A 71,503-nucleotide genomic window follows, 5' to 3' on the forward strand; every position below is an offset into this window, starting at 1 on the left:
TAAGGGTCTCAGAGAGGTGAAGGCCTTGATGTGAAGGGAGATGCCTCAAGCAAGCAGAGTGAGTGTGTAAGGAGGTGCGAGGAGGCTTTCCCTGGGGCCCCTGGGTGGCTCAGTCCTTTAAGCTTAGGACTCTTGATTTCAGCTCCGGTCATGATCTCAGGGTAATGAGATCCAGCCCTGCATGGGGCTTTGCCCTGGGAACGGAGCCTGTTTAAGATGTTCTCTCTCCCTCTCCCCATTCCCACCCCGTCCCCTCCCTCTGAAAAAAACAAAACAAACAAACAAAGCCCCAAAACCAAAATGCCTCCCAGAACCCTGCTCCTGCTTTCAGGCTCATGCAGCCCAGGAAGGAGTAGCCCCGAGGGATCAGCAGGACCAGAAATTCCCCTCTAAGAACTCAGGAGGTCCTGGGGCCAGTGAGACTGGGCCAGTAGAGGGAGGAGCCACAAGCACTGGGGGTCCCACAGAGCCCCCCACTCACTCATAGCCCTGAGATCCCACCCCTCGTACCCCCCCCCGCCCCCGGATGCAGATCATCCGACTTCCGTTGTGGGCGGGACTTCGACCACTGGGCACGGCTTTCCTTTGTTCGTTGGCGTCTGGTTTCCCGGGACTGGTGTAAAGTTAAGGTGAGGACCCTGAGAGGGAACTGGACAGACTATTACCCCCACATAATGAAGTTGGCCCCCCAGTTGGTCCCGGCCGACTGGCAGGCCAAATTTGGCCTAGAAAGTCTCACGGAGAAGGCCTTGGTCTGTGGGAGTAGGCCCAATTTTCGGGGTGGAGAGCTAGATCCTAACTGGATTCATGATGAGGTCCCCGAGTGCTTTGAGCAGGCCTTTACCCAATAGAGGGGGCCACACTGGCAAGCCCCCCCTGTACTCTGCTCTAGGAGGCTCCAGGAAGGGTAGACACATGTTGAGAGAGCTGCTTTCCCCTCTAGCAACTAAGGGAATTGGGGGCTCAACCTGACAACTCCCAAACTCAGCAAAGGAGGCCCCAGGCAGAGCTGGCAGCCTGAGGTGCCCCCTCATTTTATCTGGAGGTGATCTTGAAGGGGAGGGCCTTGGTCTAATGGAGCAAGCTCCTTTCAGCAAAATAGACCCATTCCCGAACAGGAGTCAAGGTTCTGTTACCCAGGAAGGATGGAGGACTCCTCCAAGAAAGATGAGGGGGTACGTAAAGCCATGTTTTCACACCTGGGAAATTTGGGCATGGTGACATGATGCCTTATACCTACTTCTTCCCAGAACATCTCAGGGAGGTGAGGAACCAGGTCAAAGTGGCAGTCTCAGGCCAGCAGAGGGAGGATTTGAGATTATGCCACATGTCATAGTGAAAACCTTGAGAACTGTGGACATGTCCCATGCCCTATCAGTGGGGCCCCAAAGAATCCTGCCTGTTACCAGCCCTGGGAGACCTCAAGGATAGATGTCAGGCAGAAGTGTTAATCAGTTCTCACTCCACAATAGCAGGACAGTGAGGGTCTTTTGTCTGAGGGGAGCAGTTCTAGGTCAGCAGAGGAAGAAATCTGAGTCAGATTTAGAGCTTGAGTTGGGATCCTGTCAGGGGCCACCTACCATAGGACACAAACCTGCCTGCAGTAGCTTTTACTCTTGAGGGACCATGTTTGGTCAAATAAGGTTGTCTTCACTTTTTCCTCTTGGGACTCAAGGAGGTTCGCTCTTACCAGGACATAGGCATCCATTTGAGAAAAAGTGGAGCTTCTCTACTAGGAGCCAGATTGAGGAACCCGAGTGAGGAATCAAGGGGTCATCCAGTTCTGAATAAAGAGGACATCAAAACATCCATATTAACCCTTTGATTTCAGCCCAAGAAATCACAGGGAAGGGCTGTCAGGTTGAGCATGCCCTTCACTTCTTTATATCAGGTCTCAAGGCTGTGACAGTCTTAGTCTGAAGGTGCAGCCATCAGTCAGCAAAGCGAAGTGGTGCCAAGCCCTTCAAGTAGCCAAGACGAGGACCTTAAAGGAGGCTGAGGAGCCAAATGAACTTAGGACAGAGAGGACCTTACTGAGGTCCAGCACTGGGTATTCTCTAGCAGGGAGGTAGACTGAGGCACCCCTTCAGTTCCTTCTCCTGGGTCCCAGGGAGTTTGAGGTATCATCTTCAAAGTAGCAGAAGGGAGGGTTCCCCTAGCTTTGCCAAGAATTGACAGGATAAACTGAGAGGACCCAGAATGCCAGAACACAAGGGACCTTACTGCAAACACCTGCTCTCAGCTGAGTAAACCCAAGGCAGGGCTAGCAGGATGCCAATAAGACATACTCTAAGCGTTCCATGGCTCCTCTCTGGGATTCTTAGGGGACAGCTGACCAAAAGAACAGGAGCCTTTGTGGGGTCCTAGAGCAGTACTCTGAATGACCCTGCAGAGGTGGCCTTTGATAAAGCCAAAGTGAAATCTACCTGTCAAAGGTGATAAAACCATCTTACTCTCCCTCCTGCAGGGGCTCAAATCACCTGTTCACTGACTCACACCCTTACTTGCTATCTCTGATCACAGCCATTATGCCTCGTGGTCAGAAGAGTAAGCTCCGTGCTCGTGAGAAACGCCGCCGTAACAGAGGTGAGACCCAAGGTCTTATGAGTGCCCAGGCCACCACAGGAGAGGAGGAAAAGACCACTCCTCCTTCCTCTCCTGTTTCTGGGGATTCTCCTTCAGGCTCCCCTGTTCCTGGCACTTCCCAGGAGCCTCAGGAAGGCTTGGCCACCACCAGTGCTGCTGCACATGTTTCACGCCCAAGATCTAATGTAGGTGCCAAACGCCAGGTTAAGGAAAGGAAAAATTCCTTCCAGGCCTCAACTTCCATTGAGAGTGTTCGCAAAGATCCTCTAACCAAGAAGGTGGGGATGCTGGTGCAGTTCCTGCTGTATAAGTATAAATTGAAGGAGCCCATTAAAAAGTCAGACATGCTGAAGATCATCCACAAAAGGTACAGGGAGCACTTCCCTGAGATCCTCAGGAAAGCCTCTGAGCGCATTGAGCTGGTCTTTGGCCTGGAATTAAAGGAAGTCAAGGCTGGCGGTCACTCCTATATCCTGGTCAGCAGCCTAGACCTCACCACCGATGGCAGTGTGAGCAGTGCCTGGGGCTTTCCTAAGAATGGGCTTCTCATGCCTCTCCTGGGTGTGATCTTCTTGAATGGCAACCGCACCTCTGAGGAGGAAATCTGGGAATTCCTGAATATTTTGGGCATCCATGATGGAAGGAGGCACTTCATCTTCGGGGAGCCCAGGAAGCTCATCACCCAAGATCTGGTGCAGGAAAAGTACCTGGAGTACCGCCAGGTGGCCAACAGTGATCCTCCATGCTACGAGTTCCTGTGGGGCCCGAGAGCCCACGCGGAGACCAGCAAGATGAGAGTCCTGGAGTTTTTGGCGAAGATCCATGATACCGTCCCCAGCGCCTTCCCCCCGCATTACCAAGAGGCTCTGCGAGATGAGGAAGAGCGAGCCCGAGCCAGAGCCACAGCTGGGGCTGCCTCTACTACCCGGGCTGGTGCACGTTCCCAGACTAAGTCCGGCCTCTCCTCTCCTCCCTAGAGAGGGCTGAGGCAGATTCTTTGCTTTGTAATTGGAAAGGCCTGTTAACTAGTGTTCCTGATATGCAAAAATAACTATCATTTTTTTTTTACATTTTTCAAGCAGTGTTCCTTTCAACGGAAAGTTTACTTAGATTCAGAATATAAGTTTATGAATAACATGGATCACACATTTATTGCTGTTTATCAGGCTTAGGAGTAAGAGTTTTTGTTTTGTTTTGTTCCAATTTGAAATACAAATTGGAAATCCTTAAATCACTTTTGTGATCCAGAACAAGCTAATATAGCTTTAGGATAGGAATATCCTTGGAAATGTAAAAGAGTTCCACACTAAAACAGTTGCGACCAGAAGGTACATAGGTAGATAGATAGATAGATAGAGTGATTGAGTAAAAATTGGTTAATTCTTGGTTTGTCTTACTTTTTGCTAATTTAAAAGATGCATACCTCAATTTGTTTATGTTTGTTAAGAATGTTTGAGAATATAAGTCATAATGAATCAGACCTCTTTATTCGTGTCTCTTATTTTACACAGACATTGAGCATCTGTTCTTGGGAAGTCTTCGTGCTTGTACTGGGGATGTTTAGTCAAAGAAGACCCAGCCGCTGCCCATGCAATTATAGATTCTAGGAGCAGCTGTCCTTATGGAAGAGGGTGAGATAGTACTTCATAAAGAACAAGTGAAAAGCATGGTAAAGAGGGGGTGGAGAGAACATATTACTTAGTTTTCATTCCTAAGCAGAATTTTGGCTGATTGGGAGGTTTTTCTTGGCTAGAGCACTGCATATTCTCTGACATGTCTTAGTTGTAAAAAACAAAACAAAACTCAGCTGCATAGATGGTAATGTCTGAGGTCAAGATAATCATAGTAATAACTGCCATTCCCTAATGTCCCAGTAGAAGACAGGCCCAGCAACAGATGCTTTCTGTACATTACACACACTCCATCAGTCCTACAAGACAGAGCTTATCAAACTTACTTCATAGAGAACCAGAACTGATAGGGCAAGTAAATGACAGGGCTGGGACTGGACTCCTGGTCTAAATTATTTTTTTAAAGGTTTTATTTATTTATTTGAGTGAGCAAGCGAGAGAGAGACCGCGCATGAGAGGAGAAAGGTCAGCGGGAGAAGCAGACTCCCTGCTGAGCAGGGAGCCCAATGTGGGACTTGATCTTGGGAGTCCAGCATCATGACCTGAGCCGAAGGCAGTCACTTAACCAACTGAGCCACCCAGGCGCACCTCCTGGTCTAAATTATTATAGAGCCCACACTGTTTTACTCCTCCCACCCTGAGACACACCCTGTGTTTCTTATTTCAGTTTTCTCCTCAGTACTTCAAAATTTGTCTTAGGTGATAAAAAGAATGGCTTTGTGTCCAAACTGCTGGATTGGAATATATAGCCAGAGCAAAAAGAATACCAAAATAATTGAGAGGCATAAATAAATAGATGACAGGATTAGGTGACCATATGACCATATGACCATCTACATTTGTAATGTTAAAGAACCTCAAAAGATCAGGGGCTCTCAAATCAGCCTGGACAGTCTGTTACCTGTAGAAAGGAAATCTTGCAGAACAGACGTTACATGAGAATCCACCTGGCTGCTGAACGGAAAGAAGATATCAGTGTATTTTTTCCCCTGACGGCCCACCCCTGGGCCTGGGATTCCTGCCTTGGGCTACAGCTTCCCCGTTTCACATCCCTCCCAGGATAGAGGCGCATTCTCCGCAAGGTTCACAAGGCAGAAGCTGCTCCAGAGTTTGCAGAGCTTTGGAATTTCCTAGGAAGCCTTAAGTCCTAGAGACAGAAACCAAGGTGAGGGCCCCTTGTAGGAGGATTGGGGAGACCCACTCCACAGAATACAGGCAATGCCAGGAACTTCAGGCCCATCTGTTCTTCAGCACAGGTAGTCTCAGATGCAGTTGTCAGGCTGAACATACCCTCACTTAGTCTTAAGGCTTCTCACGGGCATAAAAGCCTTCATCTAAGGGCAGAAAGGAATATCAGTCTCAGAAATCATGGAGATCGACCTGAAAGAGGGCAATGAAAGGACCCAGCCAGCACAGTAGGATTCCATAAAAATCCTGTCCCAGTTGTCAGCTCTGTGAGTTCAGAATGGTCCTGGCTGCTTGTAGCTAACACTGACTTTAACTCAGGTCCCAGGAAGGTGTGACCTTTGTCCCAAGGCTTTATCTTCAGATAAGCAGAGAGAGTAGAGTCCCAGGGAGGGTGCAGGGGCCAAGTGAATACACTGTGTGTGGACACGGGGAATCACCCAACCCACAGCTGACTGGGCTACACCTAACACCTTCTCTACTGTTAGCCTGGGAGGCACAGGCAAGAGCTGGCAGTCTCAAGTGCCCCGGGACTTCTACCTGGAAGCTCTCATGGAAACGAAGTCTTTGGCTTACATGCTGGCTATTTAGAAGCGGAATCCCAGCCATGACAATGTCAAGGTAAGAGTCCTATATGAGGGGACACCTGGGTGACTCAATTGGTAAAGCATCCAACTCTTGGTTTTGGCTCAGGTCATGATCTCATGGGTGGTGGGACTGAGCCCTGTGTTGGGCTCCAACACTCAGTAGGGAGTCATCTTGAAGATTCTCTCCCTCTTCCCTCCCCGTACTCACAGGCTCACACTCTTTCTAAAATAAGTAAATAAATCTTAAAAAAGAAATGCTGTATGAGGAATGAGGCAAGCAGCTACTCTATAGCAGATGTATTAGGATATGCCAGAGCAGTAATAGTACTAAAATAAATGTGAGGTTTGAATAAAGGGGGAAAAAAGAGATAATACTTGCAGGCTAGAGGATCATCTACATATATGATTTCAGATAACCTTAAAAGATCAGGGGCTCAAAAAAGTTATCTGACTCAACCACTTCCTTATTAAAAAAACCAAACATATTAGAACCAAGTTTACATGAGACCTTAAAAGCCTGTCCAGGAAAGAGAAGGAATAGAACAACATTTTATTTTTCTTACAGCGTACTTACATGGGCCCCCTGATTTGTGCTGTTGTGGATTTTGCATCTCTTATCACTCCTAGGACAAGGACCATTCTCTGCAAGGTCTGGGTAGGGAAACTGCTCAAGAATTTTCAGGGATGTGGCATTTCCCAAGAAGCCTTTAACGGAAGTGACAAAAGCTTTTAGGAGGATACCCATTAACCAGAACTGGAAAAAGGAGAAAGCAACATCCCAGAATATTGGGTGTTACAGACAGTGCAGCCCCTGCCTTTCCTCAAAGCTAGAAGGCTCCAGGCAGAGCTGTTAGGCTGAGAATCTCCTCAGTTTTTCATAGCAGTTGTCAGGGTCTTGAGAGCTTTGGTCTAAGGAAGGCAATCTCAGGTCGGAAGAGGAAGTTGTCAGATGTAAATGTGAATTCCCTTAAAAAGAATGAAGGAAGCACCTACCCAGAACACTGGTGGCCTGTAGAGTCTAGTTCCTGCTGTCAGCCCTTGGCGGTCCTGAATTCCAACACATTATGAAGTGTAAAAAGACTGAGATGTGTGAGAGAACCCGAACCAGAGTTGCAGCCAGGCCTGGCACTGCTGCCATAGCCAGGGAGTGTGCTAGGGCCAAGACCAGTAGCAACTCCCACATCAAGTGAAGTCGGGGTGGGATTCATCTTATGGTAAAAAGAGGTCAACATCCTTTCATAAGTAGTTAAGCACCTAGGTAGAGCTGAAAGGAGCACATTGTCTTCTTTTTGTTCTTGCTTTACTTGAGTAAATGGGAGATTTATCTGTTTTTATTTTGTAATTTCTTTTTGGTATTTTTAAAGTACTGTTCCTTGAAATAGAAGGTTTATTTGACTTCAGTATCTGTGTTTATGAATAATATGTATCACATATATTGCTATTGATCAGTATAAGTATAAACGTTCTGGTATTTTGTACAACAAATAGAAAATCCTTGCATCTCTCTCTCTCTCTCTCCCTCTCGGAGAGAGAAAGACAGTGTGCACATGAGCTGGGGTTGAGGGGTAGGGGGAGAGCAATAGAGAATCTTTAAGCAGGCTCTGCACCCAGCACAGTGCCCAAGGCAGGGCTCGATCTCAGGACCCTGAGATCTGGACCTGAGCTGAAATAAAAAGTCAGATGCTTAACTGACTGAGCCACTGATGCTTAACTGAAAGAGCCCCACCTTGCATCTTTCTTTGTGATCTAGAGCAAAATAACATGTCATATGAATGGGGATTTTCCTGCAAATGTGAATGAACCTCGTGGTAGAATTGTTGGTATCAAGAAATTTAAAAAAAGGTTTTGGTATCTGCAAGATGGTAGAATAAGAATTTCCAGCACTTATTTGCCCACAGAAGTACAGTTAACTATGATATAAGTAACAAACTCCTTTATGAAAGGTACAGAATCTATTTAAGAAAATGTGATAGTACATGTGAGCATAAAACTGAGATGAGCCACACTAGAGATGGGTAGGAACGCAATTAGACCTCACTGGCATCAGCCCCTCCCTCAAGCTGGCACAGCTGAGCCCCAAGAGAGACTGTGACTTCTCTCCATGTGGGGGAAAAAGATTGAGGTAATGCCATGTACCCAAAATACTGTTAGAGCTAATAAATGTATTTGGTTGCAGGATGCAAAATCAAAACACAAAAATCAGTTGTGTTTCTATATACTAACAACAAACTATTTGAAAAAGAAATTAGGAAAACAATTCTATTTAAAATAGTGTCAAAAAATAAAATCGGAATCAATTTAACCAAGGGGGCAAAAGATCTATACACTGAAAACAATAAGACATTGATGGAAGAAATTGAAGAACTCACAAATAAAAGGAAAGCTATCCCATGTTCATTTATGGAAAAAATAAATATTTTTAAAAATCATACTACTCAAGGTGATCTACAGATTAAATGCAATAACTATCATAATTCCAATGGAATTTTTCATAGAAATAGAAAAAAAAACCTGAATTTCATATGAAATCATAAGAGGCCCTGAATACCAAAGTAATGTTGAGAAAAAGGAACAAAAGTGGAGGCATCATACCTCTTGAGTTCGAACTTTATTACAAAGCTATATTAATGAAGACAGTGTTGGGGTGCCTGGGTGGCTCAGTCAGTTAAGCAAGCAACTCTTGATTTTGGCTCAGGTCATGATCTCAGTATTGTGAGATCAAGCCCCACATCAGGCTCTGTCTTGGGCGTGGAAGCTGCTTAGGATGCTCTCTCTACCTCTCCCTCTATCCCTATCCCACCGCCTGCTGGTGGGCGTGCATGCGCGTGCACGCGCACACACACACACACTCAGTCTCTCTCTCTCTCAAAACAAAACAAAACAGTGTTTTACTAGTATAAAATCAGACACATAGACCAATAGAACAGAATATAGTCCAGAAATAAACCCATGCATAAATGGTCAAGTAATCAATGACAAGGCCACCAGGAATATGCAATGGTTGAAAGGATAGTCTCTTAAGTTAAATGCTATTGGGAAACTGAATGTCCACATGCAAGAGAATTAAATTGGAAGCTACTTATGTCATGCTCAAAGATTAATGAAAAATGGATTAAAGACTTAAAAATGACATTTAAAACCATAAAATTCCTAAGGAAAAAAAAACAGGGAAAAATCTCTTTGACATTGATCTTGGCAGAGATTTTTTTTAATATGACAACAGAAACACAGTCAAGAAAAGCAAAAACAAACAAGTGGGACTACATCAAACCAAGTCATCTGTACAGCAACGGAAACAATCAACAAAAGGGCAATCTGTGGAGTGGGAGGAAATATTAGCAAACCATATATCTAAGGGACTAATATCGAAATTATATAAGGAACTCATACAGCTCAGTAGCAAACAATTAAAAAAAACATAATCCCTCAAACAATATCACTTCAAACTTGTTAGGTAGGATGGCTATTACCAAAAAGACAAGAAATAACAAATGTTGGTAAGAATGTGGAGAAAGGGAACTGGTGTACCATTGGTGGGAATGTAAACTCTTTTTTTTTTTTAAAGATTTTATTTACTAATTTGACAAAGAGAGATCATAAGTAGGCAGAGAGGCAGGCTGAGAGAGAGAGAAGAGGAAGCAAGCTCCCCGCCGAGCAGAGAGCCTGATGTGGGGCTCGATCCCAGGACCCTGGGATCATGACCCAAGCCGAAGGCAGAGGCTTTAACCTACTGAGCCACCCAGGTGCCCCAGTGGGAATGTAAATTCTTACAGCCATTATGGAGAAACTGTTTGGAGGTTCCATAGCAAATTAAAATTAGAGCTACCACATGATTCAATGAACCCACTTCTGAGTGTATACCCGAAGGAAATGAAATCAGTATCTTAAAGAGTTACCTGCACTCCTGTGTTCATTACACCATTACTGAAAATAATTCTAAGGTATGGAAACAAGCCAAATCTCCATTGGTAGATAAATGGATAAAGAAAATGTGGTATATAGATACAGTGGCCTTAAAAATATTTGGCCTCAAAAATAAAGGAAATCCTCTTACACAGGACAACATGGATGACTCTGGGTGACATTATTCTAAATGAAATAAGCCAGTCACATAAGGATAAATTCTGCAGGATTCCACTTATATAAAGTATTCAAAATAACCAAACACATGGAAACACAGAGTAGAACAGTGGTGACCAGGGGCTGCGGGTCAGGGAGAAATGATACTTTGCTGAACTGGTATAGTTTCAGTTATGCAAGGTGACTAGGTTCTAGAGATCCGCTGTAAAACATTGTGCCTAAGTGATGAATCACTAAACTCTACCTCTGAAACTAACAATACACTGTGTTAATTAATTGATTTTAAATGAAATTAAAAAAATTTTTTAGAAAGAAAAAACAGTGCTTAGAAAAAAATGTGCATATATTTAACAATATTTTTTGTGCACTTAAAAATTTGTTAAGAGTGTAGTTCTCACATTTAAGTGTTCTTAGCACAACAACAATCAAAAAGTTTATTGTCTTGCTCTCTCCCCAAGTAGAGAGTAAGCTGAATAAGTGCAAGTATTAGTGCAAGACAACTCTTTTAAACTGTTGATGGGAGTGTAAATTGGCACAGCCACTATGGAGTAGTATAAGGGTTCCTCAAAAAACTAAAAGTAGAGCTATCATATGATCCAGCAATTCTCTTTCTGAGTCTATATCGAAAAGAATTGAAATTAGGATTTTGAAGAGATATCTGCACCCCATGTTCATTGCATCATTCTTCACAATAGCCAAGACATGGATGCGACCTAAATGTTCATTGTTGGATGAATGTATAAAGAAAATATGGCATATACATACAATGGAGTATTATCCAGCCTTAAGAAGAAGGAAACCTTGCCATTTGCAACAACAGAGATTAACCTGGAAACCATTATGCTAAGTGAAATAAGCCAAACACAAAAGGACAAATGCATGTTATATAAGGAATCTAAAATAGTCAAACTGACCGAATCAGAATCGTATGGTGGCTGCCAGGTGCTGAGAGGAGGGGTATTAGAGCGGTACTGGGTGAGGAATGCAGAGTTTCAGTTGTATAAGGTAAATAAGTCCTAGAAATGCACTGTGTAGCATCTATAGATAACAATGTCATACTGGCTATTTAAAAGTTTGCTGAGAGGGTAGATACTATGTTAATTGTTACCGTACTCCTGAAAAATAATAAAAAGGGCAGGAGAAAATTTTGGAAGTAACGGGTATGTTTATGGCATTGGTTATGGTGGTGGTTCACAAGAGTATACTTCCCTTCAAGCTCATCAAGTTGTAGACATTAGATGTGTACAGCTTTGGGTATGTCAGTCATACCTGAATAAAGTAGTTTTTAAAGAAGCAGATATTTTGTCCTATTTGGGGTTGTAGCCTCAGCACAGTGCCTAGTACACTGTAGGCACTTTATAAATATTTAAGCATTAAGAGGAAAAAAAAGTATAAATAAGGAAAAGATTGTCAATTCTTGGTTTGCCTAGTTCCTTCTAGTGTTTCTTCCATAAAAGTAGAAGTTACATATATAGACTTGCTTAGATTACTCAGGTGTATAAGAGAAATGAAATGTTGGTGAGTTAGGCCTCATGCTCACTCTCATTTATTTCCAATCCTTAAGTGAAAATGAGCTCTTTGGAAGGCTTCAGGCTAGTACTGGGGATGCTTAAAAACAAACAAACAAACAAACAAAAACAACTCAAAACAGCAACAAGTTCTAGCCCCTGCTCATTGAAGTGTAGCATCTGGATGCTGCTATCATATAGAGATGGTGATATACTCTCTGTGACCTAAAGAACAAGTAAAAGAGAGAGAGGGGTTTGAAGAGGGGAAGAGACTTGAATTGAAAGCAGTCAGGTACCAAAGTCCAGGGGCAAAGCCGTGTGCAGCTTTAGGAAACTGCATCCCTTCAGCGAGGGGCAATTTCAAGTAAGATTGCATGGTGGGCTAGATGAGGCTTATGGGACCGGTGAGCAGGGGCCAGACCCTCACATGGAGGGCCTCAGGGATGAAAAACTAAGCCTGCAAAGGAAGTTTTTCCTTAACATATTCTTTGGGACTGTGGCTAAACTGAGAAAATCTCCACGTGGTAGAGGAGTAGTAGGTGTCTGTGCTCTTGCCCAGGACACGGTGCATGGACTAGATGTTCTATGTACATCATCACCAGGGAGTTTCTGAGCAATAGGGATGATATTTCTTTGAGGTGGGGTTTCCAGAATCCACTGGACTGGTAGTCCTTACCCTGATGATTGAAAGAATGAAAATAATGGTGATTTAGATGGAAGGGCAGCTGGATGTTAGGGAAAATACAGGTCATTGACAAAAATTCCGAGAACTTTAAGTTATATCCAACTAGGAAAATCTCTCCCACAAACACACTGTATATTATATCCTCCAGTGAGGATATATTACATAACTGGCATTGCTAAACAGCATTGTGGTTGATTATGATTTCTTTGTCTTGGAGTTTGGTAATATGCTCGAGTTTACAGGGTCAGTAAGTGACAGGGCTGGGACTAGACTCCTGGTCTGAATATCTCTTGAACACACAATGATCATTCCACTCTTCTCTGCCTAAAGCCAACCTTGTGTTCCTTAATACTTCAAAATGTACCTCAGGGGAGGAAATAAGGATCCTATGTGCAGAGAACTGGATTGGAATGCATAGCCAAAGCAGTTAAGAATACCACAGTAAACCAAAGCCATGAACAAAGAGGAGAAACAGATCATACTCAGTGACAAGATGATGATCTACATATGCAGTATCAGATACCTTAAGGATTGGGGAATCACAAAACCATTCTGGACAGCTCCTTCCTGTTAGGAAGTAAAATCAATTGAACCAGAAATCACCTGGTAGGCTGACTACTGATAAAAAAGGATAAATCAGCATCATTTTCTTTGTCCACCTCTCTCTTGGGTCCGCTATCTTATGTTGCAGTTTTCCTATCTCACATCAATTCAGGGACAGGAACCTGCAAGGTTTGCATTAGGGACACTGCTCCAGTTTGCATGGATGTGGAGTTTCCCAAGAATTCTTTGATCTGAGAGAACCCCAATGAAAGAGACTGCAGAGACGACTACCCCACATTATAGGGGGTCATTCAGAGAACTGCCAAGCCTGGTCTCAGGCCTAGACAGCCCAGGCAGGGCAATCAGAGTGGGCATCCCCTCTTCTACTCCTCTGAGTTTTCAGCAAGGTCAGAGTCTTAGCCTAAGGAGAATGGTTACACTTCAGTAGAGGAAGGATCCTGGGTTGGATAGGTAACAAGTTGAGGTCCCTGGGTCATGAATGTGGGGACCACCAACTCCAGAACAGTGGTGTTCCAAAGAGACTTGACTCTGCCATCTGCCTCTCAGGACCCAAACATCCCTGGCCTAATGTGGCTCACTCTTCCACCTGGGAGGTCTCAGGAAGGAGCAGACCTTGATCTCAGTAGAGTAACTTCATGTCAGAGAGGATGGGGTCACACAACCCACCAGGAGCAAGGTCAGGTCCCTAAGTGAGTAAGGACATTGCTAGACCCACAAACGAGGGGGCTTTACAACTCCCCGCCCCCATTCCTAACCGTGGGAGGCTTCAGGCAGAGCTATAAGCCTGAGAATCCTTTTTGTTTCTGCCTGGTGAGTTTCAGGGAGGGAAGTGCCTTGTTTAACAAGATGGGCCCCATTTCTGCAGAGAGAGAAGTCTTGGCCATAACTGGAGTCAAGGTGAGAACCCACAGTGCTAATGAGATCATCTCTTCCCAAAAGAGGGAGGCTCACAGAGTCCTGTCCCTCTTTTCAAGTCTCGGGCCTGAGGCAAGGGTAGGCAGAAGCAGTGCATCCTGACTTCTCACCAGGGGCTCAGAAAGGTGAGGGCTGGCTTTGGGGGCTGGCTGACTTGGGTCAGTAGGGGGAGGAGTCACAAGTTCGTGGGATTGCAGTCTTCTGAAGTTGGTAGTCCCTAGGTCCTCACTCGGGATCCTCACCTTGGTATCTGGCACTGCGATCCCACAGAGCCTCGTCCTTGCTCTCAGTCCTCAGAACCCCAGGCAGCCATAGCCGGATATGATTCATCTGAACTTCCGCTTCAGAGATCGGTACATCGACCAGTGGGCGTAGTGTTTGTTCCGCCGAGGGTGGGTTCTCAGGACTTCTCTGAAGTCAAGGTGAGGACCTGAATGTGAAGTGAAGGGACCACTTCCCCTCCTATAACAAAGGTGGTCCCACAAAATACTGCCCCTGGGTTCGGCAATGGAAGCTCCTGACACGGCTGTTAGGCTGAGTTCTGCCTGGGAGGTCTTAGGGAAGAAGGCCTTGGTCTTAGAGAGTAGCCCTGATTCTCCAGAGGAAGGAAACGTAGGCCCTAATGAGAGCCAAGGGGAGGTTCCTGAGGGCTAATGAGGGGATCTCTTCCCTGTAGAGATGGCAACAGAAAACTCTACCCTTGCATATGGTTCTGGGGGGCTCCAGGCAGGCCCTGACAACCACTCGCTCCCCACTCCCCGAGAGCTCCCGGAAGTGAAGGCTTTGTTTGGAGCTTGGTGAACTCAATTTAGTGGAGGGAGGAGTTCCAGGCTCTGATAGATACCAAAATGAAGACCCTAAGCGAGGATATAGAAACCACCGGCTCCAGAACAGTAGTGTCTCAGAGAGCCCTGCCCCTGCTTTCAGCCCTTAGAGACCCTGGGCAGTTGTGGCCGGATATGACTCATCTTTACTTCCATTCAGTTTCCAGGAAGTGAGATCATTTGTCTGTGGGTGAGGCCTCTGGACCCCGAGGGTAAATTTTCAGGATTAGCCTGGAGTCAAGGTGAGGACCTTGTGTGGGGACTGGGGGAAGCATCCCGATCCATAACACGTGGGGCTCCACTAAGTCTCAGTACTGCTGTTGACTCTGGTAGGACCCAGCAGAGCTATCAGATTTTCTGCCTGGAAAGTCTCAGGTAGGGAGGGCCTTGGTTTAAAGGAGTAGCCTGGGTCCTGCAGATGGAGGAGACCTAGGACCTGTCTGCGGTGAAAGTGAGGTCCCTGAGTACTTATGAGGGCCTCTCCCCAGTTAAAGAAAGCAGCATCCCTGTACTTATTCCTGGAGGCTCTAGGTGGGAGTAGTCCTATGTGGAAGACCCTGACTTTCCCTTCTAGGGACTGGGAATTGAGGGATTTGCTCTGAGGCAGAAGGCCCAAGTCTTGCTAGTGTGTTGGAGGCAGGAGTCCTAAGTCCTACCTATAGTTAAGGTCAGAGACCTGAGTGAAGACTAAAGGGAGCACCAACTCTAAAAAGTGTATCTCATAAATTCTGACCCTTCTCTCAGCCCTGGGAAAACCACAAATATTTCTTAGACTGAGGCACCCCCCTCATTTCTGTCTGGAGAGTCCCAGAGAGGTAAGGCTGCTGGATTAATTGAGCAGCCTCAGTTCTGCAGAGAGAGACTGTGGGCTTCACAGGCATCAGAATGAGGACTCTGAATGAAGAGCGATGGTACTCACCCCCAAAAAGAGACAACAGAGAGCACCCCCCCTTGTCTACAGCACTAAGGAGCCCAGGCATGGAAGTCAGGGGTGTGTGAGCCCTACTTTATTTTTGATGGTATCAGGTTGGTGAGAGCTTTTGTCTGAGGGGAAAGACCAGACCAGCAGAGGAAGGTGTCCCAGGCTCTACCTAGAGCCAAGATGAGGACACTGAATGAGGACTGAGAACCCCAATGACTCTAGAATAGAGAGTCCCACAGAACTGTCAGCAGTTGGTGACAGTTGTGGGCAGAGGCAACAATAATGGGCCAAGGTGCCCCTTTCGTTCCTCCTGAGGGATCCCAAGAAGTTGAGGGCCTGGGTTTGAGATGTAAATTTAGAGCAGCACAGAGGAGAGGGCCTGAGCCTTGACAAAAGTTGATATGATGGTCCTGAATATGAACTGAAAGGATCCTCACACTCCAGAGTAGAGAGGATCTCACAAGGACTAGACCTGCCTCTGCTGCTTTCAGCCCCAGTAAGCACCAACCAGGGCTGGAAGGCTACATCCTGAGGCTCACTTTAATTATTTCCACAGGATTCTCAGAGTACAGGTTGATCATAACAGGAGCCCTGTGGTTTCCCAGAGCCGTGCCCTCACAGAAACCTGCAGAGGCAGCCTTGGTTATAGCCAAGGTGGTCTCTCCCTGTAGAAGGTGCTCCCTTTCATCTTTTCTTCTCTCATGCCCAGATCAACTCCTGTCCTGCCCACACTACTACCTGCTGTCCCTGACCACAGTCATCATGCCTCGGGGACAAACGAGTAAGCTCCACACCTGTGAGAAACGCCACCAAGCCCAAGGTGGGATCCAGCATCAGAGCAGTGTTCAGACCACTGTAGCCAAGGAGAAAACCTTCCCCTCCTTGGCCCCTCCGCCCTTTGGTGTTCTTACTCACAGAAAACCTGCAGCTAGGTCATGTAGCACTCTCAAGGGGTCTGAGAGAGCCCCATCCACTAAGCCTACAGGCGTTTCTCCCACAAGATCATATAAAGGAGCCAACCGCAAAACTGAGAAAAAGCCAAGTTCCTCCCAGGCCCCACTCACCATTGTGCAGTCTCAAGGAGACACTTTAACCAGAGCAACAGGTATTTTGGTGCAGTTCCTGATGTATATGTACAAAAGGAAAAAGCCCATCACGAAAGCCAATATGCTGAAGATTGTCAATAAAAAGTACAAAAATCGCTTCCTTGAGATCCTCAGAAGAGCCTCTTTCAACTTGGAAGTGGTTTTTGGTGTTGACTTAAAGGAAGTCGATTCTACCAAGCATTCCTATATCCTGGTCAGTAAAATGGACCTCCCTAACAATGGGACTATAAGCCGTGGCAGAGGATTTCCCAAGACCGGTCTTCTGATGAATCTCCTGGGTGTGATCTTCATGAAGGGCAACTGTGCCACCGAAGAGAACATCTGGGAGTTCCTGAATAAGATGAGAGTCTTCGCAGGGAAGCGGCATTTCATATTTGGGGAACCCAAGAAGCTCATCACCCAGGATTTGGTGAAGCTTAAGTACCTGGAGTACCGGCAGGTGCCCAACAGTGATCCTGCACGCTACGAGTTCCTATGGGGTCCCAGAGCCCACGCCGAGACCAGCAAGATGAAAGTGCTAGAGTTTTGGGCCAAGATTAATCATACCGTCCCCAGTGCCTTCCACTCCTGGTATGAAGAGGCTCTGCGAGATGAGGAAGAACGAGTCAAAGCCATGGTTACACGACAGGCCGAGACAGGTGCCACGGCCAGTGAATGTTCCAGGGAATGTCTAGCAGCACCTCCCACACCTAATGAAGTTGAGGCAGGTTCTTCATATTGTGGCTGAAGGGAGCAGTCAGTGTTCTAAGTAGTAGAAGGCAAGGTGTGACTGAGGGAGCACAGTGTATAATACCCCCGTGCTCCTATTCTGTATGGGTAATGGGAGACTCATCAGCATTTTTATTTTTTGCTCTTTTTCAAATGTTACTTCAAAATGCAGGCTTATCTAGCATTATAAACTAAATTCATGAGTTACATTGGTCTCACTTATTGTTGTTTACCAGGTTTAAGAGTCAAGAGTATTGCTGTTTTATAGAACAAATTGGGAAATTTTCCATCTTATTTAATAATCTGGTACAACGTAACATGGCATTGGTGCATGCGTTCCCTTGAAAACGTGAAAAAAAAAGTAGTAAAATATATGAAATTGATACAGAGAAAAGTCATAAGATGGTTGGTATTTGACTTCCTAATCCTCTTTACTCTGTGTTTTATAAAGTTCTAAATAACAGTATGTGCTTGACTAACTGAAGAGTGTAGAATTAAACCTTCACGAATTAGATGCCATGCTTCAGGCTCATTTATTCCCCAAACATTGCCTGAGCATCTGCTCTCAGAAGGCTTCATACTGGCACTGGGAGAGCTGAGAAAAAGACTGAGACACTGAGCATAAAGTTACAGAGTGGAGAAGCATCTATCGTATAAGGGAAAATGGTAATATATACTCTTAAGGCCGAAAGGATTCATGAAAAGATGAGATAAAACAGGAGAGAGGTGGTTCCAGGTTAGAGCAGTTAAGTGTCAGTGCCCTGAAGCAGGGCCCCTTTGGGCCTTTGGAGCCTGCAGTTCCCTCAGTGGGAGGCAATTCTAAGTTGGCTGCATGGAGCAGGGCCCAGAATGGCAAACTGCCCTTGCCAGTTACTTTGGGATGGTGCGAAAGCCAGAGAGAAAATCACCTGGGGAGGGGATGGAAGGTGTCCTGTGCTCTTGCCCCGGTGCAGGCAAAGGCAGTGTGCAAATTCGAGGTTGTATTTATATCATCTCTGGAGAGTTTCTGAGAAATAATGGAGTACTCCCTTAGTGGATGCCCAGAATCCACTGGACTGGCACCCTTGGCCCTGGGCTGGGGGAACCAGGACCCACTCCACTAACACATCATTCAAATTAGGTTATCTTGTCATTTGGCAAACTCCAGGCAAGGTCTAGTTTTCTACTGGTGGTTGAATGAATGAGAGTCAGAGGGGTTTGGAAAGAAGGGCAGCTGAGAGGAAGGTGCTTTTGGCGGCCTTGAAATGTGTTTTAGGAGCTTTGTGTTGCATCCACTAAGGAAGTCGACCTTATGTCAATCATTGGGTGAAGTAATTGAATGGGGAACTATTACTTAGCATTTCTTACTAAGCACTGTTTTGTCTGATAGAGTTTTCTTTGTTCTAGAGCACTGCATAGTTCCTGACATCCCCGGATTAAAAATTAAATCTATTCGTAGTGAGTTGAAACTCCAGGGCACAAATTAGAGTAAGAACTGGCATCCTTTAAAGTGCAATCCTGGCCAGGCAATGTGCCACGCACTTTTTTAAAAATAATTTTTAAATTTTTAATTTTTTTAAAAGATTTTATTTACTTATTTGACAGACAAGTAGGAACAGAGGCAGGCAGAGGCAGAGAGAGGAGGAAGCAGGCTCCCCACCAAGCAGAGAGCCTGATGCGGGGCTCGATCCAAGGACCCTGGGATCATGACCCGAGCTGAAGGCAGAGGCCCTAACCCACTGAGCCACACTGGCGCCCCTATTTTTTATTTTTTTATTAACATATAATTTATTATTAGCCCCAGGGGTACAGGCCTATGAATCACCAGGTTTACACACTTCACAGCACTCACCATAGCACTTACCTTCCCCAATGTCCATAACCCCACCACCCTCTCCCTTACCCCTCCCCCCAGCAACCCTTACTTTTATGTGCATTATGGACACTCTACCAGTCCCCAGGACAGAGTCCATCAAACCCACTTCACAGATGAAAAGACAGCCTCACAGAGTTTGGTGTTGTGCCCCATTTCTCATAGCTGCTAAGTGGAAGGTTTGGAACCAGACCCCTGGCCTGAATTAGTATGAAGTCCACACTTCTCTACTCCTCCCAGCCTGAGGCTGAATTCACGTTCCTTATTTCCCCTTTCTTCTCACTACTACAAAATTGTCTCAGGTACTAAAAGGGATTCTGTGCCCAAGACACTGGATTAAAATACATAACCAGAGCAATTACCATATCAAAATAATTGAGAAGTGTGAATAAAGAAGAGAAAGAGATAATATTCAGTGACAATAGGATCATCTATATATACAAAGTCAGAAAACCTCAGACGATCAGGGCTCACAAAATCATTTTGGATAGTCCCTTCCATAAAGAAGATTACACCTATTCAAACAGAAGTTACATAAAAAGCCAAATCTGGTAGCTAAAGAGAAGAAACGGATTAAAGTATTTTTTTGTCCTTTGACAGCGCATGTGTTCTGGGGTCTCTGCCTTGTGTTACAGCTCCCCTATCTCACATCACTCCTGGGACAGGGACCCAGTCTCTGAAGGGTTTGCAATAGGGATAATGGTCAAGAGTTTGCAGAGACATGGCCTTTCCCAGGAAGCCTTCAATCAAGAAGAGGAGCCATAATGAAGATCTCTTTATAGTAGGACTGGGGAGAGCAACATGCCAGGCAAAGTTGTCAGTCTGGGCATCCCCTCTCTTATTCTTCAGGATTCTCAGGGACAGGTGAGTCCTGCCTTAGGAGGAGCCCAGGTCCCTAGAGGGACAACTTACAGTCTCTGACACATGCGAAGGTGAGGACTTGGAATGACGAGTGAAGACAGCAGCCACCCAGAACATTGTGGCCCATAGGCTCCTGACCCTGCCTCTCAGCCCTCAGAGTCCCCAAACAGCCTTGGAAGGACGTGGCTGAAGCTGACTTCCACTTCCACTTAACAGGTCAAAAAGGTGACGATCTTGGTCTGAGGTTGATTGACTCAGGTCAGTAGAGGTAGTGCTCAAGTGTGCTCAGGAACCACCAGACCTACCTTGGTGGGCACTCACAGACTCCATCCAACTGCCATGAGAGCTTCTGGCAGAAATGTCAGGCAGAGCTGGCCTCATATCCTCCTTGGGGGTAATAGAAATATGGGGAGGTTCCAGGTCAGCAGAGAGAGGAGTCTTAGGGCTCCACATAAGTCAGATTTAGGATACTGAGTTCAAACCCTGAGTGGGATTCACCATCATAGGGCCTCAGACTGCCTGCCACAGCTGTCACCTGTGGGTGATCTTGGCAGGTGTGGCCAGATAAGGCAGCTCTCGCCTCTTCCTCTTAGATCTCAGGGAAGGGAAGTGTAAGTGTTTCTCTGGGGAGATATCCTCAGACCAAGAAAGAGGGGAACCTCAGGCCCTTCCAAGAGTCAAATCAAGGAAATTAAGTTCGGACCAAGGGGACAACCTGTCCCTGAAGAGATGGGAAAAGTAAAGTCTGGCCCTGCCCTTGCATTCAAGACTGAAAGCCCCAGGGGCAGGGTATGAGACTGAGTGCCCCCAGCATCACTTGTTTGAAAAAACTGACCTCATCCTATAGAGCAATTTTAGGTTCACAGCAGAACTGAGCAGAAAGTACAGAGAGTTCCCATGTACCCTCTTCCCTGACATGCACACACAGCCTTCCCTACTCTCAGCATCCTGCCTCAGAGAAGCCCATGTGCTAGAGTCTCTCAACTTCCAGCCACAGGTCATAAAGCTCATAGTTACATTAGGTTGATTATTGATGTTGTTACATTCTGTTCGGTTTGACAAGCCTTTGATGACATGTATCCCATGTTACAGAGTACATAGTAATTTCACTGCTCTAAAATCCTCTATGGTCTGGGGTGCCTGGGTGGCTCAATGGGTTAAAGCCTCTGCCTTCGGCTCAGGTCGTGATCCCAGGGTCCTGGGATTGAGCCCCGCATTGGGCTCTCTGCTCAGTGGGGAGCCTGCTTCCTCCTCTCTCTCTGCCTGCCTCTCTGCCTACTTGTGATCTCTGTCTGTCAAATAAATAAATAATTTAAAAAAATAAAATAAAATCCTCTACAGTCTGCCTGTTTATCCCTCCCTCCCCCACTGATCTTTGTACTTTTTCTGTAGTTTTTACCTTTTCCAGACTGTCAGAGAGTTGGAATCATACAATATATAGCCCTTTTTAGATTGGCTTATTTCACTTAGTAATACATATCTAAGGTTCTTCCGTGCCTTTCCATGGCCTGATAAGCTCATTTCTTTTTGGCACTGAACAATACAGGCATGCCTCTGACATACTGTGGGTTTGATTCCAGACCACAGCAGTGAAGTGAATATCACAATATAGTAAGTCAGAGGAATTTTTATGTTTTTGGTTTCCCAGTGCATATAAAATTATGTTTATACTCTACTATGGTCTAGTAAGTGTGCTATAGTACTGTGCCTTAAAAAACTATATGCATACTTTAATTTTTTAGGAGACAAAGAGAGGAGGGGGCGCAAAGGGAGAGAGAGAGAATCACAAGCAGGCTCCATGCCCAGTGTAGAGCCCAACGTGGGGCTGAATCTCACAACACTGAGATCATGCCCTGAGCCAAAATGAAGAGTCAGACGGTTAACTGACTGACCCACCCAGGTGCCCCATACATACCTTAATTAAAAAATCCTTTATTGCTAAAACATGCTAGTCATCCTCTGAGCTTTGAGCGAATCATAATCTTTTTGCTGGTGGAGTGTCTTACCTCGATGGTGATGGCTGCCCACTGATCAGGGTGGAGTTGCTGAAGGTTGGGGTGGTTGTGGCAATTTCTTAAAGTAAGACCACACTGAAGTTTGCCGCAGTGATTGACTCTTCCTCTCACAAATTATTTATTTGTGGCATGTGATGCTGTTTGATAGTTTTCACCTATAGTAGAGCTTCCTTCAAGTTGGGGTCAATCCTCTCAAACTCTGTTGCAGCTGAATCAGCTAGGTTTATGTAGTATTCTAAGCCCTTGGTTGTCATTCCAACTACCTTTAAAGCATTTTCACCGAGAGCAGTGTTTATCATAAACTGTTTTTTTAATGAATTTTTTTAAGATTTTATTTATTTATTTGATAGAGAGGGAACATAAGCAGGAGGATCAGCAGGCAGAGGGAGAGGGAGCAGGCTCCCTGCTGAGCAAGGAGCCTGATGTGGGGCTCGATCCCAGGACCCCAGGATCATGACTTGAGCTGAAGGCAGATGCTTAACTGAGTGAGCCACCCAGGCGCCCCAGGAAATTTTTTTTTTTTTTTTTTGCCTATCCATTGGAAGCAACTCTTGATCCATTAAAGTTTGATCATGAGATTGCAATGATGCAGTCCCATCTTCAGGCTCCATTCGAAATTCTAGTTCTCTTGCTCTCTCTACCACATCTACCATTGCTTCCTCCCTGAAGGCTTAAATCTCTCAGTCACCAATGAGGGTTGGCATCAACTCCTTTCAAGCTCGTATTCATACTGATATTTTGATCTCCTCCCATGAATCATAAATGTTGTTCATGACATTTAGAATGGTGAATCCTTTCGAGAAGATTTTCAACTGACTTTGCCCAGATCCATCCAAGAAATCACTATCTATAGCAGCTATAGCCTTCAAAATATATTTCTTAAGCAATAAGAATTGAAAGTCAAAATGACTCCTTGATTTATGGGCTGCCAAGTGTATGTTGTGTCAACAGCCATGAAAACAACTCTCATCTCATTGTCTGTCTCCAGCAGAGCTCTTGGGCGACCAGGCACATTGTCAGTGAGTGGTCATATTTTGAGAAGAATCTTTTCTTTGAGCACGTCTCAAGAGTAGGCTTAAAATATTCAGAAAACCATGTTGTAAACGGACGTCCTGTCATACAAGCTTATGTTGTTCCTTCTATAGGCAGAGGCAGAGTAGATTTAGCATCATTCTTAAGGGCCTTAGGATTGGGCGGATGGGAAAGGAGCGCTGGCATCAACTTCCAGGCACCAGCTGCATTAGCCCCTCGCAAGAGAGTCGGACTATCCTTTGAAGCTTTGAAGCCAGGCATTGACTTCTCTTTTCTATCTACAAAAGCCCAAAATGGCCTCTTCTTCCAGTATAAAGCTGTTTTGTCTACACTGAAAATACAGTTGAGAGCGGCCCCCTTCCTCAGTGATCCTGGCTAGATCTTCTGGAGAACTTGCTGCAGCTTCTTCATCAGCACCCGCTGCGTTGCTTCACTGCGCATGAGGATGTTATAGAAACAAATTTTTCCCTAAATTTCATGAACCAACTTCTGCTGGTTTCAAACTTTTCTTATGTAGCTTCCTTGCCTCTCTCAGCCTTCACAGAATTGACAGTCAGGGCCTTGCTCTGGATTAGCCTTTGGCCTAAGGGAATGTTATAGCTGGTTTCATCTTCTGTCCAGACCACTAATACTTTCTCCGTATCAGCAAGAAGGCTGTTTCGCTTTCTTATCATTAGGATGTTCACTGAAGGAGCACTTTCAATTTCCTTCAAGAAATCTTCCTTTGCATTCACAACCTGGATAACTGTTTGGTGCAAGAGGCCCAGTTTTTAGCCTTCTTGGCTTTGGACATGACTTTCTTACTAAGTTTAATCATTTCTAGCTTCTGTTTTTGTTGTTTTGTTTTTTATTATGTTCAGGTAGCCAACATATAGTACATCATTAGTATTTGATGCAGCGTTCAATGATTCATTAGTTGTGTATAACACTCAGTGCTCATTACCACAAAACAAACACCTTAATACTAACCACCCTGTTACCCCCTCCCCCTTCCCTCCCCTTTGAAACCCTCAGTTTGTTTCCCAGGGTCCATAGTCTCCCATGGTTCATCTCCCTCCCTGATTTCTCCCCGTTCAGATTTCCCTCCTTCCCTATGGTCCTCCACGCTATTCCTTCTGTTCCACATATGAGTGAAACCATATGATTATTGTCTCTCTCTGCTTCAGTTATTTCACTCAGCATAATCCCCTCCAGTTCCACCCATGTCGATACAAATGGTGGGTGTTCATCCTTTCTGATGGCTGAGGAATATTCCTTGTAAATATGGACCACAGCTTCTTTATCCATTCATCTGTTAAAGGACATCTCAGCTCCTTTCACAGTTTGGCAACCATGGCCTTTGCTGCTATGAACATTAGGGTGGATGTGCCTCTTCTTTTCACTACCTCTGTATCTTTGGGGTAAATACCCAGTAGTGCAGTTGCTGGGTCATAGGGTAGCTCTATTTTTAGCTTCTTGAGGAACCTCCATACCATTTTCCAGAGTGGCTGTACCCCAGCATGCATTTCCACCAACAGTGTAAGAGGGTTCCCCTTTCTCACCAACATTTATTGTTTCATGTTTTGTTAAATTTTGCCATTCTGACTGGTATAAGGTAGTATCTCATAGTGGTTTTGATTTGTATTTCCCTGATGGCTAGTGATAATGAGCTTTTGATTTAAAGTGAGAGATGTAGGACTCTTCCTATCACTCGAACATATACAGGCCACTGCAGGGTTATTAATTGGCCTCATTTCAACATTTTTTGTACCTCAGGGAACAGGGAGGCCTAAGGAGTGGGAAAGAGATGGGGAACGGCTGGTCAGTGGAGCAGTCAGAACACACACAGCGTTTATCAACTAAGTTCGCCATCTTACATGGGTGCAATTTGCGGTGCCCCAGAACAATTACAATAGTAACATCAGAGATCACGGGTCACATATCATCATAACAAATATAATAACAATGCAAATTTTGAAATATTGTGAGAATTACCCAAATGTGACACAGAGACACACAGTGGGCACACGCTTTTGGAAAAAATGGTACCAAGAGGCTTTCTTGGTGCAGGGCTGCCACAAACCTTCAATTTGTAATAAGTGCAGTATGTGTGAAGTGCAGTAAGGCGAATCATAGTAAAATAAGGTAAGGCTGTAGTCCATTGCCGGGTTGTCATGGTTTATTTATCTATGTACCTGCCGAAGGACATCTTGGTGGCTTTCAAGTTTTGGCAACTATGAATAAAGTTGCTATAAACCTCCATGTGAAGGTTTTTTTGAGGATATCAGTTTTCAACTCATTTGGATAAATACCAAGCAGCATGATTGCTAGATAGTATAGTATGTTTAGTCGGTTTTTTTTTTAAAGATTTATTTATTTATTTGACAGAGAGAGAGAAAGAGAATCACAAGTAGGCAGAGAGGCAGGCAGAGGAGGAGGGGGGGAAGAAGGCTCCCCGCTGATTGAGAGCCTGATGCGGGGCTCAATCCCAGGACCCTAGGATCATGACCTGAGCCGAAGGCAGAGGCCCAACCCACTGAGCCACTCAGGCACCCCAGTTGGGTTTTTTTTTTTAAACCACTTTATTGAGGTATGATTGACAAACAGCTGTATATAGTTGATGCATACAAACTGATGAGTTTTTAGATAAGTACACACCCATGGAACTGTCACCACAATTCATGTTATGAAAATATCCACCACCTCCAAAAGTTTCCCCCACCTTATTTATTTATGTGTTAGAAGAACACTCCCTATAAGATCTACCCTCTTAGCAGGATGTTAAGTATACAATACAGGATTGTTAATTATAGACTCTATGCTGCCCAGTAGACCTCTAGGATTTATTTATCTTGTATAACTAAAACTTTGTAACCTTTAATTAATACCCCTCCATTTCCCCCTCCTCCTAACCCCAGCAACCACCATTCCACTCTCTGCTGCTGTGAGTCTGACTAAGTGGTACCATGCAGTATGTGTCCTCCTGTGTCAGTTATATTTCACTTAGCATAATGTCCTCTATATTGTTGCAACTGGCAAGGTTTCCTCCTTTTTAGGGGTGAATAATATTCGATTGTGTGTATGTTTCACCCTTTCTTTATCCATTTCTCCATCAATAAACATTTAAGCTGCTTAGCTATATGTCTTAGCTATTGTGAATAACACACTGCAATGAACACGGGAGTGCAGGTATTTCTTCAAAATCCTGATTTCAATTCCTTTGGATATATACCCAGAAGTAAGATTGCTGAATCATAGGATAATTCTATTTTTGGTTTTTTGAGGAACCTCCATACTGTTTTCCAAGTGTCTGTACTAATTTACATTCCCATCAACAGTGTAGAATATGTTTATTGTAACAAGAAATTTCCAAACTGTTTTTGCAAAGTGACTGTACCATTTTGCATCCCTACCAGCAATGAATGAGAGTTCCTATTGCTCTGCATCCTCACCAGCATTTGCCGTTGTCAGTGCTTTGAATTTTGGTCTTTCTAGAAGGCATGCAGTGGCTTTTCATTTTTATTTTAATTTGCAAATTTTTAGTGATGTATGATGCTTAGCATCTTTTCATATGCCCATTTGCCAACTATATATCCTTCTTGGTGAGGTATCTGTTTATATATTTTGCTCATTTTTTTTTTTGATTGGGTTGTTGGTTTCCTTCTTGTTGACTTTTAAGTGTTCTTTGTTTATTTTGGCTAACAGCCTTCATCAGATACGTCCTTTGCAAACATTTTCTCCCAGTCTGTGACTTATCTTCTTATTCTTTTGATGATTTTTTGCAGGGCAGAAGCTTTAATTATAATGATGTCTAGCTTATCAAGTATTTCTTTCATGGATCCCCATCACTTTTTATATCACATCTAGAGGAGGTGATATTCTTGGCCTGAGGATCTAGTCACCCGTCAGCAGAAGGTGGGGCAGGCACCACAACCCTGTGTAGTGTCCAAATGAGGACCCTAAATGGATACTTAGGACTTAGCAAGCCTGATACAGAGAGGTCCCCACAGACCTATAAGCACTGAATGCCTCCTGGTAAGGGTGGTGGGCTAAGGTGCCTTACTCACTTCTTTCTCATGGGTCCCAGGGAGCCTTATGGTATCAATTTTAGCATAGCAGAGACAAAGGGTTCGATGCCTTGTCAAAAGTTATTATGGCGCATCTGGGTGGCTCAGCCATTAAGCATCTGCATTCTGCTCAGGTCATGATCTCAGGGTGCTGGGATGGAGCCCTGGGTTGGGCTCTCTGCACAGCAGGGAGGCTGCTTTTCTCTCTTTTCCACTTCCCCTGCTTGTGTTCTCTCTCTCTCTCTCTCTCTATCAAATAAATAGATAAAATCTTTAAAAAAGTTATTATGATAATTTGGAAGCTAAACATAGAGGACCACTTGCCACATTAGACAACATGTGGCCTCACTGCTAGCCATGCATCACACTAGTCAGTAAAAGGCAGGGCTAGTGGCCTATAGCCTAAGGCTCACTCTTTCTCCAGTAGCTTCTCAGAACAGGCTGACTGGGAGAACAAGGGCCTTGTAGGTTCCTAGGGAGTATCCTCAAGAAAACCTGCAGAGGTTAAAGCCAAGGTGGAATGTTCCTGCTGTAGGTTTACACACCATCCCATTGTCCCTCCTCTAGGTGCCCTTATTACCTACTGTCCAGCCTGCAGTTCACGACCATGGAGTCATCATTCCTCAGTATCTGAAGAGTAAACTCAACAACACGAAAAATGCCACTAGGCCTGAGGTAAGACCCAGGAACTTGAGGGGGCTTAGGCCACTGCAGCAGAGTCCCCCCTCTCCTCCTCTATTTTGGGGCTGTTCCATCAGATTGCCTTATTGCTAGCATTGCTAAGAGCCTCAGAGATCCCCACCCACTATCACTACTTCTGTAGCTATTTCATGCATGGGGTCTGAACAAGGTGTCAGGAGCCAGGATGAGAAAGTGCAAGTTGCTCTGAAGTCCCAACCCCCACTCAGAGCTCACCAAAACATGCCCTAACCAGGGCGATGAGCATGTCAGCGCACTTCTCACTGGAGAAGCGTGTAGTGAGGGCGGCCGTTACGCAGGCAGCACTTCTGACAGGTGGTCAACAAAAGGTACAGGGAGCACTTGCCTGAGATCCTCAGGAGGATCTCTGAGCACATGGAGCTGGTCTTTGGCCTGGAATTAAGGGAAGTCAAGCCCTGCGGTCACTCCAATATCCTGGTCAGCAGCCTAGACCTCACCACGGATGGCAGAGTGAGCAGTGCCTGGGGCTTTCCTAGGAATGGGCTTCTCATGCCTCTCCTGGGTGTGATCTTGAATGGCAACCACATCTCTGAGGAGTACGTCTGGGAGTTCCTAAATGTGTTTGGGAATCTGTGTTGAGATGAGGCAGTTAATCTTTGGAGAGCCCAGGAAACTTATCACTGAAGATTTGGAGCAAGAAACATACCTGGAGTACCAGCAGGTGACCAACAGTGATCCTCCATGCTACGACTTCCTGTGGGGCCTGAGAGCCCACGCCGAGACTGGCAAGATGAGAGTCCTGGAGTTTTTGCTAAGGCCATGGCTTTCCCGCGCCATTATGAAGAGGTTCTGTGAGATGAGGAGAGAGCCTGAGGCAGAGCTGTAACCTCTACACCTCTGCACCTACCCAGGCCACCTACCCAGTCCAGCCACTCTTCTCCTCCCTAGAGTGGGCTGAAGAAGATTCTTTGCTTTGTCATTAACCAAGGCAGTCAGTTGGCTAACTAGTGGAGGGCCCAGGTGGGGTTCATAGAAACACAATGTGTAACATATTTGTGTTCCTATACAACATATAAATTGGAGATGTATCTTTTCTTCCTATTTTAAATGACTTTCCTTTCAATTAAAGGTTTAGTTAACTTCAGAATCCAAGTTGATGAATGACATGGGTCATACATTTCTTGGAGAAACATTTCTTCAAGTTGAAAAATAAGAATCTTAGTATTTTGTAAAACCCGTTGGAACCCTTGAATCATTTCTTGTCACTCAGAACAAGGTAATGTTTAATTTAATATTCTTTAATTGCCCAAATATTAATTTAGCACCTGCTCTTTGGAAGGCTCCTGACTAGTACTGGAGATGATAAGAAAAATAGGCCCAACCCCTGCCTACAAAACTGTGGAGCCTAAGAGCAGCTCTCATATAATGTAGGTGGTGAGATACTCCCCAAGATAGAAAGGACTAGTAAAAATAGGGAGTAAAAAGGAGGGAAGGGGACTCCAGATGTATTCTAGTGTAAAATGCCTGAGGCAAGGCAGTTTGAGCCTTTGGGCAGCTGAAAGCCCTGCAATGGGAAGTAATTTTTTAAAAAAATCTTATTTGTTTATCAGAGAGAGAGAGAGAGAGAGAACACAAACAGGGGAGTAGCAGGCAGAAGGAGAAGCAGGCTCCCTGCTGAGCAAGGATCCTAATGCAGGACTCACTCTGGGGACCCTGGGATCATGACCTGAGCCAAAGGCAGACATTCCACTGACTGAGCCACACAGGCGCCCATGATTGGAAATAATTTTAAGTTAGCTGTATAGTGGGCTAAAGTGGCCGTGGCACTGGTGAGCCAGGTGGTGGGTCTCTGAGTTGAGAGATTTGAGTCTGGAATGGAAAACTACCTTTAACAGTTACTTTGGGATTGTGAGTAAATCAGAGAGTATCTCCACCCAGGGCATGGGTGGAATGTGTCCTATGGTTCTGTCCCCAGTGCAGGTGAACACAGAGCACAAACTAGGTGTTTTATGCGAGTCATCTCCAGGGACTTTCAGAGACATAAGGGTGGGACTGTTTGAGGCTGGAAACTCAGAAGCCACTGGGCAGGTACTCTCTCCTGTAAGTTGGGGAATCAGAACCCATTTTATTAAAAGAGCATTCAAATTCAGTGTTACTGTTTTTGTTCTGTTTTGTTTTTTATTTGGCTTCTAATTCTGCAAACTAAGGGAGGTATAGATTTTAGATGACGGTGAAATTAATGAAGATGGGGTACTTCTTTGGATTAAAAGGCAGCTGAGAGGAAAGATTTAGTCTTTGACTCCAATTCTAGAAGATTTGAGTTGCATTCAGGTAGAAAAAACTCCCCCACGCTCAAAATATGATTTATGGGGGGGTGGTAATTTACTTTAGTGTTTCTGTAAGAAGCACTTTGGACTGATTTGGTGTTCCAGGTCTTAGAGTGGCATATATTCTCTGATATCTTCTATATTAAAACGAATATTCCATCAGGGTGGGTGGTATCCTCTGGGGTCAAAATAATCATAACCATTGTAATAACAGGCATTGTGTAAAGTCTCAGTGCATTCCAGGCATCTTTCCAGGAGCTTTATGTACATTAACCATGGTCTACCAGGCCCTGCAAGACAGGATTTAACAAACCCACTTCTCAGATGCAGAGCCTGAGGCCCACAGAACTTGCTAATGCACCCAGTTCATAGAGCTAATAAGTGATAGAGCTAGGCATAGACACTTGTTCTGTCCAGACCTCACACTTTTCCATTCCTCCCAGCCGGAGGCTGACCATGGATCACTTAATTCACTTTCTTCTATCACCCCAGAATGTATCTCAAGAGATAAAAAGGAGGACTACATGACCAAAACATTGGATTGGCATACATAATAAGTGCAATAAGAATACCAAAATAAATATGAATAAAGGAGAGAATGAGACAGTGACAATATGATTATCTCCATGTATAAAATCAGCTATCCTCCAAAGATCAGGGGCTCACAAAATCATCTGGCTCCATCCTTCTCTGTAAAAAGTAAATCTTTTAGAGCTACCCTAAGTGAAGAGATGAAATAGATCAGCTTTTTTTCTTTTCCTCAGACACCACACCTGTCTTGGGCTCCCTGATGTATGCTGCATTTTCCTAATCTTATATCACTCTTGGCACATGGACTCATTTTCGGCAAGACTTGCAGTAGAGAAACTGGTGGAGTGTTTGCAGGTACATGTTGTTTCCCAGGAAGCCTTTAATAAAGAGACAGGCCAAGATGAGGACCCCTGTGAATGAATACTGAGAAGACAACTACCCCAACATATTGGGGTCATCAAAAGACCTAAGGATGGTGACCTTAGCTCAGTAAAAGGAAACCCATGCTGTGAAAGATATGGTGAAGACCATGAGTGAGAAATGATGGAAGGACCCAGCCAGAAGAGCGAGGTCCTATAGCATCACATCCCTGCTGTCTGTTCTTGGAGGCACCCAAGGACCATGATCAGATGAGGCTCACCCTCATTTCCAACTTAGAATTCTCAGGAAAGGAGGACCTATAGGTAAGATGAGCAGCTACGGGAAAGCACAGAGAAGGTACAGGATCAGTCATCTATCAAGATGAAGACCTAAAAGCAGCACCCACAGCATAAAAGGAGACCCCGCAACATCTCCACTGCCGTCGTGCCTGGAAAGCCCTGAGCGGAGATGTCAGGCTGATTTCAGCCTGGAAAGTCTCAGGAAGGTGAGGGTCTCCGTTTAATGAAAGCTGCCTCAGTTTTGCAGAGGGAGGGACCTGGGCCCTAACAAGAATTCATGTGAAGGCTAAGAGTGTTATGAGAGGACCCCAAAGCAAAGGAGGCTAAATGGAATCCTGTATCATTCTTAGCCCTGCGGGACCCAGAAGAGCTCTAACCGAGGAGTCCGCTTATTCTGCCTGATGAGTCTCAAGGAAGGAACGGCCTTATCTAACAGGACGGGTCCCAGCTCTGCAGAGGAAGAAGTCTTGGCCATAGCTGGAGTCAAAGTGTGGACCCTCAATGCAAATGTATCTCCCCTTAAAGAGGAAGGCTCACAGAGTGTGTGCCCCCCCCAGCCCCCAATCAGGTTTGTGCGGCCCAGAAAGGAGTAGCCCTGAAGGAGCGAGGGGGCGGCAGGACCAGAGATTCCCCTCTAGGGACTCAGGAGGGTGGGGGCCCGGGGGCTGGTGAGGCTGGGCCACCAGAGGGAGGAGCCACAAACACTGGGGTCCCACAGAGCCCCGCCCCTGCTTATAGCCCTCGGAGACCCCGGTGTCCCCGCCCCCGGATGCGGATAACCCGATTTCCGTTCTGGGCGGGACCTCGACCACTGGGCGCGGCGTTTATTTCGGCGGCGGCTGGTTTCCCGGGACTGTTCTAAAGTTAAGGTGAGAACCCTGAGTGGGAACTGGAGAGGCTACTCCCCCGCCACAAGGAAGTTTGGCCCCCTAACCTGCCCTTTTGGTCCGGCTCTGGGAGGTCCCAGCGGACTGGCCGGCCGAGCAATCCCGTTGTCCTCATTGCCACCCAGGCTGCTTCAGGGAGGCGAGGGCCTTTGTCTAAAGAGGGCCGCCCCACTCCTGCTGGCGGTCCTGGGATGTCCTGGAGTAATTCGGGCTGATGTAACCCTTCATTTTTGTCTAGGGGGTGATTCAGGTAGAGAAAGACCTATATCTAAAGGAGGCAGCCCCATGGATCGAGCGATAAGTTCTGACCCCACAGTAAAGGTAGAACTGTCAGTGCTGGTAAGGACCCCTTTCCTCAGAATAGGGAGCTGTGCAGAACAGTACCTGGCTCCCGTATCAGGGAGCCCTCCAGTGAGGTACTCAGATGTGCAGCACAGTGACTTCTTTTCTAGCTACTCTGGGAGGTGAAACCTTTGCTTTAAGGCTGTAGACTCAGGTAAATGGAGGAATACCAAATTCTACCTGGAATCAAGTTCAAAGTCCTGAATGAGGTCTGAGGGAGCCACTGCCTCCAGAACAGTGGGGTTGAAGGGTCTCGCCCCTGCTGTTAGCAGGCATAGGCCCCAGTCAGCTCACTCTAGCTGTCAACTCAGGCCCTAGAAATGTGAGTCCCTTTGTCTAAGGGTCATGGCCTCAGATCAGCAGAGGGCAGAGCCCCAGGAAGGGTTTGGAGTCAAGTTGAAGATCCTGAGTAAGGAAATGGGACACCACTTAATACCCAATTGAAAGAGTAGCCGGAGGCACCTGGGGGCTCAGTCGGTTAAGTGTCTGTCTTCCGCTCAGGTCTTAATCCCAGTGTTCTGGGATTGAGCCCCAAATCAGGTTTCCTGCTGAGTGGAGAGTCTGCTTCTACTTTTCTCTCTCTGCCTTTTCCCCCAACTCGTGTTCTCACTCTGCTCTCCCTCTCTCTCAAATAAATAAACTTTAAAAACAAAATAAAAAGAAAGAGCAGCCCATGATCCCAACCCCGCTGTTAGTCCTGGGAGTCCTAGGATTACTGTGACTTCCTCCACTGGGTTCTCAGGACACCTGGCTGAACAAGAGCAACAGCATTGTTGGGTCCTAGAACCGTGCTCTCATGGAAATCTACAAAGGTGGCTCCTTAAAAGCCAAGGTGCTCTCTCCCTGCTGAGGTGCTCACACTCTCATCTTCTCTGCTCCAGGTGCCAACATCTCCTGCCTTCCAGCTCACTCTTGTGCCTGCTGTCCCTGACCCAGTCATGCCTCGGGGCCAGAAGAGTAAGCTCCGTGCTCGTGAGAAACGCCGCCAGGCCCGAGGTGAGCCACAGAGCCTTGAGGGTACTCAGGCCACTGCAGCAAATGTTGAAGAGTCCTCCGACTCTCCTGTTTCTGGGGATACTCTCCCGAGTTCCCCTGCTGCTAGCACTTCCCAGGAGCCTCGGGGATCCCCAGCGACTAGCTCTGCTACTGCAGGTGTTTCACACCCAAGATCTAATGCAGGTGCCAAGAGCCAAGCTGAGAAACAGAAAAATTCCTCTCAGGCCTCAACTTCCCCTGAGAGTGCTCGCAAAGATCTTCTAACCAGGAAGGTAGGGATGTTGATGCAGTTCCTGCTAGAAAAGTATACAATGAGGGCACCCATTTTGAAGTCAGACATGCTGAAGATCATCCACAAAAGGTACAGGGAGCACTTCCCTGAGATCCTCAGGAAAGCCTCGGAGCACATGGAGCTGGTCTTTGGCCTGGAATTAAAGGAAGTCAAGCCAGGCCGTCATTCCTATATCCTGGTCAGCAGCCTAGACCTCACCACCGATGGCAGTGTGAGCAGTGCCTGGGGCTTTCCTAAGAATGGGCTTCTCATGCCTCTTCTGAGTGTGATCTTCTTGAGTGGCAACCGAGCCTCTGAGGAGGATATCTGGGAATTCCTGAATATTTTGGGCATCTATGATGGCAGGAAGCATTCAGTCTTTGGGGACCCCAGGAAGCTCATCACCCAAGATTTGGTGCAGCAAAAGTATCTGGAGTACCGCCAGGTACCCGGTAGTGATCCTCCACGCTTCGAGTTCCTGTGGGGCCCGAGAGCCCACGCCGAGACCAGCAAGATGAGAGTCCTGGAGTTTTTGGCCAAGGTCCATGATACCGTCCCCAGCGCCTTCCCATTCCATTACGAAGAGGCTCTGCGAGATGAGGAAGAGCGAGCCCGAGCCAGAGCCACAGCTGCGGCTGCCTCTACTACCCAGGCCAATGCACGTTCCCAGGCAAAGTCCGGCCTCTCCTCTCCTCCCTAGAGAGGGCTGAGGCAGATTCTTTGCTTTGTAGTTGTTGAGAGCTGCCACCTTTTAAGTAGTGAGAGGCTAAGGTGGGGTTGGAGAGGCCATAATATGTATCTTTTTTGTTTTCCTATCGTATATTGGTAGCTTACAAATGTTCCTTTCAGGAAGAATGTTTATTTGGATTTAGAATCCAACTTTATAAATGACATAGATCACACATTGCTGTTTATCAGATTTAAGAGTAAGAGTTTTGGTGTTGTATAATGAAGCTAGAAAATCCTTACATCTTCTTCGGGTTCTACAACAACACAATATGGCTTTGGAATGGGGATTTTCTTAAGAGTAAGAGTTTTGGTGTTGTGTAATAAAACTTGAAAATCCTTGCTTCTTCTTTGGGTTCCAGAACAAGATAATATGGCTTGTAATGTGGATTTTTCTTGCAAATATGAAAGAACTAGCAAAAATATAGCTGTAGTTTTAAAATAGAAACAAAGTAAAATGTAGTTAAATATTGGTTTGCTCTATTCACTTTTGACTTTCTCTTTGTAAAATTCAAGGATATATACCTGAATGTCCTTGACTTATTCAAGAATGCAGATAAAATTAAATAGTAATAAATTACATTCTTTGCTCCATGGTCCATTTATTCTTATCATTAATTGAGGATCTGGTCTTTGGAACGTTGTATGTTAGCAGTGATGATGCTAGGGATAAAGAAGACCCTGCACGTAGAGTGTAAGAAAAGTTTTTATATAAGAATGATGGTGTGATGAACTCCAACATGTAAGACAAATTTGAAAAAAAAAAGCAATGAGAGGGGCGCCTGGGTGGCTCAGTGGGTTAGGGCCTCTGCCTTTGGCTCAGGTTGTGGTCCCAGGGTCCTGGGATCGAGCCCTTCAGCGGGAAGCCTGCTTCCTCCTCTCTCTCTGTCTGCCTCTCTGCCTACTTGGGATCTCTGTCTGTCAAATAAATAAATTAAATCTTTAAAAAAATAAAGCAGTGAGGAAGAGGGGCAAGTGAGAACAGTGATGTATAAATTCTCTGAAGCAGGACACTTGGGGGTTCTTCTCAGTGGCATAGCTGCCATTCAAGAAGATAGCACTGCAGTCTCTGACATCTCCTGGGTTAAAAAAAATTCTGAAAGATGAGGGTAGTTTCTTCTGGTGTGAAAAAAAGCATAATAATAACTACCATTTATTAAAGACCCAATATTTGCCAGTCACTGTGCCAGGTTCTTCACATATATTATATATGTTCCAACAGCCCTACAGGACAGGGCTTCTCCAACCTACTTGGCAGGTGAAGAACTTGAAATATTCTCAAGTTCACATAGTTTGTGGAGTGGCAGAACCAGGGGTAAAGCCTGGTCTGATTCCTCTGGAGCCCACGCTGTTGCACTCCTCGCAGCCTGAGGCCAACCTTCTGTCTCTTAATTACTTTCTCTTCTCACTATTCCATGATGGCTTTGAGGCAATGAAAGAAGGACCCTGTGGCCGAAGTACTAAAAGCAAGTTTAAAGAAGGAAGGTGCAAATTAAAATCAAACACAGTTTGGGGGTTGTTCATGGGGTTCATTTTCCTAGGATCCTCCTGCCCCTCACCGCAGGGTCCCTTGAGAGCTGGCTCTGCCCTGGTCTCAGCACTTGTGTGGAGTCCCCAGTCCCGGCACTTTCCTGCATGACAGCTCCCTCCACTGGGACTTCCCTACTGGGCCTTTGTGTCCAAACTAGGATCTGACCTGCTGGCCAGCTCTCCTCTGTGTCCTCCTCTGGAGGCTGCACCTGATTCTGGTGGAAGAGACAGCTGCTGTCCCCTGCCCTCCCCTGACTCAGATCATTCCAACTCCCTACAGCTCCCATCTCTCCCCCTGGCCTCCCTCAGACTGCAACTGACCCTGACAGTGAGATTTAGACACCTCCTTATCTCCCGTATGTGCTTCCGCTTCACTCAAAGTGTATGTGTGTGTGTGTCTTGCCAAATCAGCTATTATGTAAACTCTGATTTGGCATGAAATCTACAGGGCCTTTGTTTATAACTCTGAGGCTGGAGAGGACTTTTTTAGGAAACAACCTGATATTTGCAGTAGGGTTTTGATGGAGTATCTTACTTGAATGTGGCCATGGAATCCACACATTGATGAGTGAGGTTAACTAACTAAGAACCAAATCTCCCTCCTAGGTGGTAGATGAGGAAGGACCGAGGAAATCACTGTGTAAGTAAATGTTTACTGAGGGTGAATTTTTAAAACCCATCTTGGAGTCCTTAGCAGACATGCTGACTTTCAATAAAAAGGAAAAAGAATTCACCATTCTTCCAGGGAATCTTGTCTGTATCTGTCTCAGGGAAATGCTGTTTTCACAGTATGCTTAATGGCACCTGTTCCGGTGTTCAGACAAGCTCAGTCACGAGTCATGTGGTGGTTAGTCATGATTTTGATCATGCATCAAAAGGTAGGAGAAAATTCTCAGCCTACTGAAATTATATAGGTTATTATAAATGGCTATGCTGAAGGATGCTATTGAGGGACAAGGGGTGAGCCCTCCCTGCTAAGATTTATAGGGAAGATTTACAGGGTGCTCTTAATTGAGCACCTACAATTTGGTAGGAGTGATTCCATTCCCAGTCCACTTATAGTTAGGAAGGGTCATTTGACTAACCCCTACCACGGATGTATGAGTAGAAGCATGTTTGTCCCCTCCAGGCCAACGCACAAGACAGCTAGTATGCTACTTCCATGCTCTCTCTTCTATTCAGCAGCAAACATGGGGAGCCCATGTGATGATGGAGACAGCCTGGATCCCTGGTCACCTGACAGCAGTGAGTCTCTGCCAATCTTCATCAGGTTTTATGTACGGAAGAAAGTTCTTGCATTAAGCCACTCAATTTTCAGGTTTTCTCTGTTGTATCAAGTAGCAGTAACTTTATCTGAGTAAAACACAACTGTTTTTTCTTTCCTTAGGCTCATTTAAACATTTGTCATGAGACCAAACTTCGTCATTAGACAAAGCTATTAGTGGTGTATATATTCTTGTTATACAAAGTTCTAACACAGGTCAATCATAGTCTGCCTCCCCTCCCCATAACATTTCTCCAAATTTCAACCCCATTTTCAAAAGTAACCACAACAAACAGTCTGCTGTGTGTCATTTTAAAGCTGATTTGAGGCTTTTTCGTGTATAGATGTGCTGTAAAAATATAGAGTTTTTAGGCATACATAGGCAACAATATGCATATTGTTCTCTAACTTACTCTTATAACTTAAGTAAATACAGGATCTTTCCATGACAGCTCATATAAGACCTGCCTCACTTTCTAAAACTGCTATATCACTATTAGAAAAGGTCCCAGCCATCCCTCTCTCTGGTCCTGGCAACCGACAGCGTGAAGCAAAACCACCTTAGCCAGCCTGTAGATCTACGGGAACAAAGGGCTGCTATGTTAAGATGCTGAGTTTGCAGCTGTTCATCAAGCACAAGAAGGTTACTAATCAGTACATGTAAGGTGAGCGGTGGTTATAAGCCATTCATATTTGAATTTTTTTTACCTTCTTTGTTTTCTATATTTTCTATACGTAGTACATATTATTCTTAAAAATACTATAGAAGGTTAAGAAAAACTTTAAAAGGCACAAGAAATTCTAATTATAGATGTTAGGGAAACCTTTAAAATGGGAAAAATAATTTATGAAGTAAGAGTTAAGTGACAATTTCACCTATAAAATACCAAAAAAATTGCATTACTCATAGACAGTTCTCTCTCAAGATGGCAGATTAACAAAGAGAAAATTTATATCAGAGGATAAAGTCCCAATAGTTCATGGCTTCCTGCATAGTTCACGGAGCATATTTATCTCATACCATCTAGAAAGGCAATATACAGTATGTAGGAGCATGGGGTTCTAGAGCTAGATAGCTGGTGTTTGAATCCTACCATTTACTAGCTGTGTGATCTTAGATAAATTACTTAACCACTCTGTGCTGGTTTTCCTACCTATAAAATTGGGATGATAATTGCATCTCAGTATTTTGAGGATTAAATGTAAGGCATTCAGAACAGAGCCCACAGATTCATAAACATATATATATATACATATATATATATATATATATATATATGTATATATATATATATATATACACACACACACACTATTATTTTATTATTTTATTATCAAAGCATTTTGCTGAGTTTTCATTTTGTATGTTGAGGAGTTAATTAACCTTTACTACAGTGAGAATATGAACCCTATAGATAACCTTAACACTTAAAAACCAACATGTAGGAGTATAACCCCTGAGAAGTATCTGTCATATCTGGAGTCCCTAAAACACTATACAAGTAGTCTCATTAATACTGTCAATAAAAATAATGACATAATGTTTATGTACTAGCTGTGGTTATCAGAAAAATTTACTAACTTTAGTATTTCATTTGGTTCATTTCAGTTGGTTAAGTATCTGCCTTTGCCTCAGGTCAGGATCTCAGGGTCCTAGGATTGAGTCCTGCATTGGGCTCCCTGCTCAGTGGAGAGGCTGCTTCTCTCTTTCCCTCTGCTCCTCTCCCCCAACTCATTCTCTCTCTCTCAAATAAATAAAATCTTTAAAAAAAAAGAGATAAATGAGGTGCATTCAATAGATAGATCTTTTCTTTTCTGTCATTAATAAATAGTTAAGAAGAACTGAGGAACTTGGCTTTCACCGCATCTTGGACTAAGTAAGACTTAAGGAGAGTTTAGTATCCAAGGATACTTCTGAATGTGGTTTTATATATATATATATATATATATATATAAATCTGAGAAGGTTTTGGTGATCTCTTTTGAGAGTAATACGGAAGAAGGACTGGAACACATTGGAGTGCTACATACTCAGAGCCTCGTTTTCATGGATATATTATATTTTAAGTGATTTTTAAACTTAATTTTTCCAAGCTGGAACATTTTATTTATTTATTTATTTATTTATTTATTTATTCTTTTTTATTTCTTTTCAGCATAACAGAATTCATTGTTTTTGCACCACACCCAGTGCTCCATGCAATACATGCCCTCCTTAATACCCACCACCTGGCTCCCCCAACCTCCCTCCCCCCGCCCCTTCAAAACCCTCAGGTATTTTATTTTTTTAAAGATTTTATTTATTTATTTGACAGAGATCACAAGTAGGCAGAGAGACAGGCAGAGGGAGAGAGGAGGAAGCAGGCTCCCCTCAACAGAGAGCCCGATGCAGGGCTCGATCCCAGGACCCTGGGATCATGGCCTGAGCCAAAGGCAGATGCTTTAACCCACTGAGCCACCCAGGTGCCCCAAGCTGGAACATTTTAATTATTAGCCTCATAGGATGTTTCATTTTTATTTATACAAATATTTGGAATCTATGATTAGATGTGTATATTTGAGTTAGTTGGACTTCCATTATTATGCATCAATGTACTTTTGGAATTTGGCATTCTCCTTTTACAAATCAAATGCATATATACCTGGCACAGCTTCCTACTTGACTCTACGATTGTGTCTTATGTAAAATGACATTTAGTTTGTTTCTCCTTGGTTAGAATAAATAAGATAAGTCGTATTTATGTCCTGAAATAATATGTATTTTTTGCCTAGCCATATTGTAGGTTAAATAGGCTGTAGGATCTGGCCTAGGAAACTCATCATCCTTTGTTATTTCTTTCTAGTCAGGAAAGGGCAGCCAGAATTCTAAACAATCAACTTTAGAACTAAATACATAGGATAAAAGTTGTTTAGAAATTGAGATCTCTTGCACATAGGGAAAAGTATTAAGACTTCTCTTCTTGCAAAACAAATGGAAAACTCAGGCAAAGACAACCCAATCATGATTTGTATCATCTCAAGACTTCGAGTCAAACTACGAGTATAATATATTATTATTGTGTATGTGTGTGTTGTGACATCAATTTCCAGTTCAAGTTAACTCTACTGACTTTATTAATCTGAAAAACACATTTGTTAGCCAAATCCAAAAGACATTGCAGAATCTCTGTCAGACTATTATAACTGTAACCCCTAAATTGTTTGGACTTACTGGCTCAATAATTCCACATCTGGAAATCAGTGGAAAGTTCTCTTTTTCTGGAACTCTAGAACAGAGTGGATGACACTATTGTAACTGTTCTCTCCTCTGCCAAATGTGCTACTGTGTTGGCTTTTGTATTAGTCATGATAGGCTAGGCTATGTTAGAGGGTCCAATTAATCCTGAAATCTCAGTGTGATACAATAGAGGTATTATTTTTCGAGGACACTACATGTTCGGTGGGTATGGGGGAGAGAAGCCAATTAAGGGTTGTTCTAGGACTTGCCTACTCCCTGAGGCAGGGGAGAGTGGTCAGAAATTCTCTAAGGGGATTTTCTCTGATTCAGGAAACATTACTTCTGTTCCTATTCCATCACCTAAAACTAGTCATATGTCCTTGATTAGCCTCAAGGGGGTCTGAAAAATGGAGCATTCCATGTGCTTAAGGAGAAATACAGAATTGGATTTGGTGAGCATAGCATTATCTCCACTAGAGCTTTCAAGACACCACCCCATCCTGGTTCTTTTTCTACCTCTCAGACTTTTATTCCTCCATCTTCTCCATGGACTTCTTCTCCACATCACCCTTTACACATTGATGTTCCTCAAGTTACCATTTCCAGTCCACTATTTTTTCTCTCCGTAACTGTCCCCAGGTAATTTCATTTACTCTGTCAATTCTAACTACCAGTTATGTGATATGCTAACTTCCATATCTATTATCCCAAGCTCTGACCTACCCACAAAACTTTAAACATAGATCTATGATTGGTTCATAGATACCTCAAATTCAGTGTGGCAAAACCTAAACTCATTGTTTTCTCCCAAAACTCCTCCACCTCCTCCTATAATCTTTGTCCCAGACAGTGGTAGCGCCAGATCTCCAAGTCTAGATTCCCCCCTATCATTCCTATTCCTTAACTGTATATGCCACCTTGGCTAGACTATGGTGTCCAGTTGTTTGGTCAAACATCAATCTAGATGTCACTGTAAAGGTATTTTTTTAATTTTTTAAAAAGATTTTACTTATTTATTTGACAGAGAGCTAGCAGAGGTAGGCAGAGCAACCGGCAGAGGGAGAGGGAGAAGCAGGCTTCCTGCCAAAAAGGGAGCCCAGTGTGGGGCTCGATCCTAGGACCCTGAGATCATGACCTGAGCTGAAGGCAGCTGCTTAACCGACTGATTCACCCAGGCACCCCGTGAAGGTATTTTTTAGCTATAACTAGTATTTAAATCCACAGGCTCTAAGTGAAGCAGATTACCATCTATAGTGTGGTTGGGCCTCATCCAATCAGTTGAGGGCCCCAAATGCAAAGACTGTGGTCTCCCAGATGAATTCTGCTTTGAGATTAGAACACAAAAACCCTTTCTCAGTTTCCAGTCTTCCTGCCCTGCTCTGCAGATTGCAAACTCAAGACTGTAACATCTGAATTTCTAGCCTACTAGCTTGCTCTGTGGATTTCTGACTGGCCAGGAACAGAAATACATACAGTCTACTGGCTTACCCTACTGTATATATATCCCTCCTATTGGTTCCGTTTCTTCAAGAACCCTGACTAATACACCACCATACACACCCCAGGCACTTAAAACCCGATATGTCAAGAAGAACTCATGGGCTCTTCCTGAAACCTGGGGCCTTCAGGCCTCATTTCAGTCAATGTTCCTACTACCTACCCTGTTGCTAACATCAGAAACCTGGGCATCATTCCTCTTTATCACCCTCCCAAACTATAACCAAGAATCAAGCTCTGTTAATTCTATATTAAATATTAGTTACAACCTTCCAAATTCTCTTCCATTTCACTAAACTTACTCACCCTCATCCATCTTTGATTTCTTTGTCTTCTAACTACTGATCTCCCTGGATCTGCTTTCATGCATCCTTTCCAGTGCTTTCTTCTTCAAGCTTTATGACCTACATTACAGCACCACTTTTATGATGCAATTTTGAGCTTCTTTTGCATAAATTTTCAGTGGTGGTTTAGATGGTCCTTGAGATATTTTCCAATTATCCCATTCTTATTTTGTGCCATAGCACTCTGTTTTGTTGAGGGTATTATAGGAATCTTCAGAATTACAGAAATCTACTTAGAGAATCCTGAAATTTGGGAGTAGATTGACTTCTGAAGGATTTGGTTAGAAAAGGAAAGCAAGCATCAGTGTCGTTTCTTGATCTTACACAGCCAGGTGGCAGTATTGCTTCTTACAAGATAGTCATCGGAGGTCTGTAGGTTTGGAACTGGGTTTGGGGCTTGACCCTGGACATTTAGTTTATTCTGGTGGATCCAATCTACCAGTAACTTACTTCTCCCCAGTCATGTCACTGGAGCAGCAACACAAGCTTGATTCCTTACTTTTTTCAAGTATCTTTTTTTTTTTTTCTTAACACACCTCTGATTCCCTGCATGAAAAAAAGTTTTCCCTGAAATAAAGATGAGATGAGGAACAATTAAAATCCAGTTCCCAGTTGTCCTTCCTACAGAAAGACTCATTATGTGGGAAGCAATTGTAGTACTGTTGCAACAGACTTAAGAAAACTGATTTGAAACTTATAGCAAAAAAAACATGTAAAGCCTTTCAGTTCAATCCATGTGGCTACAGGGTAATTAGTGAAATCCAGATTAATCAGAAACTTGCTAGGCATCAGGGTGATTTGACTAACAGCCTGGAAAGGTACAAAATAACTGGGTAATGAAGTGGATCTGACTATAATGTGCAGTATTGCTCCTGGGATTGTACAGAAAATCATTACTCAGACAGATGCTGTATCTTGTGGACAAGAGATCTTCAAAACTGGAAATACTGTATCTTTCCCATCTGACTCTGCTTCATGCCCCCATGCACCAAGGATTGAAGGGCAACCTTAGAGAGGGAAGTATTTTAGTCAGTTCTTTCCAGGTCTAATCTGATATGTCATCCAAGGTGGAGGGTGTGTTCTTTGTTATTCTAGGGCTTTTTCACACATCATTGTATCTGACTTTCATAAAAAAGAAACCCTGTCTCAAGGAGGAATAACAGTTAACTCTCTCATTGTTTCATTGGCGATGAACTTGAAGTTCCAAGATGTGAAATGCTAGATTTGAATGTGGTTACCAAAAGCACATAAAGACAAGTTTTCTTTCATCAGTGATGCCTCTGGGCATTGCCAGGTACCCATAACCAGGCTGCAGCTGAAAAATCCTTTGTGACTTTTCTCAGACAGAGTGGAAAACTACATGCACACATTATTGGACAAATCATCAGGCTCACAGGTGACATGAGCACATTTCTGTCCAGGTGAAGTTCTCAGAGATAAGTAAGTGCAAACAGCATCCACTGCTTATTAAAAAGGAGAAGTTTCACTCTAACAAGAAAAGTTAGCCTTAGGCATAAGGAAAATAGGTGTCTGCATCTGTGGCAAGATTCAGGAAGCATCTGAAGAGCTTCTTGCCCTACCCTGATACAATTCAAATAGATCTCTATCCCCACTCTTGCCATTCCCCTAAGGGGGAGGGCAGGCACAGGGCCAGAGGTAGATGGTACTGCCCTTAGAGCACAGTGTGTGTATGCTAGACCAAATGAACATGTGGGGCATTTGGTGTAAGGAGAGGCAAAGAGACAGAAAGCAAGTTTCTAGGCTTTGAGAGTCGAAACACAAGCAGAGTCTAGTTCAACTTCCCTGTGAGAAACTAGCAAGTAGAAAACAATCAACAACAACAATAATAAAATTGGTTCCTTAGAAATTGCAAGGCTCTATGGTGGGTAATAGGAAGGATAGAAATAAAGAAAACATTGTCCTCCGGGAGTTTCCAGTTTACCTTGAGAGATAACGTGTGTGCATATAGAACCACACATAACTGTGCAAAGCAGTACATCACCCTTATGAAATGACTGATCTTAGAGTGAAGGGCTTGAGTCTGGTGATTAGAAGTCTCTCTTTCTTTGTTTTCTTTATGTTTATCTTGTAAGACTTGGGGTCATGGGGGAATTTTTCTGTGGTTAGATTTAATATTTCAGAAGGGGATAGATGAAAGGTGACAGGTGTTATTTATTTCTTAAAACCAAAACAAAGATAAAATGATAATCTGACTCCCCTCTCATTTCTCCATGCCTAGCTATAAAATACATCATTCAATCAGCAAGAATTAATTGAATGCCAGTTATTGGTGAGATGCCCTATATTTGTGTAGCATTTAAGAAATGACAAAAACAGGGGTGCTTGGGTGGCTCAATTGGTTGGGTGTCTGACTCTTGGTTTCACCTATGATCATGATCTCAGGGTCCTGAGATGGAGCCCTACATCAGGCTCTGCACTCAGCAGGGAGTCTACGTATCCCTCTTCCTCCCTCCTTCTCTGCCCCTCCGCCCTCTGAAAATAAAGAAACTTTTAAAATCTTTTAAAAAAGAAAAGACAAAAACACATGCATGTTTGTGTTTTCCATGCATCCTCATAATTTCTCTGCACAGATCAGTGGGGCAGAGATTATTCTGGCACTTTATGGTTGAGAATCCTGAACACACTATCAAAGTCAAAGACCCACTCATCCACGATGATGATCAGTGGATGTTTCTGCCATGAAAGTTCCTTGCCCCCATAGGGGTGGAAACACAAGTCATACACATGGCAAAAAGGTATGCTATAGGGAGAGAGTAAAATTTAAAAGTCACTTAACTATGAATTAGAAGATTCTAATTTGTGTCCTGATGCTGATTACAAGTGAATCTGTAGAAGTTATTTGACTTCTTGGGACCCTATTTTTTTCATCCATAAAACTAGGCAATAGCTTGCTTCAAAGTGTTGCTCAGAGGTTCACATCAATGTATGCAGACAAGCTTTAGAAAGAATAAAGGATAAAGTTCTATTCTATGTGTGTATTCTATTCTATGTAAATATATAAATGCATATATTTATATGTAACATATTTTATGATATATATATAATATAGATATGTACACAATTTTAGTTAATCTCCACAAGAACTTTTCAAGTAGTAATATTATTCCATTTTACAGATGAAGAAAACTGAGATTTAAAGAGGTTTAATCAGGGGCACCTGGGTGGCTTAGCCAGTTAAGCATCCCACTCTTGATTTCAGCTTGGATCATGATCTCAGGGGTGAGATCGAGCCCCATGTTGGGCTTCATGCTGGGCGTGAAGCCTACTTAAGATTCTCTCTCTCCTTCTGCCTCTCCGGGCTTCCTCTCTAAAAAAATTAACATAAACAAAGAGGTTTAATCAGTTGTCCAAGTTTACATACTTATAAATAGCAGGAAATAAATAGCATAGAAATAAATAGCAAGAAAGCCTCTATGCTTTCTTATGCTTCCCTTTAAAACATACTATAATTACTAGATCCTATTTAATTCTATTTTTAACTTTCTGAGGAACCCGTTACTGTTTTCCGCTGTAGCCACACCAGTTTGCATTTCCATTAACAGTGTGCAAGGCTTCCCTTCTTTCCACATCTTCACCAGCACTTGTTTTATGTTTTTGCTTTTAGCCATTTCTGATAAGTGTGAGGTGATAACTCATTGTGGTTTTGATTTGCATTTGCTTGATGATTAGTGATGTTGAGCATTTTTTCATGTGTCTGTTGGCCATCTGGATGTCTTTCTTGGAAAATGAATCTTCAGGTCCTGTGCCCATTTTTAATTGGATTCCTTTTTTTTTTTTTTTTTTTGTGGCAGCGTCTGTAAGTTATTTGTATATTTTGGATATTAACTCCTTATTTGATGTACCATTTGCAGAGATCTTCTCCCATTCAGTAGGTTGTCTTTTTGTTCTACTAATGTTTTCCTTCACTGTGCAAAAGCTTTTTAGTTTGGTGTAGTCGTAACAGTTTAATTTTGCTTTTGTTCCCTTTGCCTAAGAAGACATATCTGGAAAAATGTTTCTACAGCTAATGTCAAAGAAATTACCACCTATTTTTTCTTCTAGGACTTTTATGGTTTCAGGTCTCACATTTGGGTCTATAAGCCATTTCGAGTGTATATTTGTGTGTGCTGTGAGAGAGTGGACCAATTTCATTCTTTTGCATATAACTGTCCAGTTTTCCTTAATTGTGATACCTCCAGCTTCATTTTGTTTTTCTTTTCCAAGATTACTTTGGCTATTTAGTACACCTAAAACTAATATAACGCTGCATGTTAAGTGTATTTCAGTTATATATGTATAACTGAAGTATACATATGTCATTATCATAGGAGTTCAGGGGAAACTAGAAGTCATGGGCAATCAGAAAGCCTACTTTTCCAATTCCAGTTCTATCAAGAAACCACTTATCTATTTCACTTACTTCATTTAGTCACTTAGATGCAGTTTCCAGGTCAGTAAATTGAGAACATTGATCTAGATAATTTCTAGGGTCTCTTCTAGCTCTTGAGTGACTGATTTTTCTCATTTTGTCTGGGATTGTCCCAGTTTCAACACTGAAAGTTCCATATCCCAGGAAATCCCTCAGTCCAGGGGTTTCTGTCAACATTTTGTGATTCCATATTAGGGGAAAGCTCTGTGGAAGAGGTGAAGGTTGAGCTGAACCCTGCAGTATTTAAATAGGCAGAGGGGCACCTGGGTGGCTCAGTTGGTTGAACACCCAGCTCTTAATTTCAGCTCAGGTGGTGATCTTGTGGGTCATGGGATCAGATTGCATGTTGCAATCCATGCTTGCAAGCAGGGGGGCTGCTTGAGGCTTCTCTCTCTCTCCCTCCCTCTAATCACTCTAAAATAGATGCATAAATCTTTTAAAAATAAATAAACAGACAGAAAATAAAGAATTCTCATCAAAATAGATGGGGGACCAGTAACAAGTCAAGGTAGTGATTAGCAAGCCAACGTAGACAAAAGGAGGTAAGAGATGAGATAGGAAACAAAGATCTCATAGGACCATGTTAGGGGAAATTAAACATTGGAATTTAGCCTCCATGTGAACCTCAATGCCAAGTCTTTATCTATGGATTCTTTGTAAAAACAATGATGATATTAGCAAATATTTGTTAACTGCTTACTGTACATCAGGCCCTATGCTAAGCCCTTAACATGTTTTATCACTTCTAATTCTCCCAACAGGTTTACCTACCAGTAAAATTAGTAACTACATTTTAATGATTAAAGAAAAGTAAGGATTATAGAGTTTCAGGGAACTGCTGAAGGTGATACAGCTAGCATGTAACAGGGCTAGGATTTGGACCTTGTCCCTTTCAGGCCAAGCCCTTAACACTGACACTATACCCTCATTTAATACTTATACTTCCCTATTATGTGTGCTCAAATAATACCTTACTATTCTCCATATTTAATTCTAAAAGGGGGACTTAATTCTTAGCAACTTTTATTATTCTTTAAGCCAACCATTGTGCTATGGCTATTGATGGCAACATGAATTAGAATTTCGTGTCTGTATGGGACTTGGAAATCTCATGCTGGGGGATCTGCCCTCTGGAAGGTCACCACTAGCCACAGCCATCTGCAAATAATGGTGCCCAGTTATGCTCTCTCCAATTCTCACAGCTTCTCTATATAAAACCAATAAGAAAGGATTCACTCGGTTTAAACACTGTATACACATTTAGGATACAATTTTATGTTTTTCTATCTTGGGCCCAAGAAATACAAGATCAAGAAACCAATGTATCACCTTCTGGCTGTTGATAATAACCCACCAAATTAGGAAGATAGCCAGTTTAGGGAATGTAATAAAGTTATAAAATGAGATAGAGACAAATTGAATGTAATTTAATTTAAATATTAATTTAAACCTTCATCTTCCTGGGAAAGGAACTGTGTAGTCCATTACAGATACTTTTATTGCATCCATTTCAAAGACGAAAAAGAATGTAGAAAAGAAGGAGGCCTTTAGGAGAATCCATTTACTTTCACAATGGTAGGGTTAATGTATGAAGGGAGAAAAATTACAAATAAATGTGATAATCATAATGAGGCTTAAGAAATGATCATTTTTACAATGAATGAACTGATAGTTTTCCCTATAACAACATTAGCTTAGTGAAGTTAGATATTTAAATGTAGGCTATACTTTACATTTCATAACCCTTTTAGAAAGTTAATATGTATTTATTCTTGATTTTTCTCTCTATTAAGCACTCAATTGCGAAGAGATGATAGTGTAAAGTAATTGATGGTTGGAAGTCATTCTATTCTACATTTAAGTATATCTGATACTAAAGGAGAGAAAAATAACTACACACTGGAGAAATTTACAAAACCTCTATGCACTTATGACAAGCAGTATTTTACAAACTACCCTGGAAATGAAATAATGTGCTTCGATAACTGAATGTCGTTCTCCCAGCTGCAATAAGTTCACATAGAAATCTTGAAGTGATGAAATTAATTTTACTCACTTACTCTGAAGATGGTTATAATTAAAAGTATACTTTATCTGTGGAGTTAGGCCCTGGCTTTTTATCTTATTTAGAAATTTCAATGTCTCTTAAAAGTATTAACTTGAAAAAGCTAGTTTCTATCTCCAAAATATGTTAGATAAAAACTACTAAAGCCAAGTGTCTCATCCCTGAACATCAGGGTGTATGTTCTTTGCAATTTGAGATTCATGGTGCCTGAGCCCCACTGACTGTCTTCTCTCACTTCTTCTCTATCCTTCGGGTAGAGGAAGATCAGCTAAGGGACCGTTAGACACTTTTTTGGTACCCACTTCCCCTGAAAACCTTATAAAGAGGATCTGTTCTCAGAAGCAAAATATTAGAGCAGGAAAAGCCCCATATAATAATGGTATATTACAATTTTAATTAGATTAGTAATTTAATCATGCAAATGTAGAAATTGAGTGATTGGGAGTGTAAAGGATCTTAATGTGGTTCAGAGACCTGGAGATCTTTGATTGAGAGGGAAGAATCAAGGAGGATGTAAATCTGTCTTCTGGAATTTGAATAGCTGTCAAGTCAGAAGAGAGAGGTAAAGAAATGTGGCATATTCATCTTTGTATGCCAGCATCTACCTCAGTCCCTGACAGAGCTACTCTATGATACTTACTAATTGAACTGATTTGAATTTAACTATTCTTTTGAAGCTTCAGAGAGCAAAACTTAGATCAAAAAATAAGTCACAGGGAGGTAAACTCTGGCTAAGCAGAAGGCAAGGCTGCCAGTGAATTACAGCTGTACAAAATAGACTTCTTAGAGAAACAGTGAGATACTACACCTGTTCAAGCAGAAGGTGGCTGGCCATCTGTGAGTGATACTGCCAAAACAATTCCTACAGTTGATGGGGATAGGGAGGAAGTGTAAATATTTCCTCTCTCCTAGTTCTAAGATGCTATACTTATTTTATGTGTACTCCGATTTTATTTTTTAGTATAATTAAGTTTGTTTGGTTGTCATCATTGTAGGTCATATATATTTTTCAAAGTTAAGGTTGTAATTTTCCAAGTACAATGCTACAATTTTGATCATATACACTGAGTCATGGAAATTTACTCATTTTCTTCATTTCTCATGATTATGAGGTAGGTAGGTCTCCGAAACAGGGGTAGTATATGTGTCTTAAGAGAGGCAAACCTAAGAGGCTCTAAACTCACGGGAACAAACTGAGGGTTGCTGGAGGGAAGGGGGGGTGCGCTAAATGGGTGATGGGCATTAAGGAGGGCACTTGCGATGAGCACCAGGTGTTCTATGCAACTGATGAATCACTGAATTCTACTCCTGAAACTAATATTACACTATATATTAACTAAGGAATTTAAATAAGAACTTAGAGAAAAATATTTAAGATATTAAAAAAAAATACTTTGAACTAAGTCTGCTTTCTGAATATCTGCCTCACACTCAGTTTCTACCAGTGCATCAAAATAGTAAACATGGTCTCTATGGGCTATTACATTTTGTAAGTAAGTTTCTACGAAATTAGTAAAACCATTTCATTTCCTCTTTTACTGATTTTAGCATTACTTTTTTTTTTGCCACCACTTTTCACTCTCTAGGATTCATACACTTGATGCATTACTTCCAAGACGATGAGATACAGTATGTTGTATTATTTAAGCTTAGCAAGTATTGCATCAAAATCTACATAAACTTAATATCAAACCTTGGTTAATATTTGTTTTTGTCCAAAAGCAGATGCAACAAATAAGGAGTTGCAGGGAAACTTACTAATAGGTTGTAGTGTCTCAGATACATTATTAAATTGCCTGAGGATTAAAAGAGGTCCTCAGCATGCTCCAGAAAACTCTCCTCCTTTCCCAAGGCATTAACAGTTTATAAGTTTATGAATGGTGTGTGTAGAATGCCAAATCCAAATCACACTCAGAATGTTCACTGGGGTTCTAGTATATCCTCCTTTCTTTGCCATAATCTTATATTCTGCAGAATCTTCCAGACATCCACCAAGGTCTCCTTTTCCCATAAAGCCATCCCTGTTGGGCCCACCTCTCATGTATGATCTCACTCCAATAAATAGTGTTTTCATAGTTTTTGCACAATGTGCAATTACTATTTAGTCAAAATTGAATAAAAATTATTAATAAATAATACCTTTTACTCTAGCCAAACTACACAGTGTACTGTGTCATTCCCCAAGTGTTTCGTCTATCTTCTCAGTGCATGAGAGTGGGATGGGGTATAGAAGACTAACTTAACTGCTGGGACCTTACCAGAAAACCTTGGTGTTCTGTGTCAACATGAATTCTGGCATGTTTTAAGAATTATTAATGAAAAAACAACAACACACTTTATTTCTCCGACTGAGCATTCAAAGAATGAGGAACCATTTCCAGCCAGAGATTTGATCGAGGGACCCACGGAGACAAGTGCCATTGCTGAGTTATATGATTGTTTATCTTCTCTGTGGAGCTGTGCTTCTCATGTCTCCCAGGCAGCAGATTTCATCACAGAGCAGGTGTCTCTGAGATGGAGTGAATTGAAGACATTTCCTTCCTTACAGGATTCTGAGTGTTTCCTCTTTTTTTTTTTAAGCTTTATTTATTTATTTATTTGTCAGAGAGAGAGAGAGAGACAGAGAGAGAGTACACAAGCAGGCAGAGGGGCAGACAAAGGGAGAGAGAGAAGCAGGCTCCCCGCCGAGCAAGCAGCCCGATGTGGGACTCGATCCCAGGACACTGGGATCATGACCTGAGCTGAAAGCAGCAGCTTAACCGACTGAGCCACCCAGGCGTCCCTGAGTGTTTTCTCTTGGTGTGTAATTTCTGTCCCTGGGATCCTGCATCTCCCCGCTCACAGTTGTCATGTACTCACGGCATGCTCATCCACAGGGATAATGGACTATTGATGATGGGCATTTGTTGGACTCATGCCTCTTGTTTTTTTCTAATTCCTAGTGGCCTTTTTCTTTAGTGCTCTTTGCTCATCTCTATTTTCAGAGTTGATTTTGAGCTCATAGTTTATTGGATTTCTCTTTTCATACGTCATTTAACATTTTTCCTTAGGCTTCACAGAATTCTTACACAAAGTTCAGTCACTATTATACTTCCTAAAAGTTGTCAACTTTTGGACAAATCAACAGACATCCAAGAACCCATATGAATTGTTTGAGTAAGTTAATATACAGAACTATATTCAATTCATGTCAATAGTCAGAACCCATCAGTCCTGGGTTAACAGAAACATTTGTAAATTAAAGGTCAGTGTTTTATATGATCATTTAGTGAGCATTAGCCAGAGTGTACCTGTGAAGCCTAGCCCCAGGTACACCTTGAGGAAAGAATCCCGAGTGTTTGATAGAGATGTACCATGATGATTCTTTTGAAATAATAATGTTTCCTGTGTACTTTTTCCTTCCCTCATTTCAAACACTTGGTCAGGTTTTGTAATTCACATTATGGGTTTTTACAGAACACATAGAGATAGGATGGCTAGAATCATTGGCTCTCCCTGGCCATGAGATGACATTTTGCTTATCTCACAACTCATGTGAGGAGAGACTGAGGTGGCTTTTGAAGAAGGGAGGGAAAGTGTTATAGGAAAATTGAGATTGGCGCAGAGATGGGACAGACCAGAAGTCGAGGATCCCGTGGAGAACAAAGGCATACATGTAATTCAGAGGCAACCCTCCCACCCAGGGACATGCCAGCCTTAGAGGCATGACTTGTGCCAGGCTCGAGGAGTCTGGGTTTCAGGCAGGTGGGTTCACCGACTCACCAGGCGAGTCACAAACATGACTGGGAAGCAGCAGAATTGCCACCCGAGGAGACTACATAGAAGCCTTAATAAAAGCAGCCCAGTGGGATGGAGCTTTGATGAGGATTCAGGTTTAATTCTATTTAAATCAGAGAACACGTGAATGTTTCTTACACATCAAAGCTTGTTGAATAAGATTCTTACCTACTACACACAGAGATTAACCTGGAACTGCTTGGAATCCTCATGTTGCATGTATCTGCACCCTGGACTGATTATAATCTCTGTCTTCCAAAAGTGGCTTCCAAGACGACTGTGCTCATCTTCATCAAGAAGGAGAAACAGCATAGAAGACATCAGCAGTATGGTATGGAGGCCTCAGCTTGGAGGTGGCACGTACCACTTCCACTTGTATCTCCTTGGCGAGAGCTCCATCATCTGCCCACACCTACCGGTAAAGTGAGTATAATCACGTTATACTCAGTGATATATTCTAGCTGTGTGTCCAGGGAGAAAAAGACCTCAATTTAGAACAGAGAGCCAGCCTCTTCCAGTGTTTATCCTCCTGCTTACTAAATATCCATTTCGTTCTTCCACACAGGGAACACAATAAACCTCCTCCTCGAGCAAAGATAACCCTGAGTGCCATCCAGTCATTGAATACAACTGAATATCCAGCATCTCTGGGTGATCTGCCCCTTTTCCACAAGACCCAGATGTTTTTTTATGGTTTGAGATATACGTTGGATAAGCTATGGTAGATCAGGAACAGGATAAATACCATTAAAACTTTCATTCAGAACAGAGAAGAATGAAAACCACCCAGCAGTCACTGATCTATAGACATTATCAATCCTGCTGGGGTCCAAGACATTTCTTGTCTCTATAAAAAGGAGTGAGAAATTGCTGATATTTGGAGAGTAGCTGGAGTGCAGAAGCTCTCTATTTTTGACTTTCAAACTCTCAGAGTTGTCTCAATTTTCCAGGGATTTGGCAAGATCGCAGATCATGCCAGACTTGAACTATATGGTTTCCAGCCTTGCTGAAGATTCCTGTGTTTCAAACTTGGCAGGGGAGTAACAGGGAGGGGCATTAGGACTACAAGTAGCTCAGAGATCACCATTAGACCCAGGACTGGGGGCCAACACTGGGAGAGGGAAAGTCTAAAGAATGATGAGTGCTGAATATCTCACTGGCCCTCTGGGTTTACTCTGAGGGTCAGTTTTGATTCAATTTAAAGAAATGAACAACTGGATATTTCTTCAACAACTGAATTTTAGGTTGAGATGTATACCTGTTACATAGGCAGGACTGTCCTCCAACCACAAAGATGTGGAAAGGCATGTTAAAGAGACACTTATCCCAGTACAGCAATACGTAATGGGTATCATACTGATGTTGTTAAATGTGTCCAATTTTGAGAAAATATGATTGGCAACAAAAATTTTAGGTAAGAGGAGAGCAAATGTTGGCACCATCGATGCAATACTGTCTGGGAAAACAAAAGCCCAGATTTCTTCTTAAAAGCCTATGCAACAGAGATAATAATACCCGGTTTTCAGGGTTAAATTTGATAAAGTTTGTTAAGAACCTTGCACATTATCTACACTAGTAGCTATTATTGTTTAATCAACTAACTTTGGATGGCAGTCAAATTACCAGCCGATTACCAACTAATAAAAGAAACCACAAGATGGAGTCATAAACCAAAGTAAAGTACAATAAAGCAAGCTTCGTTTGAGTTAAGATCTGCCTTAAGGATCAGTGACTAGTCTACTATGGAGTCCTGTCAACCACGTATGTGACTTTTGAGAAGTCGGCTTGCCAAAACTTCAGTGCATACAGAATTCTGGCTCTGCTAGCCCTGGGAGTTAGGGTGAGATGGGACAAGTGTATCTTTCTCACAGTCTGTGTCCCAGTAGCTCTGACAGTGGGAGCATTATGCCTCAGAGGATCTGGTTCTTTGTTTTATAAAAGCCGTTTTTCCCTTTTTTGCCAAACACAAGTGTGAAGTATGAGAAAACCGTTTAATCTGGTGCTGGCCTATGAAAGAGCAATCTATTGTAATACAGCCAGACATACTAGTGTCGTACTTACTGTAGCCACAGGCAGCGCCATGATGATCTCCAAAGAGGTGCCTTCCCTCAGGAATCCTTAAGGGGAACATTCAGTACAGTTGATTTTCATTGTATGGGCTTATGCTATGATGCCACCATATCCTCAACATGGTTTATTTATTGTGTTGTTTTCGCCTTTGTTTGAAACAACAAAGAAACTTCAGTCCTAAAGCACTTGAGCCCCTGATAGAAAAGCACACTGACATTGAAACTTCTGCATGACAAAGTACATGAATAAGGGATCAGTCTGAAATTGTTGGCTTATATTTTTTATTGCCTATAAATGTTTTAAAAGAAATTATCTTTTCATAGTACTACAGATTCTCCAACTAATGGTATAAATTTTACATGGGGACAAATTGTTCCAGCTTTCCATTCAGACAGTGTATGGTTGACTAGATCCCCGACCATACCAGTGTTTATTACTGCAAGCAATCTTATGTAAAAAAGAAGAGAAGGAATTCATGTTTTCTTAGTTTGTTGATGCCTGAGGTTTAGAACCATTCCAAAGCACTGTTTGTCAGCTTTCTTTGAAGTGCACAAAATATTTTCAAAGGCTACACATAATTTTCTGTGAAGTGCACCAAATCAAGTGGATCCCCTTACATACTTAATGTTGATATACTTGCTGCCTATTCTTGTTACTTTGTTGGGCAAACGATGGACCAGGTAATAAGGGCCTAATACCCTTGAGATACCAGTAATGTTTCCACGGCTTGTTTTTCTGATTTATACCATTAGATAATGAAGGTTCTTTGGTTTTAAGCAACAGCGATAATGTCATTTTGCTGAAGTTAAACAGAGTTATATGGAACACTGTCAGAGGCTAGGTTTTTAAATGGGCCAGGACCAAGGCTGTCTGTCCTTCAAGCTGCCAAGCAGGAATCAACAGCTGGGACAATCAGAACATCCCTCCCTTAATCTCCCACCCCAGGGAAGAATGACATTCTAGCCATTGTTAATCTTTGTTTCTCTGGCCAAGATTTATACTGATTTGTATTGGGTCACTTGCCCACCCCTTAGCTGGGGTAGGACAGAACCTGTGTTCACAGGCCTCAGACTACATTCACTGAGGAAGAAGTAATTCTCGAGTGCTTTGAGGGAAAGTAAATGGATGCTGGCCTGCCAAACCCAATGCATTTCTGCTGCAACTATAGAATTTTTTTTTCCACAGAAGGAATTGTACTAAATTGTCATTTACTTAGTTTCTCCTCCCCGCCAATGTCCGAATAGGCTGAAAGTTTCCTTCTGTTCTCCATTAGGTAGTTTAACTCTTACTTGATGTAAATCCTCATACTTGGAGAAAAGAAAATGATATAAAGTAGATATGGGAGGTTCGATGGGAAGCGGAGACGAGTTACTACGGGGGTCCCTGGAGAGGAGGAGAATCACCCCCACCTTGCCCAGATGTCATCTTGGACTTGTTGAAGGACGTCGGGGAGCCTCTGTGTGCCACAGCACAGTGTTGCAGCCTGTGAGGCAGCCCTCCCTGTCTCAGCGGCAAGGAAAGCTTGCCAACTCCCATCTGCTTTCAGCTGCGGCCTGCTTTCAGAGCTCTGAAAAGACTTGTGAAGAGATTTCCACTGAGGTGCCCAGCAGCTGCCACTATTCCGAAGGAGAGGGAATGGCACAAGGACCCATCCACATTCTGAGGAAGGAAGCATTCCTGAAGGAGGTGCCGAGGCATAGCCAGAGGCAGGGAGTAATTTTACACATACACTTCTCAGGGTTTTCACTTTCCTTTTATCCACGTTGTCCCAAATGGCAGGATTTCCTCCTTTTTTTTAAGGCTGAATAAGATTCCATTATAGGTATATACTATATGTTCTTTAACCATTCACCTGCTGATGGAAAGTTGCTTGGCTAGCTCAGTAGAGCGAGACTCGACTTATTTTTTTTTTTAAATTGGGCTCAGGTACTCCAAAGTTAAAGCAGACTTTTTTCTGCTGATCTGAATTGGTGACTCGTATATTTCCAAGATAAGAGAACTTAATGCCTTGCCATTCCTAAAGTCCCTAAAAAGGTTCTTTTTTTTTAAGATTTTATTTATTTATTTGAAAGACAGAGATCACAATTAGGCAGAGAGGCAGGCAGAGAGAGAGAGAGAGGGAAGCAGGCTTCCTGCTGAGCAGAGAGCCTGATGCGGGGCTCAATCCCAGGACCCCGAGATCATGACCTGAGCCGAAGGCAGAGGCTTTAACCCACTGAGCCACCCAGGCACCCCCTAAAAAGGTTCTTAAAGCCCTCTAATTTATATTTTAATCTGTTAAATGAATACCTCTGGAATAATGTGGGGGCAGTACAGAGTACTTACAGGAGAGAGACCACTTTCACTTAATTTCTGCAAATGTGTATTTTGAGGGAGAGAGATATTAACTAGTGAAAGGTCTCTCGTAAAATTTTGCCTCCTCAGATTTGGGCAAATAATCTAGCTTTGGGTATACCAATATGTGTCTGGCACATATGCGAAGTAACTGTTACATGGCCTCTAAGAAGAAGGAGCTGACGATGGTACGAACGCCATCAACGCAGTGTGGTCCCAGTTATTCCATCTAAATGGCTTGCAAGGTGTGTGTCTGTCACAGATTCTCCAGTTCACTGTTAATGAAAGTCATCTCCCAGTGCAACAAACATGGGTGCAAGACAATTATCTAAATATTTGCAAACAAAGAGTCAAACTCTAGTTTATATGATTTCAGAATTATTCCACTTCTTGCTTTACTTTGCCTTGAGCAAGAGTGAAACCATTGATAAAAATTAGAGGTGCACCACAGAGGGAAGAAAAATAGAAGTATAAAGGAAAGGCTTGATTTTTATCCCAACCATAGTCAAAATGCAATAGCTGTGGGTTAGTGTTTAGGTGTGAAGCATTAATAGTGGAATTCTTCAGGGTCCACTCTCTGCCCACGTGTCAAATAGTAAGCTTCTTCAGGGTGCACTAGGTTGCACGTTATAGAGATTCGGTAGTAAACGTATGACTTGGATTGAACTGAGCTCTGAAGTGACTTGCCTTAATTACTTGCTGACTGAAAATCCTTGCCTGAACATACACAATCTCTACCATTTTGGGGGAGGAAATAGCTGGTATACGTGGCTTTCTTTTTTTTTTTTAATTTAATTTTCTTTTTTCTTGCTTTATTTTTTTTTCTTTTTTCATTTTTAAAATGATTTTTATTTATTTATTGGACAGGTGGAGATCACAAGTAGGCAGAGAGAGAGAGGTGGAAATAGGCTCCCTGCTGAGCAGAGAGCCCGATGCGGGGCTCTATCCCAGGACCCTGAGACCATGACCTGAGCTGAAGGCAGAGGCTTTAACCCACTGAACCACCCAGGCGCCCCTATACATGGCTTTCTTAATACGGAAAGTAGTTTTACTAGTTGTTCAAATGTGTTTATGTCTTTGGTCTTATTGATGGAAGGTTTCTAGTCAAGTCTTCGCATGAACTCAGCAGATGAGTCCGTAGGGCTGTCTTACACGCATCCTTGTATCATATATTCAACTTATGCCTAGACACCCTCCCCAAAAGAGAAGTATAGGAGCACTCTCCTGTAGAGCCAAGCTCAAGTTTCTTTTGTATCTTTTCCTTTCTTTGACATTCACATCTTGATAGAATTAAAGACTGAGGGTTTTCATAATTTAACTTGCCATCAGCATGCACTGAAACCAGAGCAGAAAAACAAATACACATTGGCATCAGAGTCCAAAGTCCCGTGCATAACTCAGAGGAACTCAAGCAGAGAATGTAATTGCATGCTGAAATCAAAATGATTATTGATCTGCAAATCCTCATCTATAGACAAAGAGAAAAAAAATATTCTGAGAACAAAAGACACCCAGTGCATCTAAGTTATTTCCTGACATTTTGTTGGCATGTGGATAAAATGATAACTGAGGGCAAGGCCCCACCTATGTAGTATTCTCTACATGCGTATTCCTGGAGATTGATTTTTCTTCAGATTCTTACTTAGCATAACTTCAGATATCTTAGGCTGAAAACTCATGTTCCTGGTTTTTGGTGTCTGCATTTTTAAAAAAAATTTACTTAGTTAACATAGAGTGCAATAACAGTTTCTGTAGTAGAATTCAGTGACTCGTCATTTATATACAACATCCAGCGCTCATCACAAGTGCCCTCTTTAATCCCCATCACCCATCTAGCCCATCCCCCACCCCGTTCCCTCCATCAACCCTCAGTTTGTTCTCTATTGTTAAGAGTCTTCTGGGGTTCCCCCCCTCCTTTTTTTTCTTTTCCCTCTTCCCATATGTTATCTGTTTTCTTTCTTAAATTCCACATATGAGTGAGCTCATATGGTATTTGTCTTTCTTGGACTGACATCTCGCTGAGTATAATACACTCTAGGGCTCCATCCATGTCATTGCAAATGGCAAGATTTCATTCTTTTTGATGGCTGAGTAATATTCCATTGTACACCACTCCTTCATTCATTCACCAGTCGATGGATATTTGGCTCTCTCCATACTTTGGCTATTATTGATAATGCCACTCTAAGCATTGGGGTGCCTGTGCCCCTTCGAATTTTCAGCTTCCTGCTTATAAGACAGCTATTGCCATTAGCATTCATTAAAGTGTACTGATATTAAATAACATTCAAAGAAGTAGACTTTAATTTACATACACAGAATTAAAACTTGGCATACAACAGATCATGCTTCAAATTATATTTCCTGGAATACTTTGTTAACCTTGTCTGCAAGAAATTTTTGGTGCATTTTATCTAGGATAAAGTTCTGTAGACCCCAGTTGCTCACTCTATCAGTTGGGGTCTAGTGAGGAAACAGAAACATCACCATAATTTGCCCCCAGAGAAGATTTACATAAAGAATTAATAATGAATACAAGGCAGTTGAATAGTTGAATACTAAATGGGGTGAAAGAAGACTCTAAGGGGTCTAGGGATAGCAAGTTCTAACACACCTACACTATTTAGGCGGAGGTGAGTTGACAAAATATGACAATGACCTAGCAGAGGGTCCTCCCCAAGACAAAGGTCCAGACCTCTTCAAAGAGGGCAGCAACAGGCACCCTGCAGGATCGAAGAAACTCGCGGGAGGACACAGATCACAGCTGGTGGCACACTGAAGCTGTGGCTGGCTGGCACTGATCCAGAGGGCTGCTAGGCTCCTGTGCTGACTAGTAAGAAAGAAGGACCAGTACTCGGAAGGAGAGTGTCTTCTGTGCTATTCACAGAAGGACAGTGTCCTTCAACGTTTTCTGTGGTTGAAACAAACAGTGCATCACTGGTAAAGAGGCATGTTTCTAAGTTTTGCCTCTGATACCACAAAGCAAGGCAAAAAATGGAGGATTTGGGGCCGAAAGTCAAGAAATGAATAATTGGGGCATTCACACATATGCTTAGGTGTCCAAGGTTTTACTTTTTAATATAATGGCCAATATAACATCTAGATGGGTTCTTGCATTATCTCAGTCAAGAGTAATAAACTCACATGATCTTAGAAGCCTAGCAGGTAACCCAAGTGAGTGAAAATAGGATATATATGTCCAACCACAGGGAGTGGTGTGCACTGCAGTGAAGGGAATGTGCCTTGCCTCTTAAAAGTGAACCAGTTCATACCTGAGTATCTGTGGTCTGCATACAGACCCCATAATACTGTGTTAGCAATTATAAAACTAAATAATGAAACTGCCTGTCTATAAACCAGAGGATTTAGTTCCATTTGGTTTTTTTTTTGTATGATGAGTGAGAAATGTCATTCTCAAGTTAGTCATGGAACCCACAGATGCAACCAGTCATCCAATTTATTAGACTGGATCTCTCATTCATTCACTGTTTAAACGTTGTTTGCTATAAGATCACCAAATAAACAACTCACAGTATTTAACCAGATATATGTATGAGTGGGTTTGGGGCTAATTAAAAGTAATCATTTTTATTCTATATTGGAAAGAAAGGAAATGAGGGAAGCAAAGTTCCCTGTATTTTACTATTCTACATGTTATGCCTAATTTGAATTAGGATACATTTTCCACATTGGCAATTCCCTTGTTTATAATTTAAAGAGCAATGATAATAGTAGCATCAGACTCTATTACAATTACTTTGTGGAGGCAAGAAAAAAATAACCGCTTAAAGCACTGTAATTACATCAACGTTATTAAATCCTCTACGTGTGTTTTTAAATGTCAAAATCCCAACATTAATTACCTTTCTGCACTGAAGCATGAAATGGCTTCAAAGTCCTTAGCTAAACAAGGATTGGGACAAAATGAGAAGGGTAAAGGCTGGACCTCAGAGCACCAAAAAGATGTGGCTGTAGAGGAGAGGTGTATGTATTCCAAAACCATATGTTTGGTATTTTCTGCATGGACCATATCTTTTGTGTCTTTGTTTTTCTTTTCAATGAAGGTGATATGTTAAACATATAATTAAACACATTGGGCATTTTATATCTTCATAAGATTTTTCACATAAGCATGAAACTTTCGTTGTCAAACCTTGGGTTCTAATTTCCGTTTTGGAAAATCTATCCATTATAACTATATAACAGCAACAGAGGAATCCTGAGATTTCCCAACAGTCAAAAACCAAAAGTAGCCTTAGTTACCTGGATTTTAAAACGAGGTGTGTTCGATGGATTACACAAAGTGAGGCAGATACACTTCCTAACTAAGGCTACTTCCGCAGCCAAACTGGAGGCTGTACACTCTAGTGATGGGCACCGAGATGCGCTCATCCTCCAGGGCGAGCTTCCCATTCCGGCCTTGCCTTCGCTAGTGATGGCGTCCGGTGCAGGAGACCCAGTCGCTGAGCCCTGCCTTACTTACCTGGGATCGTAGTTAGCTTCTAGAGCTATTGTAAGGATTGAAATGTACTTCCTGCAAAGTACTCAAACAGAGCTTGGTACAATACATTTTGGCTTTTTTATTTGAAATATACTGTAGTTGTTTGTATCCATATAGTAGGAGTGAAACAAACAATGTAACAGTATTTTAGGTAAATCTGACCGTCATTTTATATTACAAATTTCCCTTTTTTCTGCTTATTTTGTCTCCCATCCTCTGCTATTTATTACCTTCCTACTTCGGTTCTACTTCATTTTACATTCTGTTTTCTGTAGAAAATATATATGGATTTTTTTTTTTCTCTTAAGAGTAGTCTGTCATTCCCCCTCACGTCAGCGGTCATGTTTCACCATACATTACCCTACTGCAATACAGAACTGAGTCAGAATGGAGACACCACCAACCAATGATGGGAAAAGAGGGCAGCAAAAGAGTGGGGTCACTGCAGCCACCTGACAGAAATTTCTAATTAGGCAGTGAGGAGCTGATGGCTTCTATCCAAAGACCTTTTTTATATACTGTCAGTCCTCTCATGTGCCCCCGCCCCCGCCCCCCCGTCATCATTCCACCAACCTCTTACATCCGGATGGAAATCCCTAAGAAGATCAATCCAAAAATTCTCTTCTGCCTCAGTAGAGACAAACTCCCATCTATTCAGTGCACCTCTTCTTAGCCATCAGTATTATTCAAAAGGAAGGAAGTGCCACTTAGTAATTGTGTTCAAGGTGTGAACCTCTCGGATGTATTAGCAGTTGCAAGCAGAATATTGTAAACCAAACCAGTCTTTACAGGTAGTATCAGCACCTCTGTGCAGGACATTCTGGAACCCCAGAACAGCTTTTTTTTTTTTTAAAGATTTTATTTATTTATTTGACAGACAGAGATCACAAGTAGGCAGAGAGGCAGGCAGAGAGAGAGGGGAAAGCAGGCTCCCCGCCGAGCAGAGAGCCCGATGTGGGGCTCGATCCCAGGACCCCGAGACCATGACCTGAGCTGAAGGCAGAGGCTTAAACCACTGAGCCACCCAGGCGCCCCCAGAACAGCTTTTCTTGTGCTCAATGTGGACTTCTGTCCATCACCTGACGAGAGAATGTTTGGAACTTGCCTGCCAGCCAACAGGCGCTTTTCTCCAGTTTTGCCACCTCTGTACCAAATGCAGTGTTTGTGAAACATTTAAATAGTTTCTTGCACTTTGCTCTTATATTTTATAAGAAAAAGAATTTTAAGAAGGAAGACAAAAAAGAAGGTGGTGAAGGTCAAATCTAATGCAACGGAGACAAAGATTGAAATCATGCTTTATGCCAAGAAAAGACCCTCAATGGATTCACGGGCTGATCACAGATCAACTGCGGAGGAAAAGAATGTGAAGGAAAGCACCTTAGTAGCTGGGTCTTAAAAGCAGACTCCAGTACCGGTTTCTGCGGAGGCACAAAGAGAACAAGAAGCTGAGTGAGGTTTAAAACCATGATGCAGAAAGTGTCACATTGACGTGATTCTTAATCCCTTGCCCATATCAGAGTATGAAACTGGGAAGGCAAAAGGAAGGTTTGAGGGAGCCGTTTGTGCACCGAAGGTAGCTCAAAGGTGGACTAACTCAAGTCAACAAAAGGACTTTAAGGAGGTAGAGCTAATTGGTGTCCACTGCAGGCTGGGGAATATCATGGATCAGGGTCTGCCTATCACCGGTAAATCTTAGGGCAACAGACGGACTACACAGAACACAGAAAAACAGAGGACGGAACAGGTGGCCGGGTTGGGGAGCCACACTCTCAAAGCTCACCAAAGCAAAAATGAGTGTTTCCCTTCCTTAGTGGGAAGGGAGGGAGCACAGGCATGGTGCCATATGTTTATCTTACATCTTGTCCCAAAGAGTTGCCTAGTGGGGTGGAAGGTCTTAGTAGAAGGCGCTGGAGAGAGTGCTAGTTATCTGGGGACTGAAAAAAGAGAAGCGAAACTGGAAGGAATACAGAAGTAGCTGTAGGAAAGGGATCCAAGAGATTAGGGTTGTGGGAAATACAGAGAAAAATTTTCCAAATAATCTCTGTAAATACCCATGGGAGAGTCAACTTGAAACATCTGCTGTGTGCAGAGAAAACTGTAAAATTGGCATCAGCCAGGGGAGAACTCTGTTTCCTCTTCCTCCTTGATGTCTTCCAACCCTGTGGTCCTCAGCAAATACAGAAATACGACTAGAACTACAAAGTGGAGAGGATATTAGAAGCCCCTGCTCCGCCACTGCAGGCAGTGAAGCTGGGAAAGTCTCAGATTGGGGGAAAAATGAGCTATCAACTTTCACTGGTTCTGAATCAGTCATCGGGGACTTTCCCTCTCTTCAAGGAGCCGGTGGATGAAAATTGGGGGTTCCGTGAATTTGAAGGGGAAAAAACAGTTACATAGCTATTTTCATTAACCTCTTATTGAAATTTAGCCTCTCCTTTAATTATAAATGCATGTAACCCCACACAGAAGTGTGTACACACTTCCGCAGTGTACTTGCGGAAACGAATTAACATAGCCAGCCTGGGAGCATTATCCATAGAAAGGCCTGCGGGCAAGGTTGACCCCTGGCTAAGCCCAGGAACTACAATTTCAGGAGTATTCCCACCCTGCACTAAGTGATATGGGGGGTTCACTGGACCTAGATTGTTTGTGCTGACAATGTGGCTTATGGGCAGCACCTGCTTTCTTGCTGGGAGTCCAGAGTTCTGGTACCTGCTAGGTAGGTGGTGCTTATGTGACCAGCCCCTGGTAAAAACCCCCGGTGCAGAGTCCTCCCATGGGCTCCCCTGGGTAGAAACACTGCACACATGTCGCTAATTTTTGTTTGGTTGGGGGGAGGTAGAAGGGGAAGCGTGCACCCTGGCTGACCTCTCTGGGAAGAGAGCAATCATAAGGAAGCACACAAGGATTCCCCCAGACTCTCTACCTGTGTTTTTTTCCTTCCTGTTCTGGCTGTATATATTTGCTGCGTCCCCATAAATCATCCTAGCTCTGATCACAGCTACGGGTAAGTGCTGTGAGACCACCTAGTGGAACGTTTGAATGTGGGTGGTCTTGGGGACTTCCAGCACAATGGTGGAATTTGCTAACTAACCTAAACTCACTGAAATACAGCCCCAGTGTTATTTTGGGGAACGAGTGCGGGGGCAGGGAACGACTAGACCCTGGTAGGTGGGTGGCTGTAGAGTTACTTCCCACGCTATGAAGCAGCAGTTGAGCTGCTGTTTGTGATCAGACGCAAAAGTTCCCTATGCAGTGTCAAAATAATCCATTTCTAGGAGAGGTGGCTCGATGGACCCCCCCACACACACACCAGCTCTCTGGGGCCACGCTGGCTATGGCCCATGCTGTGAGGGAAAAGCCTCTACAGCCCGGGTGATGATTTGTTTGTCTCTCTCCTTCCTCTGGGCAGGGAGAAAAGGGCCCAAATATAAACATTAGTCTGTGGCTGCTTTCTCCTGTAAGTGGGAGGTAAAAAGGCTGGAGCAAGGCTTTAAATAAAACAGAGGGAAAAAGAAAGAGAAAAAACACCTTAGCCATTTTTCCAGCCTAGCTGCTACCGAAGCCACCCCCGGCCCCGCAGTCCTGCTGGGTTCTCCTGGCAAGCCCGGATGTGAACCCTGGAAATGGAGACTTTACTGCTAGGGGTTTGCATAAACTCGTAATGAAAAAAAAAAAAAGGAATTTAAATCACAGCTTTGCATTTTGTGGCTATTGCATCCGGATATATGATACAAAAATAATGTAGAATGTTACATGTTTTCAATTTCGTAAATGCTAGAGGGGTCATCTCAACCAGGGAAAGCTGCAAAAAAAAATGTAAATGGAACATAGCTCCCTTGCTTGTTGTCACAGGTGGGCAGATTGAAATTTAAACTCATAATATTGGAAACAGGTCTCTGTAATTGATGAATTTTTGCTACGGTTTTGCCTATTGGAGTCTCAAGAGAAAAGGAGACAATGTCCAGATTAAGATACACCTTGGAAATTTTATAAAGCGTTTTTTAATTTTGCTAACGAGTTCTTGGAAAAATCAGATTTCTGACCCTTGGGAGCTGATGATTTTCTGGTTCCTGGTGTGTACATTTTTGCCGGGGGCAATTTGGATCCTAAGACAGACAAGGTAAAAAGTGCAGGGGAAAGATTTGCTTGTCACTTGGACTTGGAACACAGGTGCCTGGCCCTACAGGGTCTCAGCTTTGCTGCTGCTGAGGAAAAGCTGCTGGCATTTTTTATTTGCTGACTTCCCAGATGCTATTTTGCCCGACCTGACTCTAAGTTGAAACCTGATACTGCCTGCCCTGGGCTGTTTCTGAGCCAGATCTGAGCTGCGCTGGGCTAAAGCAGACCCAGGCTCAAGAACAGATGTCAGACTCTGGGATGGCTGGAAATGTAGGACACCCCTCTATGGGATTGTAGTTATGAAAATGTGATGAATGCTGGCTAGACCCGCTGGGTCACTTGTGGATGTCTAAGGAAAGGGCTTGTTCTTGAATGAGGCCGTATAAAATGAAGCTGCAGGAGGACTCCATGTTTCTGATGAGGAGCCTGACTGCCTTCCTAACCTGTGATTCCGGTTGAAAGCTACATGCTGGCGGAGAGTGACCCTCTGCCCATCTCTGACAGATCACACTCTGGAACCCCTGGGAGGGTGGGATGTGTCACTGCTGTTGGCTGTAGTCTACTTTCCAGATTAGTTGGGATTTGCAACAATGGCTTGACAGCCCGACTCTACCCCATCACCTTTCTTCTGCTGTACACACCTTAGTAAGGCCCTTGGATCGTTCAGAGCAGCTGTCTCCAGAAAGGAATTGATCTTTTCTAGGCTGCTCACTGGAAAAATGATCAGGACAAGAAGTCTGGAGAGAGGAGAGGTTATGTAAACTCATTTTTTAAAAAATATTGAAAAATCAGGATTTCACCCTGACCATTTCTTTGCCCTGGCCACTTCCTGAATATGATGTGTCTTTCTGGTTAAGTAGTATGAAAAATGTTATTCTGTGAAATGCTTGTGTCCCTCTTGCACACAGCCCTTCCAGATGAAATGTCTGGGCAAAAGAAATAGAGAGAGAGAAATGATTACGAGAAATTGTAAATTTAGGATTAGTGAGTGCGGCACACTGATGTTGCAACAACAAAACCTTTATACATGGGGAGGCACAGGGGTGGAGGTGGGGCATTAATGATCTTGGATTTCCAGAACTGCTCCCAGAAGCTCTTCCCTCTTCCTGAAGGAAAACCACGCTACCAGTGCCAGCTTCCCTGAGCCCTTCGGATTCCGGAGGATTGCCAAGCCCAGGCCGCATGTGGCAATGGGACACTGAGCTGCGGGGTCCTGCCCGGTCCCCGCAGAGTGCCTCCACGAGCCCTCCACACTCAGCAGGCTGCGGGCTAGCATTGCTGACAAAACTCTTCGGAACTGACCACATCAGGCACTTCCTCTGAAAGGCACCACTGAGAACCCTGAGGCAGGAGGAACCACACAGGGAAGCCACACTGGGGGCAGCTGTTAGCACGGACTGCATGACCAATGCCTGGCCTGCGTGGGGTGCCCGAACTTTGTAAACTCTTTGCTTCCGGGGACACATGTACCCTCAGGGACCGTATTTCTTGGATGTGTGCCCTGACCATCAGGACACTGCCTCAGCCCTAGAAGGCTTGGGGAGAGCTTCATTTTACTTGTCAGGCTGTGCTGGGCCAGAATTGATCTCTCAGGCTTGGTTTAAAAAAAATAAAAAGATTCATACATGAAGTTACGAAGGAAGCCACCTGGCTTTGTAAGACAGCGCTTTATGGTTCATGGCCTGCGTTTTAACTGGCTACGTCCAGAACCCCAAAAAGGCATATGTGAACTGTAGGTTGGCCTCATCCTGTTGCATAGTCCTACTGATAATTCTGTAAAGACACCTTGGCCATGGGCCAAGGGAGTGGTTTACGCAGACGAGTTAGCACAGCAAGAGGGAGACCGCTATCCTTAGCACGGCCTCTGAGCAAGGCTGACCCTTGGCTGACATCTGGGAACCTGCCTTTGTGGGGTGTTCCTGCCCTTCCCTAAGTCATAAGAGTGACTCCCTGGGCCTGGAATGTGCAAACAGTGGGGTTTATACTAAGCATTTGCTTTCTTTCTGTGTGTTTGGAATTTTGGTACGTGCTTGGTGAAAGGTGTCTATGTGAGTAGCCCCCAATAAGAAGCCTGCACTCTGAGTCTCAAAGAGCCTCCCTGGGCAGAAATATCACATACGTGCTGCTGAATTTTCATTGCTGAGGAAGAGTGTGCTCTGCATGACCCCTCACAGGAGGGGGGGAGCAAACAGCCCCTTGCACATTCTTCCCCCATATGATCAGGCTGTATTTCCTTACCACATCACTGTAATAAGTCTCAGTCCTGAACACAACTGTATGCTGTGTCCCATGAGAGCTTCTAGCAAATTTGAACGGGGTGGTAACCTTGGGATCTCCCAATACAGTCACCAACAGAAATGTTGTATTTTCTTTTCATACTGTAGATTATTTTGAAATTTCAATTATATTGATGACTGTTTTGAAATGAAGGTAGATATTAAACTTGCCACTAGTTTGTTACTTAATGTATTGATAAGGAAGCATATATAGGATACATTTTAAATTATTTAAAAAATTGGACATTTCTACTATTCTGACATGATTCATGTCTTTTGTAATCTTGAGTATTTTATTTGCTGTATTATTCTGAAAGCCTGATTCTGAGATGTCCAGGCACTCACCAGGCTGCCGAAGGGGTCTGCACATAAGTTGAAGACTTCCTGCATTGGGTTACTACCCTGGACTTAGATGTATTAATCACTATGGGCAATTTATTACCTAGAAGTGAATAAACATTTGGTGCCCAAAGCTCTATCCAGGGAGAAGGAAGACCTTGTTCTACAGGTTACATGTACTGAGGCAGCAAGAGTCAACAATAAAGTCACTTTATGATTTTATGCGATGCTTCTTCAATGTGATAGTTACATATGTATTGAAATGGTGAGATACCACTAGGGGTTTATATTCATGCTGAGCCTTCTACAAGTACAATGCTCTTTTATACAAGTTTCTTGTTGAACTTTATTATAAGAAGTGTCAGACTGAATTTCTGAAAATCTGAGGTCACTTTCAGGTGTTTTTGTGATCACAGATGGCCACTTAAGTCCAGTTGTTCCAAGGACAGTCTTCCATAAGGGAAATGGAAGCAGAAGTGAAGATAGAGCCGAGTCAGCCCTTGCCAACCCTGGCATGCAATAATAATGTCCTGATGCCACATACAAATATAACTTAATTTCTGTTGATGTTGGCTGGGTTTTTGATATTTTTTGAAGCCCAGCTTCACCTCTGAAATTTTTTACAATCAAGTTAGTGGTCAATATTGTAACATTATCATTTAATATTACAAACGTGACTTTAGGAGGTTCAGTGGAATCACTAAAGGTAGGATAATAGCTCATTAGAGCAGTAGTCAGCTCTTTCCTTGGAGATGTACGGAGATGTGTTACTTGCTGACACATGTGTTTCTCCACCATGAAACAGTATGGAGCAAAGGATTTGCCAATTGTCTACAGCTAAAGTTTTTCTTTAATTGAATACAAAAATATGCATATAAAAATAAGAAAGTTTATTTGTCTTTTTTTTTTAACACTTCTGCCCCTGGTTCCTTTTTCTTACATGGTCAGCTGCACCCGTGTGGCCCCCACGCCTTCATAACTTCGCACAAAGCATCTCTAGTATCATATCATCCATGCTAACCGAACCAATGATGGGCCTGAAGAACAGTTCCACGATGACGTTGGCATTGATGAATCTCAGCAGGAAGAGGACACTATTCAGTTCGGTGATTCTGGCTTGGTGCCTCCTGTGCGTCATCCTGATGTGGTCAATGAGTATCTGCTGAGTTCCCCACTGGAGTCCCTGAATGTACTTCACACACTGAAGGCCTGGCAGGCCTGGAGGAGCAAAAGGCAGAAGAGTCCCTTTATTGTCAACAGCTCACTTGGCATTTGTAGCTCATTTAAATATGTCCATTTGTGCCCCTTCCCACATTAAACAAGAGTTTAATTTTCCTGCTTTAAAGGGCTTTCTGGGACAAGGATAAAATGCCAAACCAGTTCTAAGTTTTCAGAAGCACTGCTTCTGAGAATGAGGGATCATCCAGATATAGTCACTGTTTGGATCCTCACGTGTAAAAACTGCTGGCCCTGGGCCAGCACATGCTCATCTATTCACTGTGACAGGAGAATATCATTTAATGAATTATGGCTTCAGTTCACTGTAGAAATAGGAAGACATTAAGATTATCTCAAGAAGTGAGCACTTGACATTTTACCTGTGGGAAACAGGCCATTGTAGAATGACTACAGGTTTTGCCAGATGACAAGTATTTCACCATCCTCCCTTGAATTTCCCACTAATACCATGATTACCCAGCTGCTGGGGGTAAACTTCATAGCCACAGTGACTCATGAGTCTCATTCTAATTGTTCACTGACAGGCTGATTTTAGTCTTGAGTCCCATAGTAATTTAAGAGATAATACTGGCCATTTAGCTCACTGTACCATGATTTCTGTGTTGGGAGAGATTTAAAAAAAACAACAACTGATTTTAATGAGTATCGCAAAAGCATCTTTTAAGAAATACTGAAGAAAGAGGACTTTAAAAGCACTGTCATACAGGCATTAAAAAGTAAGCATGCAAACATCAACAATTTCAACATGGTTCAAAAGTAACTTTTCAAGCAGGGAATGCCTGACCTTCTTGCAGTATTATGTGATAACCCTGGTAAAACTGAATGAAATACAATGTAGGAAAGATAATGTACCTGTAAATTTTATAAAGACGGTGTTAAGAGGAGGCTGCTTTTAAAAGTCCTTTGATCCTGCATGACAGTAATATTATTATAAAGTTCTTTAACTTGTATTGAAGACATTAACAATTTACTGTGCTGTTTAAGGGACATCAGTGATGATACAATCACTTTCCTTCTCTTTCTTACAGAATCTAGCAGTGAAGTATTTCATTTATTAATTTCTTAATTTTTTTATAAACATATAATGTATTTTTATCCCCAGGGGTACAGGTCTGTGAATCGCTAGGTTTACACACTTAGCAGTGAAGTATTTCAAAAGCACCACGGTGACCAACAGAGTAGCAGGACCAGCCTGCATTCTTTAAAAAAAATAGTAATAGTAACAGGCAAGTCATTCCTATCATAGGCAAATAGGTCTGATAAAGGGAGAAGGAAAGTAGGCCATATCTGTGCTCCAGATTTCATTTCTGATTACCCCGCTCCACACATTAACAATCCCCTACTACCTACACTCATTATCCAGACTTGAGACCCCATTTTATGGTCTAAATTCCATTGATGAGGAGAAGAGGAGGCTTGCATCAATCTCTACCAGGAATTTGACCTCTAGGTCTAGATTCATGGCTCCTTAAAATGCCATCTTGTGAACTCCCCATCCCTTTCCTCTGCTTTCATAACACACCCTCTTTTTCCACTGTCCTGCCCCAACCCCCACAAAAGGCAGGCCCATAAAGTAAATTCAGGAAAGACATAATGTGAAGAGAAGGACTCCACAATAATAAAAATAATGTTTACACATAAAGATCAGAGAATACAAAAGGATAAACGTCAAAGAAAGGCCACACACCTAGCAGGTGCATTTGTGTTTAAAACACAGCTTAGCTGATTAAATTCACAGCGAGAGGATTCAGAGAAGCAGAGAGAGAATAAGGGAGATGCATGTGTGTGACCAAAGTATGCTAAGCAGAGTGGAGGGGAAGAGGCAAACCAGTGGAATGTAAAGTTCTGGAAGCTAAGCCCCTGCTTTTCTTTTGTATTCCAACAGAACAGGGTCCATGGGAGATGTTTAAGAACACTAGCTGAAGGAGCAAGAAAACACTGTATTCCAAATGATCTTAAGAATCACCTTGGGCACCTACGACAAACGCAGATT

The 71,503-nt window shown here is 43.1% G+C and overlaps 4 protein-coding genes and 1 pseudogene across 7 annotated transcripts in view; 4 read left to right on the forward strand and 1 right to left on the reverse strand.

The window, feature by feature from the left end:
• The window catches only part of LOC116859221 (melanoma-associated antigen B2-like), a 3,845-nt gene extending 199 nt beyond the window's left edge, over positions 1-3,646 (forward strand). The window contains exons 1-2 of one of the 2 annotated variants that reach the window (XM_032844342.1): positions 595-629; positions 2,524-3,646. In XM_032844342.1, coding sequence (XP_032700233.1) covers positions 2,529-3,563 — 1,035 coding nt within the window. In that variant the 5' untranslated portion in view covers positions 595-629; positions 2,524-2,528 and the 3' untranslated portion in view covers positions 3,564-3,646. Of the gene's footprint in view, positions 1-594; positions 630-2,523 lie in introns of those variants that run through there. The other variant, XM_032844341.1, reaches the window with a different exon arrangement.
• A 10,471-nt stretch (positions 3,647-14,117) lies between these two features.
• Positions 14,118-17,363, forward strand: MAGEB3 (MAGE family member B3). 3 transcript variants are annotated; one of them, XR_004381119.1, is made up of 2 exons: positions 14,118-14,163; positions 16,044-16,125. XR_004381119.1 is itself a non-coding variant. In XM_032844345.1 (2 exons), the coding sequence occupies exon 2, from the start codon at positions 16,250-16,252 to the stop codon at positions 17,318-17,320; it is 1,071 nt and encodes a 356-aa protein (XP_032700236.1). In that variant the 5' UTR covers positions 14,772-14,807; positions 16,197-16,249; the 3' UTR covers positions 17,321-17,363. The 3 variants fall into 3 exon arrangements, 1 of the variants encoding a protein (XP_032700236.1); XR_004381118.1 differs by lacking the exon at positions 14,118-14,163 and adding an exon at positions 14,756-14,807; XM_032844345.1 differs by lacking the exons at positions 14,118-14,163; positions 16,044-16,125 and adding exons at positions 14,772-14,807; positions 16,197-17,363.
• A 10,402-nt stretch (positions 17,364-27,765) lies between these two features.
• On the forward strand, positions 27,766-32,146 carry LOC116859238 (annotated as a pseudogene).
• LOC116859222 (melanoma-associated antigen B4-like) lies at positions 32,138-34,810 on the forward strand. The gene is made up of 2 exons (XM_032844344.1): positions 32,138-32,153; positions 33,395-34,810. Exon 2 carries the CDS (start codon positions 33,452-33,454, stop codon positions 34,478-34,480), a length of 1,029 nt encoding a protein of 342 aa, XP_032700235.1. The 5' UTR covers positions 32,138-32,153; positions 33,395-33,451; the 3' UTR covers positions 34,481-34,810.
• A 34,360-nt stretch (positions 34,811-69,170) lies between these two features.
• NR0B1 (nuclear receptor subfamily 0 group B member 1) overlaps positions 69,171-71,503 on the reverse strand; it is a 4,808-nt gene continuing 2,475 nt past the window's right edge. The window contains exon 2 of the mRNA XM_032844346.1: positions 69,171-69,489. Coding sequence (XP_032700237.1) covers positions 69,245-69,489 — 245 coding nt within the window. The 3' untranslated portion in view covers positions 69,171-69,244. The remainder of the gene's footprint in view (positions 69,490-71,503) is intronic.

This window comes from Lontra canadensis, unplaced genomic scaffold, assembly GCF_010015895.1.
Source record: "Lontra canadensis isolate GAN:19392208 unplaced genomic scaffold, GSC_riverotter_1.0 scaffold151, whole genome shotgun sequence".
Lineage (NCBI taxonomy): Eukaryota > Metazoa > Chordata > Mammalia > Carnivora > Mustelidae > Lontra > Lontra canadensis.

Bases quoted from the DNA above. Each gene is read 5' to 3' on its own strand.
- MAGEB3 (XM_032844345.1), top strand. From the start codon at position 16,250: ATGCCTCGGGGACAAACGAGTAAGCTCCACACCTGTGAGAAACGCCAC.
- LOC116859222 (XM_032844344.1), top strand. From the start codon at position 33,452: ATGCCTCGGGGCCAGAAGAGTAAGCTCCGTGCTCGTGAGAAACGCCGC.